Source organism: Ranitomeya variabilis, chromosome 1 (genome assembly GCF_051348905.1).
Source record: "Ranitomeya variabilis isolate aRanVar5 chromosome 1, aRanVar5.hap1, whole genome shotgun sequence".
In the NCBI taxonomy this organism is placed as follows: domain Eukaryota; kingdom Metazoa; phylum Chordata; class Amphibia; order Anura; family Dendrobatidae; genus Ranitomeya; species Ranitomeya variabilis.
The window spans coordinates 1,111,822,786-1,111,894,874 of record NC_135232.1 but is presented as its reverse complement, the minus strand read 5'-3'; the positions used below and the strand labels follow the sequence as shown (position 1 = coordinate 1,111,894,874).

Sequence of the window (72,089 nt, the reverse complement as noted above, 5' to 3'; positions counted from 1 at the left end):
AAAAATAAGTTAAAAAAATGAAACATTTGTTTGGTTATCTATTTTTATGGAAATAAAATAATAATCAAACTAATTTTTAATTTTTTTCCTCTTTTTATTTTTTTATATTTATTACTTTATTTTCACAAGTGTACGGTAAATAAATAAAACTGATTTTCCATTTTTTTTTCCTTTTTTATTTTTTATATTTTTTACTTTATTTTCACAAATATAAATAAATAAAATTAATTTTTCCTTTTTTTCCTTTTTTATTTTTTGTATTACTTTATTTTCACAAATATAAATAAATAAAAGGGATTTTCCATTTTTTCCTTTTTATTTTTTTATTTATTACTTTATTTTCACAAATATAAATAAATAAAACTGATTTTCTATTTTTTTCCTTTTTGTTTGTTATATTTATTATTTTAATCTCATAAAAACTGATAAAACTCATTTTCCATTTTTTTCCTTTTTGTTATATATATTTATTATTTTATTCTCACTAAAATAGATAAAACTGATTTTCCTTTTTTTTTTTCAGTTTTCCCTTTTAATGCTTATTATTTTATTCTCACGAAAATAGGTAATAAAACTGCTTTTCCTTTTGCTATCCTTTTTATATAAATAAATAAAACCAATTTTCTATTTTTTTATTCTTTTGTGTATGTATTATTTTATTTTCACAAAAATAGATAATAAACCAATTTCCTTTTTTTTTCCATTTATTATGCTTATTTTATTTTCACTAATATACATAATAAACTGATTTTCTATTCATTTTCTCTTTTTTTATTTATTTTCATTTTATATTTATTATTTCATGAGTTTAATTTTTCTTTCTTTATATTTAGTTTGGTTTCATATATTTGTATATTAATTGAAATATTCCTATGTTTTTAGTTATTTTTTATTCATTTGTTATCATTTTTTTCATTTGTTTTATGTATTTGTTTTTATGGTTTTATTACCAGTTATTTTTGCATCTGTATTAGCATTGCATTAGCTTGATTTTTTTTTACTTTTCATTCTATTGTTTCTTAGGGAGACTTTTTCCTAATAAATAAATAAATATATATATGTATATATATATATATATATATATATATATATATATATATTATTTTTATTTGTTTTTATCATGTTTCTAGTTTCAATGTTTTCATTTTTATTATTATTCCTTAATTTACCATTTTATGAACAGATCATTAATCAACAGACGATCTACTTTTACACAGCGCTTTTTACTGGTCCTAAATCAGCCAGTATAGAAGGGCCATACTTTTCCGAGGTCTCCTTTATGACTTTCTGCCCACGTGTCAGTCTTCACTGAATTTCTGGCATTATATTCGTGCAACGGGAAGTCAGCATAGCAAAGGTCAGCTCTGTAATTTGTCATTATTACCTACTGCTTTGCCTGGGTGTCAGGCTTCACTGTAGTTCTTGATTTCCTTCATGCACCAGGAGGTGCAGGATGAACAGTACTGTGGAAAATATCGGGTATAATAAAAACAAACGTGCATTGTTGATCAGCTTGATTTTCCTATTCGCCCTTCCCTATCTTTCTCTTATTGCTATACCTGGGTGTCAGTCTTCACTGTACTTCTTGCATTCTGTTCATGCACCAGGAGGACCAGGATGGACAGCACCATAGATCATACTCAAATAGGACACAGTTCGAAATTACACTGCAGAGTTATAGGGGAGGAACAAGCAGCAAAATCCTTGTCCTACAGTCCGTCCAGCCCCCTCTCTGCCTGGGTGTCAGTCTTCACTGCATTTCTTGCTTTACGTTCATGCACCCAGAAGATCAGGATGGTACTGCAGATATCACTAAGATAAGATACATCAGAAACAACCTTGCATTATTACTTCTGCATCCAGTGTCAGTCTTCACTGAAGTTCTTGCTTTCCATTCATGTACCAGGAAGATCAGCGGCATAACATAGGAAACAATTGTAACCTAGAGAAATAACAGAATTCTGGTGACTGTGCCATCTACGGGTCTCTGGGTTGTTTCCTCCGTATTTCCCCACTGATTTGTTTATGTTTGTCCACGTTACGCGGCTTTTACCATATTTATATTTTTTACTGGAACCGTTTATGGTCAGAGGATGTTTGCAGGCAGGATAGTACGGAGGCAGTAAATGAGTGCGATTGTCGTCTGCCTCCGCACAGGACCCTACTGTATTCTCTGCTTACCCAGCGCTATTTGTGTTTGATAAAATGTTTCCTCCGATGCTTTTCCAGTCCAATAAGTCTCCATTTATTTTATTAGTCGCGCAGACAGAGGAAACGGCTCATGAATCAACAAGACGCGCGTCGGGGGAGTGGGGAACCATGATTAAAATGTAAATGTAATTATGTAAAATGGGACACAATGGAAAGGAAAAACCGCCCTTGTTTCTCGTACGGCCGGAGTGAAATGCATAGTGAAATGGATGTCGAAAGGCAAGACTACAACTCCCAGCATGCCTTTGGGAAGGAAAGTTTTTGCAACAGGTTGGAATTCACTGATGGCCAGGGTATGGAGACAGGTTACAGTTCACTGATGGCCAGGGTATGGAGACAGGTTAGAGTTCACTGATGGCCAGGGTATGGAGACAGGTTAGAGTTCACTGATGGCCAGGGTATGGAGACAGGGTGGAGTTCACTGATGGCCAGGGTATGGAGACGGTGGAGTTCACTGATGGCCAGGGTATGGAGACAGGTAGAGTTCACTGATGGCCAGGGTATGGAGACAGGTTACAGTTCACTGATGGCCAGGGTATGGAGACAGGTTACAGTTCACTGATGGCCAGGGTATGGTGACAGGTTAGAGTTCACTGATGACCAGGGTATGGAGACAGGTTAGAGTTCACTGATGGCCAGGGTATGGTGACAGGTTAGAGTTCACTGATGACCAGGGTATGGAGACAGGTTAGAGTTCACTGATGGCCAGGGTATGGTGACAGGTTAGAGTTCACTGATGACCAGGGTATGGAGACAGGTTAGAGTTCACTGATGGCCAGGGTATGGAGACAGGGTGGAGTTCACTGATGGCCAGGGTATGGAGACGGTGGAGTTCACTGATGGCCAGGGTATGGAGACAGGTAGAGTTCACTGATGGCCAGGGTATGGAGACAGGTTAGAGTTCACTGATGGCCAGGGTATGGAGACGGTGGAGTTCACTGATGGCCAGGGTATGGAGACAGGTAGAGTTCACTGATGGCCAGGGTATGGAGACAGGTTAGAGTTCACTGATGGCCAGGGTATGGAGACAGGTTACAGTTCACTGATGGCCAGGGTATGGAGACAGGTTGGAGCTCACTGATGGCCAGGGTATGGAGACAGGTTACAGTTCACTGATGGCCAGGGTATGGAGACAGGGTGGAGTTCACTGATGGCCAGGGTATGGAGACAGGGTGGAGTTCACTGATGGCCAGGGTATGGAGACAGGTAGAGTTCACTGATGGCCAGGGTATGGAGACAGGTTACAGTTCACTGATGGCCAGGGTATGGAGACAGGTTACAGTTCACTGATGGCCAGGGTATGGAGACAGGGTGGAGTTCACTGATGGCCAGGGTATGGAGACAGGTTGGAGCTCACTGATGGCCAGGGTATGGAGACAGGTTACAGTTCACTGATGGCCAGGGTATGGAGACAGGTTAGAGTTCACTGATGGCCAGGGTATGGAGACAGGTTGGAGCTCACTGATGGCCAGGGTATGGTGACAGGTTAGAGTTCACTGATGGCCAGGGTATGGAGGCAGGTTAGAGTTCACTGATGGCCAGGGTATGGAGACAGGGTGGAGTTCACTGATGGCCAGGGTACGGAGACAGGTTACAGTTCACTGATGGCCAGGGTATGGAGACAGGTTGGAGCTCACTGATGGCCAGGGTATGGAGACAGGTTGGAGCTCACTGATGGCCAGGGTACGGAGACAGGTTGGAGTTCACTGATGGCCAGGGTATGGAGACAGGTTAGAGTTCACTGATGGCCAGGGTATGGAGACAGGTTGGAGCTCACTGATGGCCAGGGTACGGAGACAGGTTGGAGTTCACTGATGGCCAGGGTATGGAGACAGGTTAGAGTTCACTGATGGCCAGGGTATGGAGACAGGTTGGAGCTCACTGATGGCCAGGGTATGGAGACAGGTTACAGTTCACTGATGGCCAAGGTATGGAGACAGGTTACAGTTCACTGATGGCCAGGGTACGGAGACAGGTTGGAACTCACTGATGGCCGGGGTATGGACACAGGTTGGAGTTCACTGATGGCCAGGGTATGGAGACAGGTTGGAGCTCACTGATGGCCAGGGTACGGAGACAGGTTGGAGTTCACTGATGGCCAGGGTATGGAGACAGGTTAGAGTTCACTGATGGCCAGGGTATGGAGACAGGTTGGAGCTCACTGATGGCCAGGGTACGGAGACAGGTTGGAGTTCACTGATGGCCAGGGTATGGAGACAGGTTGGAGCTCACTGATGGCCAGGGTATGGAGACAGGTTGGAGTTCACTGATGGCCAGGGTATGGAGACAGGTTAGAGTTCACTGATGGCCAGGGTATGGAGACAGGTTGGAGCTCACTGATGGCCAGGGTATGGAGACAGGTTGGAGCTCACTGATGGCCAGGGTATAGAGACAGGTTACAGTTCACTGATGGCCAGGGTATGGAGACAGGTTACAGTTCACTGATGGCCAGGGTACGGAGACAGGTTGGAGCTCACTGATGGCCGGGGTATGGACACAGGTTGGAGTTCACTGATGGCCAGGGTATGGAGACAGGTTTTCAACAACAGAAAAAAAAGGCAGCAACATTTACCTGCCCAGATCTTGGAACAAATGCACTGCAGGGTGCAGCCAGCCCATAAAGCAAGATGTTAGCAACACAGGTGCAAAATACCAGATCAACAGCCACTCTCCACATACCCACTCCTGGAGGGGGTGACTGCCCAGTATACAAGTGCACAATAAAGGCCCACATAGGGCGTTGTTCACACAATGGTACTGCATAGTGTCTGGTTCACAGCCTATTAGTCACGCCCTTACTTTTCGATTAGGCGGGCTGGCCAGCACACTTCTCAATGCATCCCAGTGCATTACGGGCTTGCGTATTTTGGCCAAAATATCAACCAATACCTCACTATTTTTGTATATTTTTTGCACTATATTTTTTGGGGTGCAGCCAAGCCCAAACACGTTCGGTCTCGCATGAGGGGTGTTCACACTGGGATGCATACTGGGTTACAGTTCACTGATGGCCAGGGTACGGAGACAGGTTGGAGTTCACTGATGGCCAGGGTATGGAAACAAGTTGGAGCTCACTGATGGCCAGGGTATGGAGACAGGTTGGCGTTCCCTGATCACTAAGGTATGGAGACAGGTTAGAGTTCACTGATTCACTAAGGTATGGAGACAGGTTAGAGTTCACTGATGGCCAGGGTATGGAGACAGGTTGGAGCTCACTGATGGCCAGGGTATGGAGACAGGTTAGAGTTCACTGATGGCCAGGGTATGGAGACAGGTTACAGTTCACTGATGGCCAGGGTACGGAGACAGGTTGAAGTTCACTGATGGCCAGGGTACGGAGGCAGGTTGGAGCTCACTGATGGCCAGGGTATGGAGAGAGGTTGGAGCTCACTGATGGCCAGGGTATGGAGACAGGTTGGAGTTCACTGATGGCCAGGGTATGGAGACAGGTTGGAGTTCACTGATGGCCAGGGTACGGAGACAGGTTGGAGCTCACTGATGGCCAGGGTACGGAGACAGGTTGGAGCTCACTGATGGCCAGGATACGGAGACAGGTTGGAGCTCACTGAAGGCCAGGGTATGGAGACAGGTTGGAGCTCACTGATGGCCAGGGTACGGAGACAGGTTGGAGCTCACTGATGGCCAGGGTACGGAGACAGGTTGGAGCTCACTGATGGCCAGGGTACGGAGACAGGTTGGAGCTCACTGATGGCCAGGGTATGGAGACAGGTTGGAGCTCACTGATGGCCAGGGTATGGAGACAGGTTGGAGCTCACTGATGGCCAGGGTACGGAGACAGGTTGGAGCTCACTGATGGCCAGGGTACGGAGACAGGTTGGAGCTCACTGATGGCCAGGGTACGGAGACAGGTTGGAGCTCACTGATGGCCAGGGTATGGAGACAGGTTGGAGCTCACTGATGGCCAGGGTATGGAGATGATTGGCGAGATATAGGACCACAGGTGCCACTGAAGGTGGCCAGACGCCTATTCAGCCGACAACTATTCCTCTCCAACCACACGCACGCTCGCCCCGACCGAGCATCCATATGTCCAACTTTTGGGACTTCGAACCAACATTTAATCCAGAAGCCCATTATTTTTCTTGTAAGAGTATATTCACACTTTTCACAATTTGCACACACATTGGCAAAAATGCAGCAAAGCTCAAAATAGGCGACATAATGTACCGAGGAAAAACATCGTGTGTGAACACACCCTAAGAAAGGGGTTTTCTTTTTATCAGCATGCCGGTTCAGATTTCCCTCCATTTTTGCTCTGCGCATCCGTTTTTCTTGGATGGAAAATAAAATGTTTCCAAAACATCTGTAAATCATCAGACAATAAAAAATGGATACAGCTGACAGCACTCAGAAGATACACGGGGGGCGTCTGTGCACTCGCTGATTTCTTTTTTCGCGGACCCATTGACTTGCAGTGGTGAGATTGACCAGTCGTGTAGATCAGAAACGGCATGTCTCCAGGTTTTTTTTTACAGACACTGTACAAAAAATAAAGAAAAAACACAGACATCCTCCATATTTCAGAATATCTCTAAATGGCACCATAATTGACAACACAATCACTTAAAGGGGCTTTCCACCATATATCTAAATCATAAGTTCCACCAGGAGCCAATAATGGTCCTCAGCAATGAACAAGTACAGGACAATGTGAACAGCTACAGTGCAGGATGATGGTGTTTCAGTCTTGGAGCGCCATCTAGTGTTTGGTATTGGCAGTACAAAGATTAAAAATAATTTGCATGAACTTTATAGGGTCTACAAGATGTAAGCACACCGTAAAATAATATTTGACTTATTCCAGGAATAATTTTGTTAATCTTTTTTCAGTTTTTCAAAATAAAAAAGATAAAATGGAAATTTAGTTTACTGCAATAAAGAGACATCCTTGGAAGGGAAAAATGGATCCACAGGGAGCTTGGGAGTGAAGGTGAGTTTTGTGTATTTGTATAACTTTATGGGTGGTTACAATTAGGCCTGTCCCACACGTCCAGATAATTCCGGTACCGGAAAAATCGGTACCGGAGTTATCCGTGTCCGTGAGCTCACGTGGCACATCAGTGTGGCACACTTGCGGCAGCCGTGTGCCGCCCGTGTGCCGACTGGGTACTACACGCAGGGCCGCCATCAGGGCATTACAGCCGTGACTGGCGTAAGGGGCCCGGTGGGCAGAGGGGGCCCGCATCTTATCTGCCCATCGGGCCCCTACCGGCAGCCGCAGGCTGAACCGGGCCCTTAGCTGCGGCCGGCGCTGCAGCGCTATTGAAGTGCGGGCCCGAGCCCGCATGTCAATAGTTAACAGCCGCCAGCCAATCTGAGGCTGGCAGCTGACGTCAGCCGCAGCGTGCATGTCACCGGCGTCTGACGTCATTGTCAGTCGCCGGCGAGTGCACGCTGCAGCTGCGTGCAGAGAGCAGGAGCGCTGGAGGTAAGTAGAACTTTTTTTTTTAATTGAGAGCGGCGATCCGGGGGGGGGGGGGGGGGTGGGGGGGGTGGGGGGGGCCCAGGGCAGAGCGCTGGACACAGGAGGGGGCAGAGCGCTGGACACAGGAGGGGGCAGAGCGCTGGACACAGGAGGGGGCAGAGCGCTGGACACAGGAGGGGGCAAAGCGCTGGACACAGGAGGGGGCAAAGCGCTGGACACAGGAGGGGGCAGAACGCTGGACACAGGAGGGGGCAGAGCGCTGGACACAGGAGGGGGCAGAACGCTGGACACAGGAGGGGGCAGAGCGCTGGACACAGGAGGGGGCAGAACGCTGGACACAGGAGGGGGCAGAGCGCTGGACACAGGAGGGGGCAGAGCGCTGGACACAGGAGGGTGCAGAGCGCTGGACACAGGAGGGGGCAGAGCGCTGGACACAGGAGGGTGCAGAGCGCTGGACACAGGAGGGGGCAGAGCGCTGGACACAGGAGGGGGCAGAACGTTGGACACAGGAGGGGCAGAGCGCTGGACACAGGAGGGGGCAGAGCGCTGGACACAGGAGGGGGCAGAGCGCTGCACACAGGAGGGGGCAGAGCGCTGGACACAGGAGGGGGCAGAACGCTGGACACAGGAGGGGGCAGAGCGCTGGACACAGGAGGGGGCAGAACGCTGGACACAGGAGGGGGCAGAGCGCTGCACACAGGAGGGGGCAGAGCGCTGGACACAGGAGGGGGCAGAGCGCTGGACACAGGAGGGGGCAAAGCGCTGGACACAGGAGGGGGCAGAGCGCTGGACACAGGAGGGGGCAGAACGCTGGACACAGGAGGGGGCAGAGCGCTGGACACAGGAGGGGGCAGAACGCTGGACACAGGAGGGGGCAGAGCGCTGGACACAGGAGGGGGCAGAACGCTGGACACAGGAGGGGGCAGAGCGCTGGACACAGGAGGGGGCAGAGCGCTGGACACAGGAGGGGGCAGAGCGCTGGACACAGGAGGGGGCAGAGCGCTGGACACAGGAGGGTGCAGAGCGCTGGACACAGGAGGGGGCAGAGCGCTGGACACAGGAGGGGGCAGAACGTTGGACACAGGAGGGGCAGAGCGCTGGACACAGGAGGGGGCAGAGCGCTGGACACAGGAGGGGGCAGAGCGCTGCACACAGGAGGGGGCAGAGCGCTGGACACAGGAGGGGGCAGAACGCTGGACACAGGAGGGGGCAGAGCGCTGGACACAGGAGGGGGCAGAACGCTGGACACAGGAGGGGGCAGAGCGCTGCACACAGGAGGGGGCAGAGCGCTGCACACAGGAGGGGGCAGAGCGCTGGACACAGGAGGGGGCAGAGCGCTGGACACAGGAGGGGGCAGAGCGCTGGACACAGGAGGGGGCAGAGCGCTGGACACAGGAGGGGGCAGAGCGCTGGACACAGGAGGGGGCAGAGCGCTGGACACAGGAGGGGGCAGAGCGCTGGACACAGGAGGGGGCAGAGCGCTGGACACAGGAGGGGGCAGAGCGCTGGACACTGGAGGGGGCAGAGCGCTGGACACAGGAGGGGGCAGAGCGCTGGACACAGGAGGGGGCAGAGCGCTGGACACAGGAGGGCAGAAAGCAGGGCACGGGGGCAGAAACCTGGGCACGGGGGCAGAAAGCTGGACACGGGCAGAAAGCTGGACACAGGGGCAGAAAGCTGGACACAGGGGCAGAAAGCTGGACACGGGCAGAACGCTGGACACGGGCAGAACGCTGGACATTGGGGCAGAAAGCTGCACACGGGCAGAAAGCTGGGCACAGGGGCAGGAAGCTGGACACGGGCAGAAAGCTGGACACGGGCAGAAAGCTGGACACGGGCAGAAAGCTGGACATGGGCAGAAAGCTGGGCACAGGGGCAGGAAGCTGGACACAGAGGCAGAAAGCTGGACACAGGGGCAGAAAACTGCACACGGGCAGAAAGCTGGACACAGGGGCAGAAAGCTGGACACAGGGGCAGAAAGCTGGACACAGGAGGGCAGAAAGCAGGACACGGGGGCAGAAACCTGGGCACGGGGGCAGAAAGCTGGACACGGGCAGAAAGCTGGACACGGGCAGAAAGCTGGACATTGGGACAGAAAGCTGCACACGGGCAGAAAGCTGGGCACAGGGGCAGGAAGCTGGACACAGGCAGAAAGCTGGACACGGTCAGAAAGCTGGACACGGGCAGAAAGCTGGGCACAGGGGCAGGAAGCTGGACACAGAGGCAGAAAGCTGGACACAGGGGCAGAAAACTGGACATGGGCAGAAAGCTGGACACAGGGGCAGAAAGCTGGACACGGGCAGAAAGCTGCACACGGGCAGAAAGCTGGGCACAGGGGCAGAAAGCTGGGCACAGGGGCAGAAATCTGGGCACAGGGGCAGGAAGCTGGGCACAGAGGCAGAAAGCTGGACACAGGGGCAGAAAGCTGGACATGGGCAGAAAGCTGGACACAGGGGCAGAAAGCTGGACACAGAGGCAGAAAGCTGGACACAGGGGCAGAAAGCTGGACACAGGGGGGCAGAAAGGAGAAACAGGGCATGATTGGAGACACGGGGCAGGATGACAGACATGGCGGCATGACTGGAGACACTGGGGCATGACTGGAGACACTGGGGCAGGAATGGAAACAGATGGGGCAGAATTGAGACACAGGGGGCATGATTGCAGAAATGGGGGCCTGATTGGAGACGGGGCAGAATGGTGATACGGGCATGATTGGAGACACTGGAGGCAGGATTGGAGACAGATGGGGCAGGATCATGGGGCAGGATGGATACGATGGAGACAGATGGGGCAGGATGGGGAGATCATATGGGGCAGGATGGATACTCATTAGGGTCAGGATGGGAGAACATATGGCTGACCCCAGTAATGAGACACACGGGGCCAGGATGGCGAATATTATTACCATAGGGGCTAATTAAGGGATATTATTACTGCAGTGATGTATTTATTTTATTTTTTGAGTACACTGTTTTAAATGGAGGGGCGGTCCTATTACTGTGTAGAGTGACACTATGTCGCCTTCTTCATGTGGTGTAATGTAGAAGTTGGGAAAATTAAGTAATGTGTTCTGCAAGTGGAACTCGAGATAACTGTTATTTCCTGCAGAAACGAGTCCTGGCTGCATGAAGTGATGGTGGTCTGTGCGAGATGAAAGATGAAGGACTTCACCTAGAGACGTCACTGGTGAGTCAGTGTGTTACCTATACACTGACACTATACACTGTATACTATATACAGAGGTCCTGTGTATAATATCACCAGTGATCACTGGATTACCTATAGACTATATACAGAGCTCCTGTGTATAATGTCACTGGTGATCACTGTATTACCTGTACACAGACACTGCATACTACGTACAGATCTCCTGTGTATAATGGCACTTATGGTGATAGTATTGTGTTTTTTTTTATTATTGATCAGTATTGTAGTATTCAGTCACTATGTGTCGGTAATATGTGGTCTGGTCATGATGTTGTGGTATTTGTTCTTTGTATTTGATATTATTCGATCACTGTGGTGGTGATATGTCATCTGGTCATGGTGTGGCGGTATTTGTGCATTGTAGATAGTATTATAGGTCACTGTGGTGATAATATGGTGTCTGGTCATGGTGCTGTGGTATTTGTTCCTTGTATGTGGTATTATAGGTCATTTTAAAAATTAAAAAATAAAAATATACCTAAATTGTACTGCATATTTTAACAAATATTTAATAGGTTACAGTAGAGTAGGGCCCGGCCAAAAGTGTCTACCTTGTCATTTTGGTGGCTTAAAAAAAATCTATTGGCCAAAACAAAAGCTGCCGGCTACATGTGTGATCTGGTGATGGGAACTGTCAATGTGTGATAGGTGAGAAGTGGAGATTTTCCAAGAGAGAGCGGTGTGACTGTGGACAGTTTGAGGGGTGGAGTGTGGAGGCGGGGCTGGGGTGGAGCCTGGGCGGAGTCTCAAGGGGGCCCCGGAAATTTTGCCAGTATGGGGCCCCGAAATTTCTAGTGGCAGCCCTGACCACACGGACCGTGCAGGAGACAGTGCTACATGGGAGGTGGAGCCGCATATTCATCACTGTAATGGGCGGCTCCACGTGACCGCTCATACAGGACAAGCTGCGGCGCTGAGAGGAAGCATCGAGGGAGCCGGGTGAGTATTTTCTTTTCAGCGGACGGGCGCACAGGGGGTGGGAGGGGGGTGGAGACAAAGATATTTATTTCTACCCCCCCAAAAAAAAAAAATACAATGATTTTTCATTTCTTCTCTCCAGCGAACGCTGCTGGAGAGAAGAAATGAATGGCGGCTTCAGCACCACGCTGGGGGGACAGCGCTTACCTTACTGTAGCGCTGTCTCCTGCACGGCACACGGACTGCACACGGACAGCATCCATGTGCGGTACGTGTTTTACATGGACCCATTGACTTTAATGGGTCCGTGTGATTCGTGCGCTCCCACGAACACTGACATGTCTCCGTGTTTTTCAAACGGACACACGGTCCGTGAAAACACGCTGACATGTGCAGAGACACATTGATTTTAATGTGTCTACGTGTGTCAGTGTCTCCGGTACGTGAGGAAACTGTCACCTCACGTACCGGAATCACTGACGTGTGAAACCGGCCTTAGGCAGTATCGAAAATGTATTTTTTTTCCCCCCATGTTCATCTACGTAAAATAACTAAAATTTATGTTTAGGCTACTTTTTTTAAAATTCTTTAGTAAACATACTTATACATTTTGCATTTGCTTCCGTAACCCTTGTTCCTTGCGTGCCGACATGTATATTGATATCAATTTTGTGTACATGAGATGCTTTGACCTTTTTTTAGGAAGGTAAGGAGACAAAAAAAAAATGCAATTCTGGAATTTAGATTTTTTTTTTCTGATGGGGTTAATGAATTGCATATTTTAGGCTACTTTCACATTAGCGTCGTGCAATGTGACGTTGCGGCTCACCGACGCATACTGTGGAAGCGCCGCACAACGGGGGCAGCGGATGCTGTTTTTTAACGCATCCGCTGCCCCATTGTGAGGTGCGGGGAGGCAGGGGCGCAGTTCCGGCCGCGCATGCGCGGTCGGAAAAGACGGGCACAACGCACCAAAAAACGTTACAAGCAACGTTTTTTGGTGGCGACGGTCCGACGCAGCACGACGGTTGCGACGTGTGGCAATGCGTCACACTGCATCGCTAATGCAAGTCAATGGAGAAAAAATGCATCCTGCAAGCACTTTTGCAGGATGCGTTTTTTCTACAAAACGACGCATAGCGACGCAGTGCACAACGCTAGTGTGAGAGTAGCCTTAATAGATCGTGGAATTTACAAACATATCGATACTAAATATTTATTTTCATTTTTTTCCCCTTTATTTTTAATAGAGGAAAAGGTGGGTGATTTCAACTACTAGATATATACACACTGCTCAAAAAAATAAAGGGAACACTAAAATCCCACTCCCTAGATATCACTGAATGAAATATTCCAGTTGTAAATCTTTGTTCATTACATAGTGGAATGTGTTGAGAACAATAAAACCTAAAAATGATCAACGTAAATCACAACTAATATCCTAGGTAGGTCTGGAGTTGGAATGATGCTCAAAATCAAAGTGAAAAATGAAGTTACAGGCTTATCCAACTTCAGTAGAAATGCCTCAAGACAAGGAAATGATGCTCAGTAGTGTGTGTGGCCTCCACGTGCCTGTATGACCTCCCTACTGTACAACGCCTGGGCATGCTCCTGAGGGATCTCCCAGACCTGGACTAAAGCATCCGCCAACTCCTGGAGAGTCCGTGGTGCAACATGACACGTTGGTGGATGGAGAGAGACATGATGTCCCAGATGTGTTCAATCGGATTCAGGTCTGGGGAACGGGCGGGCCAGTCCATAGCTTCAATGCCTTCATCTTGCAGGAACTGCTGACACACTCCAGCCACTTGAGGTCTGGCCTTGTCCTGCATTAGGAGGAACCCAGGGCCAACCACACCAGCATATGGTATCACAAGGGGTCTGATCAGGGCTGCCACTAGAAATTTCCGGGGCCCCCTTGAGACTCCGCCCAGGCTCCACCCCAGCCCCGCCTCCACGCTCCACCCCTCAAACTGTCCACAGTCCCACCGCTCTCTCTTGGAAAATCTCCACTTCTCACCTATCACACATTGACAGTTCCCATCACCAGATCACACATGTAGCCGGCAGCTTTTGTTTTGGCCAATAGATTTTTTTTAAGCCACCAAAATGACAAGGTAGACACTTTTGGCCGGGCCCTACTCTACTGTAACCTATTAAATATTTGTTAAAATATGCAGTACAATTTAGGTATATTTTTATTTTTCAATTTTTAAAATGACCTATAATACCACATACAAGGAACAAATACCACAGCACCATGACCAGACACCATATTATCACCACAGTGACCTATAATACTATCTACAATGCACAAATACCGCCACACCATGACCAGATGACATATTACCACCACAGTGATCGAATAATATCAAATACAAAGAACAAATACCACAACATCATGACCAGACCACATATTACCACCACATAGTGACTGAATACTACAATACTGATCAATAATAAAAAAAAAAACACAATACTATCACCATAAGTGCCATTATACACAGGAGATCTGTACGTAGTATGCAGTGTCTGTGTACAGGTAATACAGTGATCACCAGTGACATTATACACAGGAGCTCTGTATATAGTCTATAGGTAATCCAGTGATCACTGGTGATATTATACACAGGACCTCTGTATATAGTATACAGTGTATAGTGTCAGTGTATAGGTAACACACTGACTCACCAGTGACGTCTCTAGGTGAAGTCCTTCATCTTTCATCTCGCACAGACCACCATCACTTCATGCAGCCAGGACTCGTTTCTGCAGGAAATAACAGTTATCTCGAGTTCCACTTGCAGAACACATTACTTAATTTTCCCAACTTCTACATTACACCACATGAAGAAGGCGACATAGTGTCACTCTACACAGTAATAGGACCACCCCTCCATTTAAAACAGTGTACTCAAAAAATAAAATAAATACATCACTGCAGTAATAATATCCCTTAATTAGCCCCTATGGTAATAATATTCGCCATCCTGGCCCCGTGTGTCTCATTACTGGGGTCAGCCATATGTTCTCCCATCCTGCCCTAATGAGTATCCATCCTGCCCCATATGATCTCCCCATCCTGCCCCATCTGTCTCCATCGTATCCATCCTGCCCCATGATCCTGCCCCATCTGTCTCCAATCCTGCCTCCAGTGTCTCCAATCATGCCCGTATCACCATTCTGCCCCGTCTCCAATCAGGCCCCCATTTCTGCAATCATGCCCCCTGTGTCTCAATTCTGCCCCATCTGTTTCCATTCCTGCCCGTGTCTCCAGTCATGCCCCAGTGTCTCCAGTCATGCCGCCATGTCTGTCATCCTGCCCCGTGTCTCCAATCATGCCCTGTTTCTCCTTTCTGCCCCCCTGTGTCCAGCTTTCTGCCCCTGTGTCCAGCTTTCTGCCTCTGTGTCCAGCTTTCTGCCCCTGTGCCCAGCTTTCTGCCTCTGTGTCCAGCTTTCTGCCCGTGTCCAGCTTTCTGCCCGTGTCCAGTTTTCTGCCCCTGTGTCCAGCTTCCTGCCTCTGTGTCCAGCTTCCTGCCCCTGTGCCCAGCTTCCTGCCCCTGTGCCCAGCTTTCTGCCCGTGTCCAGCTTCCTGCCCGTGCCCAGCTTTCTGCCCCAATGTCCAGCTTTCTGCCCGTGTCCAGCTTTCTGCCCGTGCCCAGGTTTCTGCCCCCGTGCCCAGGTTTCTGCCCCCGTGTCCTGCTTTCTGCCCTCCTGTGTCCAGCGCTCTGCCCCCTCCTGTGTCCAGCGCTCTGCGGGCCCCCTCTGCCCACCGGGCCCCATACGCCAGTCACGGCTGTAATGCCCTGATGGCGGCCCTGGGTCTGATGATCTCATCTCGGTACCTAATGGCAGTCAGGCTACCTCTGGTGAGCACATGGAGGGCTGTGTGGGCCTCCAAAGAAATGCCACCCCACACCATTACTGACCACTGCCAAACTGGTCATGCTGAAGAATGTTGCAGGCAGATCGCTCTCCACGGCATCTCCAGCCTGTCACATGTGGTCAGAGTGAACCTGCTTTCATCTGTGAAGAGCACAGGGCGCCAGTGTCGAATCTGCCAATCCTGGTGTTCTGTGACAAATGCCAAGTGTCCTGGACGGTGTTGGGCTGTGAGCACAACCGCCATCTGTGGACGTCTGGCCCTCAGACCATCCTCATGGAGTCGGTTTCTAACCATTTGTGCAGACAAATGCACATTTGTGGCCTGCTGGAGGTCATTTTGCAGGGCTCTGGCAGTGCTACTCCTGTTCCTCCTTGCACAAACGCTGAGGTAGCAGTCCTACTGCGGGGTTGTTGCCCTCCTACGGCTCCCTCCACATCTCCTGGTGTATTGGCCTGTCTCCTGGTAGCGCCTCCAGACTCTGGACACTACGCTGACAAACACAGCAAACCTTCGTGCCACAGCTCGCATTGATGTGCCATCCTGGATGAGCTGCACTACCTGAGCCGCTTGTGTGTATTGTAGAGTCCGTCTCCTGCTACCACGAGTGTGAAAGCACAACCAACATTCAAAAGTGACCAAAACATCAGCCAGAAAGGATTGGTACTGAGATGTGGTCCCCACCTGCAGAACCACTCCTTTATTGAGGGCGTCTTGATAATTGCCAATAATTTCCATCTGTTGTCTATTCCATTTATACAACAGCCTGTGAAATTGATTGTCAATCAATCACTATATACTGCGATACTGTAACATTGCAGTATATTGTGAAAATCTCAGATCCTATTGGTGAGATTGAGGGGGTTTCTATAGCAGACCCCCAGCTGTCTTATTGACCCATCAATCATGTTGAGGGAGGAAGGATGGAAGTTCCTTTTCAGTGCTGCTATTGGACATTAAAATGGTTAACATCCGCGGGCAGAACTCACTGTTAAAAGACATGTCGGCTTGATGTAACGGAACCGGTATCTGCCGCGTGTGGAGGGAACTCAGCTCCTGATCCCCCTCCACATGTGAGGACCCCTTCCCAAGACATTAATACAACACCCACAGGATAGATCAAGATCAGTGGGGGGGGTCCGATGCCCGGGGACCCTCATCAATCAGCAACCACTTACGCACATTGATCAGTACTGCACAGCGAAGCTCTGTTCAAGGTTTACACCCGGCCACCGCAGCTAATCCCACCCGATTACTGGTGCCGGATCTAAGACCCCTGTGGATATGTCATCAATATCAAATGACCGGAAAAATCCCTTTAAAGGTAAATATGAATACATTCAGTACATCAAAATAACACACATAAAAACATCAATGGATGAAAGGCAAAAACAAGTTTAATTCAAAGTCTTACACCAAAGATTAAATCTCATTTTACGGAAAAAAAAAAAAATGTATGATCAGTGCAAATATAGTTTCCTGGTCGGTGGATGTTTGTGGAGTGATTTTTTTTTTTTTTTTACAAGACTGATCAATGACTGTCATGAGGGACCCACAGGGTTGAGTGGCCCAGAGTCAATCAGAAGCACTCACCATCACCCCCTATTCCATGTGCCAATCATCGTACTTTCTAGCAAAGCTTTGGGGACCACACGAGCAGGCGGCTAATAGGCACAAGTGGTTTAAAGGGGATGTCACGATCATGTATGCGTCCCGGTGGGTATGTGCAGATGGGAGGTCATCAGCCCAGATCACCTCCCAATGTATAAGCAAACAGCGCTGGACAACCCCTTTAAAAATATTCACCCAATCCCCCATGCCCCCTCTATGGTCACAGATCATTTTTTTGCCTTAATCTGGTCGGAAGTTTGGGAAGAGGGCGATAACAGGTGGGGGCCTTCGCACAAGACCCCCACCAATCTAGCATCTATCACCAATCCAGTGGATGGATAATAAAAGGTGTCTGGCCTAAACCACTAACTTTATGCAGTTCACCTTTGTGTGAAACTGGTGCATGATGGGAGTTGTAGTCGGACAAGATACTATATATATATTTCATCTATAAAAAAGTAAAAAAATAAAAATAACTACATAACTGGCCTCATTGTAGAGTAAAAATCCTTACATTACTGCCAAAGAACATAGAAGAAAATGTTATTTATTGCAAGTCTATTGTGCAAAAATTAATAGGATACAGTAAAACAGATTTATTTTACAGAACTTCCATATCATCAGGGTTAAAGGACAAGTCTTATTTATTGTTCCATCGCTTCAAAATTACAAAAAAGTAAATCAATAAAATTAATTTTGTTTTGTATCTTTCAGCTTCTCCACGGCGACAGACAGAAGGCAAGCCTTGCGTAGTCAAACAAGTGTCTCCATGGCAACAGACTACAAAACAAACCTTGTGTAGTCAGATGGGAATAGAGCTGCAGATTTTTTTTTGTTTTTTGATTACAAATATGTTGATTTTCTTTCGTAGATCGCATCACTGGTCTATGAGTCAATCTTAGTATTGCAGATCGGCTCTACTGAAGACTATGGGGCTGCGCTGCAATGTGGTTTTTGGAGAAAAGTCATGAAAAGCGAGAGAGAGAGCGCGCACGATCGAAAGCGAGAGCGCGCACGATCGAAAGCGAGAGAGCGCACGATCGAAAGCGAGAGCGCACGATCGAAAGCGAGAGAGCGCACGATCGAAAGCGAGAGAGCGCACGATCGAAAGCGAGAGCGCACAATCGAAAGCGAGAGAGCGCACAATCGAAAGCGAGAGAGCACACAATCGAAAGCGAGAGAGCACACAATCGAAAGCGAGAGAGAGCGCACAATCGAAAGCGAGAGCGCGCGATAAAAAGCGAGAGCGCGCACGATCGAAAGCGAGCACGATCGAAAGCGAGAGAGCACACAATCGAAAGCGAGAGCGCGCGATAAAAAGCGAGAGCGCGCGATAAAAAGCGAGAGAGCGCGCACGATCGAAAGCGAGAGCGCGCACGATCGAAAGCGAGAGAGCGCGCACGATCGAAAGCGAGAGCGCGAACGATCGAAAGCGAGAGCGCGAACGATCGAAAGCGAGAGCGCGAACGATCGAAAGCGAGAGCGCGAACGATCGAAAGCGAGAGCGCGAACGATCGAAAGCGAGAGCGCGAACGATCGAAAGCGAGAGCGCGAACGATCGAAAGCGAGCGCGAACGATCGAAAGAGAGCGCGAACGATCGAAAGAGAGCGCGAACGATCGAAAGAGAGCGCGAACGATCGAAAGCGAGAGAGCACACAATCGAAAGCGAGAGAGAGCGCACAATCGAAAGCGCGCGATAAAAAGCGAGAGCGCGCACGATCGAAAGCGAGAGCGCGCACGATCGAAAGCGAGAGAGCGCGCACGATCGAAAGAGAGCGCGAACGATCGAAAGCGAGAGCGCGAACGATCGAAAGAGCGCGAACGATCGAAAGCGAGAGAGAAAGAGCGCACGATCGAAAGCCAGAGAGAGAGCACGCACGATCGAAAGCGAGCGAGAGTACGAGTGAGAACGCGAAAAAGCATAAAAATCGTACGAGAAGAGATCTAGGTTTCTTCATGTAGACATCTTTACAAGTATAGGGGTGGTTTACTTTGATAATTACCTCCCCAAAAAGCCTATTGGCATAAAAGGCGGACAGCCCCGCATTTCTCTTGCAGCGACCACTGCAGGAGAAACCTGGTACTACATAACGCTCATTTAAATAGCTGACCATATAATGGTTTTTGTCTCCTCTGTCTTTAAGCACAATCATCTAGATCGCCTCCAGATACACAAACAAGCCAAGATGTTTGCTTGGGGCCTCCGCGAGTTATTGATAAGAGAAACAGAAATATTAAGAAGTAAACAAACAAAATCAGCTCCACAATGCAGGACACCACTATGTACGCCAAGTCGTTAAAGGGATTGTCCCATAAATATTGGGTAGGACATGCTCAGATAAGGTGCTCACCGAGTGTGTACCACGTACTCAAAATATATGTTCGAGTGCCCGCGGCTGCATGTCTCGCCGCTGTTGGACAGCCACAACACGCCGAAGACTCTCGGTTAGCACCCGAGCATGCTCAGATAACACCTTAGAGTACGCTTCGGATTTAGTGGTCTTTCTGGAGTAGAATTCACAGATTTTGGAAGTTCTCTAAAATAAGAATATACACAATGAACATTCGTCCGGATATTTCTACAGACATTGTTTTATTAGCAAAGCAGCAGTAAGAGAAACAGGAACCCCCCCGGGGACGAGCCGCCGTCCTCTCCGCCGCCTCCTCGCCCGTCACCCGCCATTTATCTTATTTACAATCATACACAGGAAGATTAGAGTCATCGCAGATCTGGATTATGATAATCAGTATAAAAACTATTGGACGATATCCACTAATGACTGGATGAAGATTTGTGTGCTGCCGTATTAAAATGCATAGAAATAATATTACAGAAAAATATAATATTACATTCCTGGCTTTAAAACACACACAGAAAAAAAAAAAAAGCACCGCAGGATCGGGCCTCAAATAAATAGGAGGATTTTTCCTAGAAAATGAATAAAGGCAATTCAGAAAAAAATATAAATTTTCACAATAGTACATTCTCTGCCCCACCGGGGAGGCAGCCGCAGAAAGTTAAATTACTAGGTTGAAAAATAAAGATAAAGGCCAATATACAAAAAAAAGAAAGAAAAAAAATTAAAGGACATTTTCAATATATCTGCTAGGTCATGACTGGTTGCTTGAAGCCTATAACAGCAGCGATAATGAAGAGTCCCTTTAAAGGTTTAGGATTTGGAGAGCGAGCACAGAAAGCAGCTTTATTTACTTAAAGGGATTTCCAGATTTAAAAAAAAAAAAAGATGCCTGCTTCTACTAAAAACAGCGCCCCTCCTGTGCATGGGTTGTGTCTGGTATTGCAGTTCCAAGTGCATTGGCAATTGCTGCAATATTAAATACGTTTTGGGTGCCTTTTGCGATTACTTGGCCCCCCGTGAGGCCCAGTCACTAGGTGTCATGTGACATCATGGGGGTCTAATAATCACAAGAGATGCCCAGTATGCCGGGAATAAAGAGCTGGTCAATGAGCTTTGTGCAGCCCTGGTCTGGCTGCCATGGATCGGGGTAGTGCAAGTGCTTTTTTGTTCATCTCCAGACACAACCCATGGATTGGGATAGTGCAATTTTTTTTTATTTTTTTTTAAGAAAGCCACCATGCTTTTCTAATTCTGGACAAAACTTTTTTTAAAGGTTCTGCTACACTCCCAGAAACTAAACCCAAATGGATGGATTGTTTTGTAGGAAATGTATCTTCCAGCTGCTTCTGGCCATAATAAAAAGCCTGGTATCCCTTGAAGATGTCTTTTCTACTTACATAGGACTGAATGAATGTAGAGAACCTTAACATATTAAAGTTGCACTTCTCTACTTCGGTCCCTATAGGCACTGCCATGGGTACCTACCAACACAGGACTACGAACAGTCTTTACTTTTTTCCTAATGGCACTGCCATGGGTACCTACCAACATCCTTTAGTTTTCCCTATGGGCACTGCCATGGGTACCTACCAACAAAGGACTATGAACAGTCTTTACTTTTTGCCTAATGGCACTGCCATGGGTACCTACCAACATCCTTTAGTTTTCTCTATGGTCACCCACCATACAACACAAGGCCATTACTTACATATTCCATAACGTAAAGACTATACAGATGCCAACATTTTACTACAGCTTCTACAAGTCATACACATCTCTCCATTTCGCTATATCCTCTATAGGTCCCAACATGTCAAGTGACTAAATATTCACATGGGAATGGCCAAAAATAGCATAAAGTGTCACTTTTTGTGCAAACTGTGTCCTTTTTACAGCTAAAACCCTGGGACACATGCATTATAAAAAAAACCCTCAATGGGTGCAGATTGAAGGTATCTGATAGAGATAGGGCACATCCAAGGGAGACCAGGTTGTTTAATATGGAAAGGAGAATGAAGCCCAAAGTCTACAATCCCATAAATTATGAAAAAAAGAGAAGATATAATTGTGCAATATATGTGAAAAAAATAATAGCACTGGATATTCTATTGACTAAAGTGGTACAAAGCCTGCTGCTCCTGGAATGGTGCTCACTGTACACGAAGCCTTTATTCACTCCATACGACAGTGCACGCGAATATCTCACTTGGCAATGAAATCACCCGAAAAAAGCATTAGAAACACGGTAGCAGCGGTATGGGCAAATTACGAAATGTGCGTGTACATAGAATATGGATCGGTGAGGTCTAGTTCTGCACTTCTGCCACGTGCTCCTTTTCGGCTTTTTCTTTCGCTTTCTCTTTGACAACCAGTTTTTCCTCCTTCTGCAGAAGCTCCATGATCTCAGCAACTTGGCTGGTGGAGATGTCGATGTCCTCCTTGTCAATTAGTTCCACGACCTGAGAGGAGACAGAGGGGAAATGTGGAAAAAGGCATAAAAATTGCAATTTTCACACTGGGAACTAGGCCCCATACTAGACTCCTACTTCCTGTCCTGTGAATTAGAGTTTAGCAGTTTCATTACCATCACAGGATTACTAGGACTGGTAACACCTCAATATTCAGTAGATAACACGACCCTGCACTCACTATAGGTGATGTCACAGCTCACCCCCTCCTCCTTCTGTACAGTGACATAACACAGGTTCCACCATTCACAATAGGTGATGTCACAGCTCACCTCCTCCTCCTGTACAATGACTGATAGCACCTCTATATACAGTAGATAACACAGGATCCACCATTCACAATAGGTGATGTCACAGCTCACCACCTCCTCCTGTACAATGACAGAACACCTCTATATACAGCAGATAACACAGGATCCACCATTCACAATAGATGATGTCACAGCTCACCTCCTCCTCCTGTACAATGACTGATAACACCTCTATATACAGTAGATAACACAGGATCCACCATTCACAATAGGTGATGTCACAGCTCACCACCTCCTCCTGTACAATGACAGAACACCTCTATATACAGCAGATAACACAGGATCCACCATTCACAATAGATGATGTCACAGCTCACCTCCTCCTCCTGTACAATGACTGATAACACCTCTATATACAGTAGATAACAGAGGATCCACCATTCACAATAGATGATGTCACAGCTCACCTCCTCCTCCTGTACAATGACTGATAACACCTCTATATACAGTAGATAACACAGGATCCACCATTCACAATAGATGATGTCACAGCTCACCTCCTCCTCCTGTACAATGACTGATAACACCTCTATATACAGTAGATAACAAAGGATCCACCATTCACAATAGGTGATGTCACAGCTCACCTCCTCCCCCAATCTTTATATCCTTAGACCAGTTAGTAATGCTGTAGAAAATAATTCATAAACATCATTTCCCATATGTCTACATTACACCTGCATCGTTTTGAAAACGTCAATTTATTTTGTTAGGATGTTAGAAGCCTTATAAGTTTTGCAGCAATTTCTATTTTTTTTTTTCAGCAAATTTACAAACCCTGTTTCCTTTTGGGTCCTATTCAGATTTCAAAGGACTTTGAGGGGAACTCCCCAAAAGTGATACCATTTTAAAAACTGCACCCCTCAAATTATTCAAAACTGTTGTCCGGAATTTTTTCAAACCCTTCAGGTGCTACACAGGAACTAATGCAAAGTAGAATGGAAAAAAAAAAACACCACATCTAAATTTTGCCTCTAAAATGTTGATTTAGCCCCAATTTTTCACTTTTCCAGGAGGTAACATCAAAAAAGTAGACTCCACGCAAATTTGGCTGAAAGATGGCAGGCAACATGTCGCATTCGCAGAGTTCCTAAGGTGCCTAAAGGGCCGAAACCCCCCACAAGTGACCCCATTTTGGCTACTACACCCCTCTTAAGGATTTTATCTAGTAGTGAGCATTTTGAACCCACAGGTATTACACAGAATTTGATAACATCAGGTCGCCATACTGAATATGTTGTCATATCGTCAGGTTTTTGAAAAAAGCCCAAGGCTAAACCTAATCCTAACCCCAATCCTAAACCTAACAGCAAAGAATGAAACATAAAAATTCTAAAATAAAAAAAAAATGAAATCAGACTAGGGCGATGATGACGGGGGTGCACAGTGAATCACAGCCGAAGTGCTGCCATATTTACTAATTATTGGGCTTTTGATCACTGATCAAAAGTAATAAACCAATAGAAAAAAATTGGGTAGTTGCTGGGTGCCGGCCGTCAGATCTCAGGTAAAAGGGGAGAACACCGCGCATGCGCCTGCCATTTTGCTGCTTGAGGTGAAGGGGGGCCAGGGAATGGCGTCAATGGTACTGTCACCATTTCTCAGTGTTTTTTAGGATCTCAACAACATCCATGAGTAAGATCGCCAAGTGAGAAATCCCTACACTTACAGCATCGGCTGCCATCAGTGAAGTCATTAATGGTCGCCTGAGGAAGGTTCTGTCACTGAAGCCTCTTGGACAAATCATCAAGATCCTCTGCTGGCAGCTGCCTGTGCAACTAACGGCCAAAGACGTCCCAGAGGCGCTCAATGGGAGACAAGTCCGGAGATGCTGCAGGCCTAGGGAGCATGCGTAGGCAATCCAGCTAGCAACCTGTGACCTGTTCTGTCACCACCGAACCACTGAGAAGGGAGTGGTGGTTGAGCATGAACACCTACACTTCCTTCATTTTTAATGTGTTGAACCTGAACATCTAACGTCAGTATCTCTGGCGGGCCCGTAGAGAATAAATGGAGCACCAGTGTTCATGCTCAACCACTGAACCATTTACATGGCGCTCTTCAGATCCCCGGTGTTTGGGATCGGTGATGGTCTCAGTGGTAGGGACGTCATCACTTATCCTATGGATATAGGGTAGAAATTCAAAACTTGGTACAACTTCTTTAATAGAAGCAGCAGGTGTAAAATAAACTCTACCTTCTACTAACGCAAGGACTGGGGAACACCACGTACCTTAGCCACGTCATCCAGGTCGATTTTCCCGTCCCGGTTTTCATCCAAAGCCTCGGCTAATCTCAGCAGTTTTTGCTCCGGGATCTTCTGGATGTGCCTCATGATGTTAATGAGCTCATTAATGCTGACGAGATTCTCCCTAAAGGCGAAATACAATCTGTGTACAGCAAACGGTTATAGCCATTAAAATAAGGGAAAAGCGCGAGCAAGAAATAAAAGAGGGGGAAAACGGGAAGCAGGGAGAGGCGATTAAGCCGGGGACCTCTGATGATTGCAGCTCACAAAAGATCTGGAAATGATTGTATGATGAAGAACACGATGGACATGAAACGGGACACAAGACTACAGGAGAACACAGGAGGATAAAATACAAGACACACAAATACAAAAACACACACAAGACGACACACTCCTGCCACGGTAAAACACTAGAGATTAATCATGATGCAGTTGGGGCAAAACTTTATCACTCTTAAAAGCATATTTTTCGTTTGTTTATTTGTTTGTTTTTTTTCTTCCTCATATTCAATTAGTAAAATGGTGAAGAAAACAATTCAGCCATGGTTTTTAGGGTTCCATTTTTACGGTGTTCATTGCACGATAAATAAGGATTTTGTAACCCGAGTCTCCAATTGCAAAACTAACAAAAGTTTGAAAAAAACTTCAAAACTTTTTTTTTTTCATTACAAAAATCTCACTAGACAAAAGTCTCATCCACTTACCCAACTGGAGGAGAAGCAGCGCTCCCTTCATCCAGCACTTTGTCCTCGTTCTCCAGCTCAGATATGATTTTGTCCATCTGCCCGATCATGCGGTTCACCCTCTTTGTCAGCCTCTTGCTGGCCTTCGACTCCTCCACCACCATCTCTTGTCCAGACTTTGAAAGTTCCTTCTTTATTTCTTGCAAATCCTGCAACATTGCTACAACTTAATATCTAGGTGTGGAGCAGATGAGGTTTATAACCCTCCATGACTGACAGGTAACATCTTCGGCACCGTTCACCTCGGACGCAGAAGTGAGCAGCAAAGTGTAAACCCCTTATACCATCTTCACCCGCCCATAGACTATAAACGATCGGGTGGTCCTCATCAGACTCTGCAGTGACCTTCTAAAAAAGTCACTGTATAGTACAGCAGCTGCATGAGATCGTTAAACCAAGGGAGTGGGGAACTGGCTGTCAGACACAGCCAGACTCCTTATATAAAAGACAGAGATGGTTTATTACCGTCTCTGCCATCTTATTCACTCTATACGAAGCACTGAACGAGACCTCCATCCTCCAGACCCAATGGTCACGTTATCGCTGGTTATAAAGGAGAGAGCAGGAGCTGCTGGGTACTAGGAGAGCAAGTCACCTCTGCTATGCAGGCAAAAGGTTAAATTATCCCTGTAACTAGACTACTATACCAGCCCCAGTTACATGGGACATCAGATTAAAAAATAAATAAATTAAAAATGTTGAAATGCACCCCTCCTCAAAAGGTTATTTATGAGACGTGAAATAAATGAAAAACATAATATCAATAAATAAAAGGCCGCGTCAAAAAAAAGTAAGTGTCTGTATGAAAATAAAAAAAATTAGGCCCCGTGTATCGTGAAAAAATGAAGCAAAAATTGTATGAAAAGTACAAAAAAAAAAAAAGAAAATGTGCGAGGTTAAAAGGCCAGGTCCTGAAGTGGTTAAGCTTAAGATGAACATAACTTTCTCACCTCGCAGTACTCCTGGACGTCATCCTTCAGCTCAGACAGCTCCTCCTTCTCCTTGGTCAGCAGCTTCTTCTGCTCTATGAGTTGGGTGCAGGCGTCGCTCAGAACGTCAATTTCCTCCTTCGTTATTTCTTCACCCTGAACGATAAAGTCAATGTAAGAATTGTCCCGCTGCCCGTCACAATCATGGAATTTAGGTTGCTAAATGCACAAAGATGGGAAGATCTGGCGGCCACAGCAAGAGTCAGTGCGATATTTCCTCATATCACCAACAAGTTCAACACCTTCAAAATCGGGTGATTTCTTTATTAAGAGTTCTGGTTCCTACAGACCAGTTAGATGATCCTAATCAACTCGTTACCTACATTATAGACCGCTCTCTTACATAGTCACCTTTATTAAAGACTCCTGTCCACAGACTCAACTAATCAGTCAGACTCTAACCTCTACAACATGGCGAAGACCAAAGAGCTTTATAAGGATGTCAGGGACAAGATCATAGACCTGCACAAAGCTGGAATGGGCTACAAAACCTTAAGTAAGACGCTGAGTGAGAAGGAGACAACTGTTGGTGCAATAGTAAGAAAATGGAAGAAATACAAAATGACTGTCAATCGACATCGATCAGGGATGCCATGCAAAATCTGACCTTGCGGGGTATCCTTGATCATGAGGAAGGTGAGAGAACAGCCTAAAACTACATGGAGGAACTTGTTAATGATCTCAAGGCAGCTGGGACCACAGTCACCAAGAAAACCATTGGTAACACATTACGTCATAAAGGTCAAAATCCTGAAGTGCCCGTAAAGTCCCCCTGCTCAAGAAGGCACATGTGCACGCCCGTCCGAAGTTTGCCAATGAACACCTGGATGATTCTGTGAGTGATTGGGAAAAGGTGCTGTGGTCAGATGAGACAAATATTGAGGCCTTTGGCATTAACTCAACACACCGTGTTTGGAGGAAGAGAAATGCTGCCTATGACCCAAAGAACACCATCCCCACTGTCAAGCATGGAGGTGGACACATTATGTTTTGGGGGGGTTCTCTGCTAAGGGCAGGACTACTTCATAGCATCAATGGGATAATGGATGGAGCCCTGTAGCGTAAAATCCTGAGTGACAACCTCCTTCCTCCGCCAGGACATTAAAAAATGGGTCGTGGTTGGGTCTTCCAGTCTTCCAGCAAGACAGTGACCCAAAGCATACAGCCAAGGCAACAAAGGAGTGGCTCAAAAAGAAGCACATTAAGGTCATGGAGTGGCCTAGTCAGTCTCCTGACCTTCATCCCATAGAAAACTTATGGAGGGAGATCAAGCTCCAATTTGCCAAGCGACAGCCTCAAAATCTTAATGATTTAGAGATGATCTGCAAAGAGGAGTGGACCAAAATTCCCGATGACATGTGCGCAAACCTCATCATCAACTACAAAAAACGTCTGACTGCTGTGCTTGCCAACAAGGGTTTTGCCACCAAGTATTAAGTCTTGTTTGCCAGAGGGATCAAATACTTATTTCTCACTGGAAAATGCAGATAAATGTATATAATTTATACAATGTGATTTTTCTGGATTTTATTTTTGATATTCTCTCAAAGTTAAAATTAACCTACCCTTAAAATTATAGACTGTTCATGTCTTTGTCAGTGGGCAAACTTACAAAATCAGCAAGGGATCAAATACTTATTTCCTCCACTGTATATGTACGGGTTATGTCATTCTCTTTCTGATAACTGACTTTCACGAATGTGGCGATACTAAATACTGTATAGTTTATTAGAATTTTTATAAAAAAAATTAAAATAAAAAAACTTTGATTTTCTTTTACTTTAACCCCTTTCTGCCAGCTGACGGAATAGTACGTCAGCTGGCAGATCCCCTGCTTTGAGGTGGGCGGTGAGCCCATTTCAAAGCCGCGACATGTCAGCTGTTTTGTACAGCTGACATGTGTGCGCAATGAGCGGAATCGCGATCCGCTCGCGCCCATTAACTAGTTAAATGCCGCAGTCTAACGCTGACAGCTGCATTTAACTAGCGCTCCCTGCCGCGCAGCCGGAAGTGCTCGCAGCGCTGACCCCCGTCACATGATCGGGGGTCATCGGTGCATTGCCATAACAACCAGAGGTCTCCTTGAGATCTCTATGGTTGTTGATGGCCGATTGCTTTGAGCGCCACCCTGTGGTCGGCGTTCAAAGCAACTCTGCATTTCTGCTACATAGAGGTGATCTGTGCTTCACCTCTATGTAGCAGAGGCGATCGAGTAGTGCATGCTTCTAGCCTCCTATGGAGGCTATTGAAGCATGCCAAAAAAAAAAAAAAAAAAGTTTAAAAATATAAAAAAAATAAAAAATATATAAAAGTTCAAATCACCCCCCTTTCGCCCCAATCAAAATAAAATAAAAAAAAAATAAAAAAAATCAAACCTACACATATTTGGTATCGCCGCGTTCAGAATCGCCCGATCAATAAAAACAAAGGATTAACCTGTTTGCTAAATGGCGTAGCGAGAAAAAAAAATCAAAACGCCAAAATTACGTTTTTTTGGTCGCAGCAACATTGCATTAAAATGCAATAATGGGCGACCAAAAGAACGTATTCTGCACCAAAATGGTATCTTTAAAAACATCAGCTCGGCATGCAAAAAATAAGCCCTCACCCGACCCCAGATCACGAAAATTGGAGACGCTACGGGTATCGGAAAATGGCGCAATTTTATTTTATTTTATTTTTTTTTTAGCAAAGTTTGGAATTTTTTTTACCACGTGGATAAAAGAGAACCTAGACATGTTTGGTGTCTATGAACTCGTAATGACCTGGAGAATCAGAATGGTCAGTTTCAGCATTTATTGAACCTAGCAAAAAAGCCAAACAAAAAACAAGTGTGAGATTGCACTTTTTTTGCAATTTCATCGCACTTGGAATTTTTTTCCCGTTTTCTGTTACACGTCATGGTAAAACCAATGGTATCGTTTAAAAGTACAACTCGTCCCGCAAAAAAAATAAGCCCTCACATGGCCATATTGACAGAAAAATAAAAAAGTTATGGCTCTGGGAAGGAGGGGAACGAAAAACGAAAACACGGAAAAAGCTCCGGGGGTGAAGGGGTTAATTATTTAGTCCTTCGCAGGGGACTTGAACCTACAATCATTTCATTTGCTTCTACAATGATCGCCTGCAGTGGTTGACGTTGCCTGCAGTGGTTGGTATACGTTCTTCAATAGATTGAAACTTTGTCCCCCAATATATTTAATAAAAAAAAAAAAAAAGAGAAGTATTTGATGGCAAGTGTCCCAATGGGTGGGGAAAAAAACTGCAGAGAGCGGCCTGCAGCACCATATTCCCCAAAGTGTCATCAGCAGAGGCCATAAAGGGTTTTGTACGACAGACCCACATCCGGCCTTCTGGCTGTCTCAGTCAGGCCCGCAGGCCGAGACAGCCAAGGAGTTGGAAACCAGAGGTCCATGGGCCGCACCATGCCCACCCGCTTGCTGTCTCCATCTGCGCTGACTGCATTGGTGGAGGACGGGCCTCCGGCCACTTACTCCACCAATCAGCAAGTGAAACAGCTGATGCGATGATGTAATTTCATCACGTCCGCTGTGTGCTGCGGAGAGTCAGCGCACCAGAGGCCGGGAGAAAAGCAGAGCGCCGGGGAACAGGACCGAGGTGAGTTTGTGGTGTTATTATTTTTCATATATATGAGATGTTTGGGTGGGCTTGGGGAGGCTATGGGAGTAATATGTTGCACATGGGGAGGCTGTGGGGATCTCATGCTGTCTATAGTGAGGCTGTGGGGGGCCTCGTGGAGTATAAAAATATATATACATATATATATATATACACACACACCACACACACACATATATACACACACATACATACATATATGTATGTATATATAGGGGCTGTCCTCAGGTTCAGATATATAGCGGGATGTAAGCATACTTAATTCTGCTCAATATTAACTGATACAGTTAATCTAATATATAAAGCTGAATGTGTGTGTGTGTGTATGTATGTATGTATGTATGTATGTCCGGGATTGGCATCTGAACCGTAGCAGCTACAGCCACAAAATTTTGCACAGTCACACGTCTGGACCCCGAGAGCGTCATAGGCTATGTTGTGAGGTGAAATTTTAACCCCGCGCTTTCCAATTCACCAAACAATTTGGCCCCTATCTACATAATGGGGAAAAAGTGAAAGGAAAAGTGTTGGAGGCGTCGCAGCTACAGGCACAAAATTTTGCACAGTCACACGTCTGGACCCTGAGAGCGTCAAAGCTATATTGTGAGGTGAAATTTTAACCCCGCGCTTTCCAAGTCACCAAACAATTTTGCCCCTATCTACATAATGGGGAAAAAATGAAAGGAAAAGTGTTGGAGGCAAATTAACAGCTGCCAGATGTGAACAAGGGGGACTTAAAGAATGACAGCGATGGCACCAAAGAGTATATACCGTACAGTTGCTAAGGTGGGGCCCCAACATGGGATAATCACACCACCACGGGGATATGAACACACACACAAAATGCGCCACACACTACCACGTGCTCGAACACATATACCACCCTCAGTGCACATTTCACCACACATACACCAACCTCGCCACATAAAAGTAGAAACACAAAAGTCGCCGCTCAAAACTCGCCACGCGCAAAACTCTCCACATGCAAAACTCGCCACACGTGCAAAACTCGCCACACGCAAAACTTGCACACGCAGAAAAATTGCCACACGCAGAAAAATTGCCACATGCACAAAAGTTGCAACACATGCAAAAGTTGCCTCACACAAAACTTGCACATACTCAAAAGGCACCACACATAAAACTCGCCACGCGCAAAACTCGCCATGCGCAAAACTTGCTGCACACAACTTGCTACACTAACCTGTCACATGCAACTCGACACACAAAAAGTTGCTACACGCATGTCGCCACACAAAACTCATCTCACAAAAGTCCCTACATGCATGTCGCCACACGCAACTCAACACACACAACTTGACACACGAAACTCGCCCTAAAACACACACAAGTCTGGTATCCTTCAAAAATAAAAATCTGATTAATAAGCAGACAAACTACAAGAGCAACAAATGTACCATATAGGAATCCGGCAGCTGTCAGTCACATGACCAGTCTATTATGTGTATGTGTGAGCTAATATATACTGCCAGGGGGTGGGCTTACTGTTGGCTGGGGATTTATCAGGCTGCCATTTTAGCTTACAAATACTGAGGTAAAAATACTGACCAAATAACGTGTGAACGAGGGCTAATACAGGAGGAGATGGCATACAGCTATATACTATATACAGGAGATGACACACAGGTATATACTATTTACAGGGGAGATGACACACAGGTATATACTATATACAGGAGGAGATGACACACAGATATATACTATATACAGGAGAGATGACACACAGGTATATACTATATAGAGGAGGAGATGACATACAGGTACATACTACATACAGGAGGAGATGACATACAGGTATATACTATATACAGGAGGAGATGACACACAGGTATATACTATATACAGGAGCAGATTACCTACAGGTATATAGTATATACAGGAGGAGATGACACAGGTATATGCTATGTATAGGAGGAGATGACATACAGGTATATACTATATACAGGAGATGACACACAGATATATACTATATATAGGTGAGATGAAACACAGGTATATACTATATACAGGAGATTACATACAGGTATATCTAATATATAAAGCTGAATGTGTGTATGTATGTATGTGTGTATGTCCGGGATTGGCATCTGTACCGTCGCAGCTACAGCCACAAAATTTTGCACAGTCACACGTCTGGACCCCGAGAGCGTCATAGGCTATGTTGTGAGGTGAAATTTTAACCCCGCGCGTTCCAATTCACCAAACAATTTTGCTCCTATCTACATAATGGGGAAAAAGTGAAGGGAAAAGTGTTGGAGGAAAATTGACAGCTGCCAGATGTGAACAATGAGGACTTAAAGAATGAGAGCGATGGCGACAAAGAGTATATACCGTACAGTTGCTAAGGTGGGGCCCCGACATGGGATACTCACCACACACGGGGATATGAACACAAACACAAAATGCGCCACACACTACCACGTGCTTGAACACATATACCACCCTCAGCACACATTTCACCACACACACACACCAACCTCGCCACATAAAAGTCGAAACACAAAAGTCACCACTCAAAACTCGCTACATGCAAAACTCGCCATATGCAAAACTAGGCTCACGCAAAACTCGCCACACGTGCAAAACTCACCTCATGGAAAACTCACCTCATGCAAAACTTGCACACACAGAAAAATTGCCACATGTACAAAAGTTGCACCACATGCAAAAGTTGCCTCACACAAAACTTGCACATACTCAAAATGCACCACACATAAAACTCGCCACGCGCAAAACTCGCCATGCACAAATCTTGCTGCACACAACTTGCTACACTAACCTGTCACATGCAACTCAACACACAAAATGTTGCTACACGCATGTCGCCACACAAAACTCATCTCACAAAAGTCGCTACATGCATGTCGCCACACGCAACTCAACACACACAACTTGACACATAAAACTCGCCCTAAAACACACACAAGTCTGGTATTGTCCTTCAAAAATAAAAATCTGATTAATAAGCAAACTACAAGAGCAACAAATGTACCATATAGGAAATACGGCAGCTGTCAGTCACATGACCTGTCTATTATGTGTATGTGTGAGCTAATATATACTGCCAGGGGGGAGGGCTTCCTGTTGGCTGGGGATTTATCAGGCTGCCAATAGCAACCAATCACAGCTCAGCTTCTATTTTGCTACAGTTAATTAACCTGAGCTCTGATTGGTTAATATAGGCAACAAAGACATTCTCAGTATAACAAAGCTAATATATGTTGTGAAATGCTTCTATTTGCTTAGTTTTTGCCTTTTAATAATTACATTTCTATCTATTTGTTTTGTGGTTTTTGTGTGCAGAATAAATTTTTGTTAACACATTCTATTTTGCTAACAGCAGTCATTAACCCGGGCGAAGCCGGGTAGTACAGCTAGTATCATAATATAATTATAATATAGCGATATTAATATTGACTAAATTAATTTCAGCCTATTGGTTCGGCCCTCCACAACAGTCATGGTCTCTCATGTGGCCCCTCGGGAAAATTAATTGCCCACCCCTGCTGTAGAAGAGGACGAAGGTGTGAGACCTTGCAAATCGGAGAAATAGACACCTAAAGCCTGACCGCCCACGAGTCCCCAACCGCCATAGAGGAATAAGCTGCAACCAGAAAGGGTGGAGGTTTATCCTTGACTACGTAGGCCTCCACAGTAACCAACCTGATCAATTAGGAAATGATCATCTTGGAGGCCAATGGCCCATCAGGGATCATGAATAGAGAATATCAATGAGGAAGGTGTGTGTAACAGAAAGGTAGAACTTAACGGTCCTGACCAGACATAAAAGGGCGGGGGGAAAAAATGCTCCCGGGGGTGTACTCTGAACAAGTAGAGACCAGTGCATCTGCTGCAAAGGCCCTCAAGACCTGGCAACATAGGATGGGACTTAGATTGAGGTAGGCTGTGACGAGGTCCTCCATGGGAGTGCCCCAGTAAACGCAGAGCTGGCTGAAGACCTCAGAGGAGAGCTCACTACAGCAGATTTAGGATTTCTAGACTGAGAAAGTTTGCAGACCAGCTTTCCATGATGGGAACGTGTATCGCAGAGACGCTCCACCCAGCAAAGAATCCTAACCATTTCCTTCATGGTTCAGTGGCTTCTGGTGCCCCTTGATGATTCAGGTAGGCCATTGCAGAGGGAATAGAGTAGACAATCTGTACTCAAAGCGGACGGTTTCTGAGAAGGTAGGACCAGTGGGAGAGAGCGAGGAAGATGGCTCTCAGTTACAAAAAGGTCATCTGCAGGTGGGATTCCTCCAGACACCCTGAGTGGTGTGATGGTTGACCACCAATAACCATCTCAAGAGACTGACATTGATTGTCACCACCTGCCATTGGAGAGGAAATTTGACAGCCCTTGCTCTACTTTGACAGGTCCAACCACCAAAGGTCTCTTTGGACTTAAAAGGGAAGATGAATGATTATACAAAGAGTCCACCAGGGAATATAAATGCGATTATACAAAAAGTCCACCGACTTGTTTCAAAGCGACAGGATGGAATACTCCAAAGGGGGAAGTGTAAAACTGGGCAAAGTGTACCGCCCAAAGACTGAGGCCAACCTGCAGAAATGGATGGAGGAAGTGGTCTCCATCAAAATACATACTTTGGCTCAAAGAAGGGAGAGCTTGTTTGGGGTTAGGAAACCCCGACCCACCCTGGTGTCGAAGGTCATACGTCTTGAAATTCCAGGCACATTAGACATTACTTCAGTTGGTTGAAGATCTAACCGTAGAAATGCAAGGAATCCAAGGCAATTTGGAGACTGGACAAATTATTTTCCCTAGACGAGGTATTCTTCAAAAGAGAGGAGGAATGACTGCCACCCCTCCTGTACAGAGGAGCATTGTGAGAGAAGCGAAAACCTTGGTGAAGACACCGAAAGCTGTCACCAACCAGAAGGAAGTGCTACAAAATAGAAATCAAAATCACCGACTGAAAAGCAAAGAAATTGCTAGTGACACCGGCAATGGAGATGTGAAGGCACCACTCATGTTTTTCTATCCAACAGGAATTCTCCTAGCTCCAGTGATGTGACCAAAGATGGCAGGGTTTCCATGCAAAATCTCCAGACCCACAAAAATCTGCCGAGTCTCTTCAAATCCAAAATGGGTTTGCCCAATCCGTGCTTCTTGGGAAACTGTAAACAGGTTAGTATACCTGGAAACGTTCCGCATTTGGAACACGGACAGTGACAACTTGTTCTTGCAGTGAAGGACTTCACGGCTTAGGGGCAGACATGCCAAGAAAGTTTTGGCTTGAACTACAGCTTTGTGGAGTTGAAGGGTAGAGAGGACTTCTTGTCGAAAGGAGCAAAACCTCTCGGGGTGCCTAGCTGGTAGATAGCATTGATGGTTCTGGGGAAGCAGAGTACTTCTGACCCTAACTAGCATCTTCAATTATGTCGTCTAGGTATTTACCAAAAAGTTAGTGCCCTGCCAAAGAGCTGAGTAAGGGAGAGTTTTTGGAAGCCAGATCAGCAGACCACAATCTGAGCAACATGGAGTTTCAAGCAACCACAGAACTGGCTGCATGTTGTGCTAACTCAAGAGGAGCCTCCCAAAGGAATTTAGAGGTGTACAGCAATCGCCCACCAGGCAGCGCCAATACTATTAATTCTACCTAGTGTGGAGCCTCCTAGTGGTGGGGCGCACACCCACGGCCCTGCGTCCCCCAATGCTATTAATTAGAAACACAGATTATATCTAGATGCTGGACATATGTAGACGAGATGAACAATCCTGGCGAACAGGCAGTGTGAACGTTTCCCTGCCTAACGTTAACATAACCATTAAATGACTTCACATAGTTGGACTTGTAAGGTTTAAAGGGAACCTGACAGCTGATCGCGCCCCAATCATGCAGCCAGTGTCTGATGCAGGCATCATGTGTTCACCGTCAGGATCCCTTTACATCAAGAAATCACTAACAGAAGATGCACACAGAAGGAAGCATAAAGCAGGGTACAAACCTTGATCCCCTCCAGCACGGGCGCAGCGTCCCTCAATACCTCCGCTTGGTCGGCAGCTTGTGCTGGAGACATTTCCAGCCCTTCTGCTGGGCTGATCTTCACTTCAGCAGAAACAGATTCCAGCTCCGGAGCGGCCTCCGCCTAATAAGATATAAAAGGTGTTTATGTGAGAGATAAGCCGGCTCAGTGGCTAAGTTACTGCAGCCTGAAACAAATCTGGGTTTTGGGAGTTTTTCTTTTTTGAGGACGCGTGTTTCCATTTTCTAAACATTGGTGAAAGCTTTGCTGACAGGTCTGTATTAGCACCTACATGAAGTCACTCTGGAGCGTCTGCTGGGAATGTACGTGAGGTTTTCTCAACAATACAGTATGTAAAATGAGCATACACTTTCATGAAGCGTCTCGGGGTGCACGGAGCAGGCTCAGGAGGCTGATATCGCTCCACACAGGGCAGATGTCGGCTGTGTTATGCAGACAGCACCTGCCCATGACAGCAGCAACTGAGAACAACTCGGATCACTGCTGTTTAACCCCTTAAATGTTGCCGTCAATCAATGAGAGTGGCATTTAAGTCACGCCATCTCCTCGATACGGGCAACAGTCATCCAAGCGATGTCATCTCTATACTTCTGTGAAGTACAGCCAGAAAACGAAGAATTCTTTTACACAGAAAAAACAATACTGCCACAACTATAAAGTCCATCAATATATAAAACACATTTAACCAATAAATTTTTTTTAAGAAAATTAGATGAGCAGACAGCGTCCCTCCATGCAGGACCCCCCTAGTGATCAGTTGCAAACCTGGGAAAATTTAGACAAAAAAAAAAAAAAAGTGTTCAGTTTTCCTGCAGTGCCACCGTTGATCTGTGTCCTCCAGTATAAGACGCTGCAATAGTCCTAATGTCAGGCTGCATTTCTACCAGTCACGCGCGCCGGTGGCTGGTCGGCACGTCATTGCGCTGCAGCTATTCCAGATTTTCTCAATCCAATAAGAAAGCTCGGCTTTACCTTAGCTGCCGTCTGTAAGCTTTCCTTGGCAACCTCAGCCAACCTCTCCATCTCCTTCTCCTTCTTAATCGCCGCCTCCTCCTGGAGCGTGGCCTCCAGCTTGGTCTTGTTGTCCACCTTGTCGCCCTCCACTGCGGCCACCTTCACCTGGGCCTCTTTGGCCTGAGAAGCAGGGGACAAAAGTTCTGTTATTACAGAGCCTGGATCAGCGCAGGTACATCATGTGTCCACCAGTTAGCCAATCAAGCTATAACTGACGGCTGAGGCCCGCAGCGGTCACGAGATGATAAACGTGACATCATCGATAACATCGCAATGGCGAGGGTGGGGGTGACTCAGTTGCAATAATAAACCATATTTTACACTTTTTTTTGTAAAATCTTTCAAAAATTCCGGCATTACATAAAACTGAGAAATATTCTGGATTACCAAATGGGCAAAGAGAAGTATATAGAAGGAAACGCCGGATTAAAGGCGTGATATTCATAGGTTTGTCTTTTTTTTATTTTATATAAAGACCTATGCTTTGACAACAGGCAGCTGTATTCTTTCCACTACTGTGCTGAGTGTGTGTCATGTGCGCGGATCATACATCGGCTGATCCCCGGGGGGGACGGTGTACATACCATGCTTTCGGGTAAAGTCTGGAGAGTGGTTTTGAGCTGATCAGCCGGTGACAATGTGTCGGGGAGATACAAAGCCCGGGACAAAAGCAGCAATGATGTGGGAATTTCCTGATTCAAGTGCAGCTCCAGCCACTGACGGGAGAGAGAAAAAGACACATAAAACTTCCCCTTTTATAAAACATCTATTTAGGCCAAATACATCCTTAACTATTAAACACCTGAAAAAAACTGTAATGGGTTACCCAACCAATGTAGAAGAGAAAAAAATATGTATAAAAAAAAAACAAAAAAAAAACCACATTCTCCAATCTCTCTCTCACCCACCTTGATACAGCAAAAAAAAAAAAAAAGCATTAGCGGCTGCTGTCTCTTTAGGAAGCAATAATCAAGAGTTTCTGATTGGGCAGAAAACTGAAAAGGATTTTTTTTTTTTTTTTTTTTACATTTGTTGCCATTTTTTACTTAAAAAAAAAATCCCTTTAAATGGGGTTGTCCATGTTTGGGATGGAAGTCTGCAGTCAGTATGCGGTAGCAGACTGCTGAATTGCGATATTACGCCGTTATGGTTTTTCGGTATTCCCGATGCAAGCGATTTGCATATCTGCAGTCACATGCCGACTAGACTTACAAGTCTTTAGCTAAGCCGAATACGTCTAGTTGACGTGTGACCGTAAGTAGACAAATCACCTGCATCAGGAGAAATCTGCAGTTACATAGTGACTGAGAAGTTGTCCCGAGCCCAGACGACCCCTTTAACCCCTTCCTGACATCAGACGTACTATCCCGTCGAGGTGGGGTGGGCCCGTATGACCGCCGACGGGATAGTACGTCATCATCGATCAGCGGCGCTCACGGGGGGAGCGCGGCCGATCGCGGCCGGGTGTCAGCTGCATATCGCAGCTGACATCCGGCACTATGTGCCAGGAGCGGTCACGGACCGCCCCCGGCACATTAACCCCCGGCACACCGCGATCAAACATGATCGCAGTGTACCGGCGGTATAGGGAAGCATCGCGCAGGGAGGGGGCTCCCTGCGGGCTTCCCTGAGACCCCCGGAGCAACGCGATGTGATCGCGTTGCTCTGAGGGTCTCCTACCTCCCTCCTCGCCGCAGGTCCCGGATCCAAGATGGCCGCGGCATCCGGGTCCTGCAGGGAGGGAGGTGGCTTACCGAGTGTCTGCTCAGAGCAGACACTTGGTAAGCCTGCAGCCCTGCACAGCAGATCGTCGATCTGGCAGAGTGCTGTGCACACTGCCAGATCAATGATCTGTGATGTCCCCCCCTGGGACAAAGTAAAAAAGTAAAAAAAAATTTTTTCCACATGTGTAAAAAAAAAAAAAAAAAAAAATTCCTAAATAAATAATAATAAAAAAAATATATTATTCCCATAAATACATTTCTTTATCTAAATAAAAAAAACAAAACAATAAAAGTACACATATTTAGTATCGCCGCGTCCGTAACGACCCAACCTATAAAACTGCCCCACTAGTTAACCCCTTCAGTAAACACCGTAAGAAAAAAAAAAAAAAAACGAGGCAAAAAACAACGCTTTATTACCATACCGCCGAACAAAAAGTGGAATAACACACGATCAAAAAGACTGATATAAATATCCATGGTACCGCTGAAAACGTCATCTTGTCCCGCAAAAAACAAGCCGCCATACAGCATCATCAGCAAAAAAATAAAAAAGTTATAGTCCTGAGAATAAAGCGATACCAAAATAATTATTTTTTCTATATTTTAGTTTTTATCGTATAAAAGCGCCAAAACATAAAAAAATGATATAAATGAGGTATCGCTGTAATCGTACTGACCCGACGAATAAAACTGCTTTATCAATTTTACCAAACGCGGAACGGTATAAACGCCTCTCCCAAAAGAAATTAATGAATAGCAGGTTTTTGGTCATTCTGCCTCACAAAAATCGGAATAAAAAGCGATCAAAAATGGTCACGTGTCCGAAAATGTTACCAATAAAAACGTCAACTCGTCCCGCAAAAAACAAGACCTCACATGACTCTGTGGAGCAAAATGTGGAAAAATTATAGGTCTCAAAATGTGGAGACGCAAAAACTTTTTTGCTATAAAAAGCGTCGCTGGTTTCACACTTGCGTTTTTGTCTGCAGCGTTTTTTGCACAAAAAAACGCATGCGTTTTTTCCCTATATTTGACATGAAAAACGCATGCGTTTTTTTTGTACGCGTTTGGTCGCGTTTTCAAACGCATGCGGTTTTTTTCTGCATGCGTTCATTTTCAGAAATACAACCTGCAGTATTTTCTTGCGTTTTTAAGCACATGCGTTTGTTTGCGTTAAAAACGCATGCATTTTTATCGAAAAAAAACAGAAAACACACTGAAAAGCCACCCACCACCATCAAGGTGATAAAGGGATCCAAACCCTAACCCTACCCCTAAACTCATCCCTAACCGTTTAATGAACATTTTCTGACAGTCATAGTGCCACGTATTTCAGTGCCACGTATTTCAGTGCCACGTATTTCAGTGCCACGTATTTCAGTGCCACGTATTTCAGTGCCACGTATTTCAGTGCCACGTATTTCAGTGCCACGTATTTCAGTGCCACGTATTTCAGTGCCACGTATTTCAGTGCCACGTATTTCAGTGCCACGTATTTCAGTGCCACGTATTTCAGTGCCACGTATTTCAGTGCCACGTATTTCAGTGCCACGTATTTCAGTGCCACGTATTTCAGTGCCACGTATTTCAGTGCCACGTATTTCAGTGCCACGTATTTCAGTGCCACGTATTTCAGTGCCACGTATTTCAGTGCCACGTATTTCAGTGCCACGTATTTAAGTGCCACGTATCACATATTTCAGTGCCACGTATTTCAGTGCCACGTATTTCAGTGCCACGTATTTCAGTGCCACGTATTTCAGTGCCACGTATTTCAGTGCCACGTATCACATATTTCAGTGCCACGTATTTAAGTGCCACGTATTTCAGTGCCACGTATTTCAGTGCCACGTATTTCAGTGCCACGTATTTCAGTGCCACGTATTTCAGTGCCACGTATTTCAGTGCCACGTATTTCAGTGCCACGTATCACGTATTTCAGTGCCACGTGTTTCAGTGCCACGTATTTAAGTGCCACGTATCACGTATTTCAGTGCCACGTATTTCAGTGCCACGTATTTCAGTGCCACGTATTTCAGTGCCACGTATTTCAGTGCCACGTATTTTAGTGACACGTATTTCAGTCACGTTTAGGGTTAGGGGTAGGGTTAGGGTTAGGGCTAGGGTTGGAGGTAAAGTTAGGGTTAGGGTTTGGATTACATTTACGTTTGGATTAGGGTTGGGCTTAGAATTATGGGTGTGTCAGGGCTAGGGGTGTGGTTAGGGTTACCGTTGGGATTAGGGTTAGGGGTGTGTTTGGGTTAGGGTTTCAGGTAGAATTGGGGAGTTTCCACTGTCCAGGCACATCAGGGGCTCTCCAAGCGCGACATGGCGTCCAATCTCAATTCCAGCCAATTCTGCGTTGAAAAAGTAAAACAGTGCTCCTTCCCTTCCGAGCTCTCCCGTGCGCCCAAAAAGGGGTTTACCCCAACATATGTGTTATCAGCGTACTCGGGACAAATTGAACAACAACTTCTGCGGTCCAAGTTCTCTTGTTATCCTTAGGAAAATAAAAATTTGGGGGGCTAAAAATCATTTTTGTGGGAAAAAAAAGATGTTTTATTTTCACGGCTCTGCGTTATAAACTGTAGTGAAACACTTGGGGGTTCAAAGTTCTCACAACACATCTAGATAAGTTCCTTGGGAGGTCTAGTTTCCAATATGGGGTCACTTGTGGGGGGATTGTACTGTTTGGGTACATCAGGGGCTCTGCAAATGCAACGTGACGCCTGCAGACCAATCCATTTAAGGCTGCATTCCAAATGGCGCTCCTTCCCTTCCGAGCTCTGTCATGCACCCAAACAGTGGTTCCCCCCCACATATGGGGTATCAGCGTACTCAGGACAAATTGGACAACAACTTTTGGGGTCTAATTTATCCTGTTACCCTTGTAAAAATACAAAACTGGGGGCTAAAAAATCATTTTTGTGAAAAAAAAAAAAATAATTTTTATTTTCACGGCTTTGCGCTATAAACTTTAGTGAAACACTTGGGGGTTCAAAGTTCTCAAAACACATCTAGATAAGTTCCTTGGGAGGTCTAGTTTCCAATATGGGGTCACTTGTAGGGGGTTTGTACTGTTTGGGTACATCAGGGGCTCTGCAAATGCAACGTGACGGCTGCTGACCAATCCATTTAAGTCTGCATTCCAAATGGCGCACCTTCCCTTCCGAGCTCTGTCATGCGCCCAAACAGTGGTTCCCCCCCACATATGGGGTATCAGCGTACTCAGGACAAATTGGAAAACAAATTTTGGGGTCCAATTTATTCTGTTACCCTTGTAAAAATACAAAGCTGGGTGCTAAAAAATCATTTTTGAGAAAAAAAATAAAAATTATTTTCACGGCTCTGCGTTATAATCTGTAGTGAAACACTTGGGGGTTCAAAGCTCTCAAAACACATCTAGATAAGATCCTTAGGGGGTCTACTTTCCAAAATGGTGTCACTTGTAGGGAGTTTCAATGTTTAGGCACATCAGGGGCTCTCCAAACGCAACATGGCGTCCCATCTCAATTCCAGTACATTTTGCATTGAAAAGTCAAATGGCGCTCCTTCCCTTCCAAGCTCTGCCATGCGCCCAAACAATGGTTTACACCCACATATGGGGTATCATCGTACTCAGGACAAATTGCACAACATTTTTTGGGGTCCAATTTCTTCTCTTACCCTTGGGAAAATAAAAAATTGGGGGCGAAAAGATCATTTTTGTGAAAAAATATGATTTTTTATTTTTACGGCTCTGCATTATAAACTTCTGTGAAGCACTTGGTGGGTCAAAGTGCTCACCACACATCAAGATAAGTTCCTTAGGGGGTCTACTTTCCAAAATGGTGTCACTTGTAGGGGGTTTCAGTGTTTAGGCACATCAGGGGCTCTCCAAACGCAACATGGCGTCCCATCTCAATTCCAGTCAATTTTGCATTGAAAAGTCAAATGGCGCTCCTTCCCTTCCAAGCTCTGCCATGCGCCCAAACAATGGTTTACACCCACATATGGGGTATCATCGTACTCAGGACAAATTGCACAACATTTTTTGGGGTCCAATTTCTTCTCTTACCCTTGGGAAAATAAAAAATTGGGGGCGAAAAGATCATTTTTGTGAAAAAATATGATTTTTTATTTTTACGGCTCTGCATTATAAACTTCTGTGAAGCACTTGGTGGGTCAAAGTGCTCACCACACATCAAGATAAGTTCCTTAGGGGGTCTACTTTCCAAAATGGTGTCACTTGTAGGGGGTTTCAGTGTTTAGGCACATCAGGGGCTCTCCAAACGCAACATGGCGTCCCATCTCAATTCCAGTCAATTTTGCATTGAAAAGTCAAATGGCGCTCCTTCCCTTCCAAGCTCTGCCATGCGCCCAAACAATGGTTTACACCCACATATGGGGTATCATCGTACTCAGGACAAATTGCACAACATTTTTTGGGGTCCAATTTCTTCTCTTACCCTTGGGAAAATAAAAAATTGGGGGCGAAAAGATCATTTTTGTGAAAAAAATATGATTTTTTATTTTTACGGCTCTGCATTATAAACTTCTGTGAAGCACTTGGTGGGTCAAAGTGCTCACCACACATCAAGATAAGTTCCTTAGGGGGTCTACTTTCCAAAATGGTGTCACTTGTAGGGGGTTTCAGTGTTTAGGCACATCAGGGGCTCTCCAAACGCAACATGGCGTCCCATCTCAATTCCAGTCAATTTTGCATTGAAAAGTCAAATGGCGCTCCTTTCCTTCCGAGCTCTGCCATACGCCCAAACAGTGGTCTACCCCCACATATGGGGTATCAGCGTACTCAGGACAAATTGTACAACAACTTTGGGGGTCCATTTTCTCCTGTTACCCTTGGTAAAATAAAACAAATTGGAGCTGAAATAAATTTTGTGTGAAAAAAAGTTAAATGTTCATTTTTATTTAAACATTCCAAAAATTCCTGTGAAACACCTGAAGGGTTAATAAACTTCTTGAATGTGGTTTTGAGCACCTTGAGGGGTGCAGTTTTTAGAATGGTGTCACACTTGAGTATTTTCTATCATATAGACCCCTCAAAATGACTTCAAATGAGATGTGGTCCCTAAAAAAAAAATGGTGTTGTAAAAATGAGAAATTGCTGGTCAACTTTTAACCCTTATAACTCCGTCACAAAAAAAAATTTTGGTTCCAAAATTGTACTGATGTAAAGTAGACATGTGGGAAAGGTTACTTATTAAGTATTTTGCGTGACATATGTCTGTGATTTAAGGGCATAAAAATTCAAAGTTGGAAAATTGCAAAATTTTCAAAATTTTCGCCAAATTTCCATTTTTTTCACAAATAAACGCAAGTTATATCGAATAAATTTTACCACTAACATGAAGTACAATATGTCACGAGAAAACAATGTCAGAATCGCCAAGATCCGTCAAAGCGTTCCAGAGTTATAGCCTCATAAAGGGACAGTGGTCAGAATTGTAAAAATTGGCCCGGTCATTAACGTGCAAACCACCCTTGGGGGTGAAGGGGTTAAAGCATCACCCATCCAATTACACTACCGTTCATGCCCCACTTCCCCCCGGCATGTCGCACCTATTAAGTGAAAACTAAGAATAAGGACTTTTAAATTATTTTTTTTTACTTTTTTGTGCCCCCAATGAACGAGGCTTTGCAGCAGTCTCTGACCTGTTTCAGCTGCTCTCGTAACCGTTCCTCCGTGACGCCGAGCGCTCTCATTCCTCTGGCCCGGCACGCGGCCTGCAATTCCTTAACATTCAGCGAGTCCACCCCTTCCTCTGCGATCAGCTGCCATGGAAAAGAACACAAAGCAACTAACAACAAGCGTTTCACGGACGGACCGAGGTTTCTATTTTTCTTCCGATTTGGGAATTTACAGTTTCAGAAAACCACTGCCCACTTCCTCTGAGTTCAAGTTTGTTTAAAAAGAAAAGACATGTTCTTCACTCGCCCTCCCTGGGTCCGGCATCTAGTCTCTTTCGCTGCTCCCAGTGATTGTCTGCAGCGGTGAGGTCACGATGCAACCAACAACTGAACTCACCAAATTGGCAACAGGGCCAGCTACATGCCATCAACACTGTTTCTTGTAGGTTTTGTATGCCTTCAACACTGCATGCAATATCACATACTGGGAGCCGCAGTGAAAACTCTGAGCTGGACCCAAGGAGGGTGAGTAAAGCACGTTTTAGTATTATTTGGAGTTCTTTCAAATCTAGAAAGTACATTTAAACATCCATAGGAAAGCTACATTTTCATACCAACTATCAAAGTTCCTTTATATTGATATATAAAAGAAATAAAACTTTTTTTTCCCCGTTTAAAATTGTCCTTTTATGCCAAGATCACTTGAAATTACAGCTGGTAGACCAGTGGTCTTACTTTTATCATCAGGTGGTAAATGTGGTTCTTGGGTGGTGTCTAAAAAGCAAAAAAGGTTTCTAATGCTAGAGAAAAAAAAAAAAAAAACTGGGGAAGATGGACTCTCAAATGCCCCAAAATTATGGTGCAAAATGTCCCGGAAAAAAAAAGATCATTCATGATTTGTGCCCCGTCTAGACCCTGAAAACCAAAAGGGAGAAAACCGAACATATGGCCCAAAATGAAGAAATGTAGAATAGTGAAGGGATAAAAATACCTTAAAAAAAATACAGGGATTCAAGGACGTTCTGAAACGCGCGTCGGGGTGTGCGCCGCACTTGAATTAAAGACAATAATTCATACACAGGATAAAATTATATTAAAAAAAAAAACCGGACCACAATGTTGAAAGGTACCGTTTCATATATGTCTTATGATAGATAAGGATATAGGTGTTCATAGGATTCATCAGATCAAGACTGGATGACATGTATGCTCCTTCGTCAGGGGGTTGAAGGATACGTCCCAAAACGCGCGTCGGGTGTGCACGTCGCACTTGGACCACCCAGGTAATTTCCTGTTGCCTGTCTATACACTTTGCATTACTCATTGTGAACATTCGCCTGCCTTGTTCTGCCCATGTGTATGCACATATGACTACCCCCAGTGTTTCACTCCTCTACTCACATTATTTTTTTCATTTAGGTCACACACAGAGGCTCTTTACCCAGCAATTGTTTGAATGCATCTACACTATTCTAGTTTTAGGTGGATCTCCACAATGATTTATACACTAGCACATATTATTGGTTTGCAGTAGGTAATGCCCATCTTTACACTTCAGGTTGTTTTTTTTTAGCAACTATTTATTCACATACTTTATCCGATTTTGCAGTAGTCTGCCTTAGCCGATTCTCTAGCTGACACTTATCCTTCTTTGTGGGACACACCACCCACCCCCTCTTGTTTCCAGGCAATGAACATACATGTCATCCAGTCTTGATCTTGATATTTCCATCTAGGGGTCTGCTTTTTTTTTTTTTATATACAATTTTATCCTGTGTATTAATTATTGTCTTTCATTCAAGTTCAGCACACACCCCGACGTGCGTTTCGGGACGCTGTCCAACTTGAAGGACACGTTCTGAAAGGCGGACATCTTTTTGCACGTTGTGCTGCTGTATACCATTCTTTTCTAATAAAACTTATTTTTATCCCTTCACTATTTGCTCTACATTTCTTCCTTTTGGGCCATAAATTCGGTGTTTTGGTTTTCAGTGTTTTTCCGAATGGTTCACCATTCATTATTGCATTTGTGGCTATTGTTATCGATTTATGTGAAATTTTTCTTTGGAGTCTCATTTAAGGTCTAATTTATGAGAGTGTTTTTTTTTTTTTTTTTATTACTTTGTGGGTGGGCTTAGGGGTTTCCTGGTGTTTGGGGCCGAATCATCAATTGACTTTCTAAAAAAATAAGTTGCATTTTTTTCAAGCCAGCGAACTCCTACGTGGCTGGATCCTCCGAGAAGGATGTTGAGCCTGTGACGCGCGTCACTCACCTTGTCATCTGCTTTAATAGTCCGCAGCTTCATGGTCAGCTGAAAGCGGAGGAAGTTATTGGTCCCTATGGACTGCAGCTCCAGAAGTTTACACAGAGCCACCAGCTGCGGCCGCATCATGTTATCGAGGGTCAGCTCGTCCTCAAACAGCTTGGAGAAGCGTACGATCTCTTCGTTACTGGGCCTCTCGCCGGAGCTTCGGATCTGGAAGTACCAGGATAGATGTTACCTTAAACTGCAGCGCTCTCAGGTGCCAGGCTGTAAGGAGGGAAAAGGGACGTTGGGGGTGGGGGGGGAACGACAGCCCTGTGGGTCACACATCACACTCCTACAGGTGTGGCTTTCTCATACACCATTCTCAGGAAAGACTCTGAGGACATGCACGCTCAACAAAATTGAGGGTGCACGTGTATTGGGGCGGGGAGATCAGGAGAGGTAGCCATCGGCCGAACTAACAGTCGTAAGAAGCGGGTGTTATCCAGCTCCACAGAGGTAAAAATTACTCCTGAAGACCGAGTGGGTGTAAGGAGTGGGCAGAAGAGCTGAGACCGCTCCACACAAGGCCTCCAACAGCAGCGACTGGAGCTAGCTAGCCATGACATCACTTAAATGCCCCTGTCAGCCTCACCGGTAAAAGACCCCTAGAGAAACTTACATAAAAAGGGTTGATGACTAATTCTTCTGCTCTCAGGGGAGAAAAGCTGCCGGCAGGGGCATATGGCAGCTGCTTTCTCCTCTCTGGCCTTTCAGGATACATGCATGCTCAGCTAAACTGTGCATGCATGTGGTCGATGAGCAGAAATGGCAATTCGCTGATGGCTATCTAATGCACATAACAAGCTGAGGGAAAGTAAGTACCGTATATACTCAAGTATAAGCCGACCCGAGTATAAGCCGACCCCCCTAATTTTGCCACAAAAAACTGGGAAAACTTAATGACTCGAGTATAAGCCTAGGGTGAGAAATGCAGCAGCTACCGGTAAATGTCAAAAGTAAAAATAGATACCAATAAAAGTAAAATTAATTGAGACATCAGTAGGGTAAGTGTTTTTGAATATCCATATTGAATCAGGAGCCCCATATAATGATCCATAAAGTTTATGATGGGCCCCATAAGATGCTCCATGTTAAAATATGCCCCATATAATCCTGCATAAAGGTTAATAATGGCCCCATAAGATGCTCCATAGACACATTTGCCCAATATAATTCTGCACAAATGTTGATTATGGCCCCATAAGATGCTCCATACAGACACTTGCCCCATATAATGCTCCACAAACGTTAATTATGGCCCCGTAAGATGCTCCATATAGACACTTGCCCCATACAGTGCTGCACAAACGTTGATTATGGCCCCATACAGACACTTGCCCTATATAGTGCTGCACAAACGCTCAGGCCCAACGACACTTTCAATATTCACCTGACTTTGTTCCGGTGCCGCACCATCCTCAGGGTCTTCTGCACTGATGTTCAGACAGAGGGCGCGCACTAACCACGTCACCGCGCCCTCTGACCTGAGCGTCACTGCAGAAGACGCTGAAGACGGAGCGGCAGCTGGAACGGGGAGCAGGTGAATATCGCTCAGCGCTGTGCTCCCCTCCCCGTTATACTCACCTGCTCCTGGCGCGGTGCAGTCCCTGCTTCCCCAGCGCTCCTGCTTCTACTTGTACTGAGCGGTCACCGTTACCGCTCATTACAGTAATGAATATGCGGCTCCACGTCTATTGGAGGTGGAGCCGCATATTTATTACTGTAATGAGCGGTAACATGTGACCGCTCAGTACAGGAAGAAGCTGAGGCGCCGGGGAACCAGGGACAGCGCCAGGAGCAGGTGAGTATAAGACCCCCGGTTTCCCTCCCCTGCCAACCTCTGGGTATGACTCAAGTATAAGCCGAGAGGGGGACTTTGAGCCCAAAAAAATGGGCTGAAAATCTTGGCTTATACTCGAGTATATACGGTACATATAAGATGGGACTCCTAGTTACACTCTGGGCCAAAGGTCAGAATAAAGTGAAAAATGTAACAAAAAAGTTTAAAAAATATTAATAAAAATAATTAACTGCTTTTTTTTTCCCCAAATAAAAAAACAAAAAAAACACAAAAAAAACACACATTTGGTGCTTCTACATCTGCCAAAATCATTTAACCCATTAAATGGCGTCAAGAAAAAAAAAGCAATCCAAAGATCAAAAGGTCATATAGAACTCCTAAATGGTACCAATAAAAACTACAGTTTGTCATACAAAAGACAAGACCTCACACCACTCCATCAACATAACAAAAAAGCGAAGCTTCTAAAAAGGAAAAAAAACACAAAAACAGCGAATGGTTAATAAGACCCTGTTACGTAAGGTGTGGTTTGAAGAGGCAGAATCGTTTCCTGGAAATAATTTCTAATCTTAAGGACAAAGGACATTGAGAGAGAAGTCAGCTGCTGGCGGCTCTTCATTCTCCGCACAGTTCTGTGACCTCTGGTGCTCCAACCGGCCGGCGAGTAGCTGAGAGTCCCATGAGCTGTCCCACATGGGTCTGTACAGGCTTACTTTCCCTCAGCTTGTTATGTTGGTCCCCACATGCACTCACAGTTTGTCTGAGCATGCATGTACTCTGAATGGGCAGAGAGGAGAGAGTGACAACCTGAAGAAAAGTTCCTGTATCCCTCTTTCCAATTCATAGGATGTTGTGTGACAGTGCGATTGCTAAGGATGAGTGTTATCCTGAGGAAAAGTTCCAGTGTCCGCTGTCCTATTCTTTGAATGGTATGAAGGGGAAAGAGGGCGGCTGTGATTTGTATGAGGGACAACCCATTTACAGCCTCTCCAGACCAGGAAAGAGGATACAGGAACTTTTCATCGAGTGATCTACCCCCCCTTACCAATCACAGCATGTTACCGTCTCCGACCTCGCCCAACCGTGAGCAGCCAGAGACCTCTGGTGAGAAGATGGCTCTAGGGAGATATTGGGACATCTCTTCATGTTATCCTTTAACCAATTAAAGTCTTTGTCGTCTCCGGGGAAGGGATCAGGGGCTGTACAGGAACCTTAGACCTTTGCTGGAATCAGTATTTTAGTCCCAGGCATTAAATTTCTATGAGTAGTTAAAATGTTACACCTTGATGCGAGATTTCGTGGAGGCACCCATGGTTGCAGAATGCTGGGTGGCGTGTCCACAATGTGTCGGGTGTCTGCTTGCCCCCCCAATATAAATGCCCCTCTGTAATATAGTTTGTGCTAGAATCCACAATAAGAGCACTGCTTATTTCTACTAAACAAACACACAGATCTCTTAGTCTAAGTTCACATTTGCGGTCAGCGCCGCAGCGTCGGGCGCCGCAGCGTCGGCGCATGCATCATGCGCCCCTATATTTAACATGGGGGCGCATGGACATGTGTCGCACTTGCGTTTTGCGCCGCATGCGTCACTGCGGCGCCCGCGTCCGGGCGCAGAGGACGCAGCAAGTTGCATTTTTGCTGCGTCCAAAATCAATGAAAAAAAGGACGCATGCGGCGCAAAACGTAGCGTTGTGCATGCGTTCACATTTGCGTTGTGCGTTGCGTCGCCGACGCTGCGGCGCACAACGCAAATGTGAACATAGCCTTACTGCAATGCCAAAGAATGAGAAATATTACAGGGGGGGCGAATTTTGCAGCAAAAACTCACTGTTGGAAGAAACCAGCAGAAGGACGAGTGCATTACCGGGGGGTCTCATACCTTCTGAAAAAAGTTGGAAAATTCCACGGTCACGTTCCCTTTGGCGGCTTTGTTCCTTAGCGCCATCTCCTCAATGGTATCTTGCAAGAATTTGGCTAACTCCAGCTTCACTCTCAGCTCCTTCTTTAGCCTCTCCTCCTGGGGTGCAAGAAAAACAGCAAATATGACGAGGAATATCCTACATCTAGTTTTGGGAGGACTCATCTCTAAATCCCAGAGCGGTGCCGTCCTCCGGCTTAGATACTCACTTTCTTTGAAGTGGTCTCAAAAGTGGAAGGCAGCATATTTGGAAACAGCTTCAATACGACCGGGAGCAGGAACTCCATGAATGGGACGATGATGAAGACGAGGAAGGGGACCAGCCGGAAGAGGTCAGCGCATATCCTCAGGAACTGGAAGAGACGCGGGATAAAAGAGGTGAAGAATCAGAGTCACGAGCTGCGCACAACACACACCCATCTGTGCCAAGGTGGTGACACCACGGACTGAAAAAGGGTGCCAGACACCTCTGTACAGCAAATCAGCCCTATCTGAGTTACACATTTCAGTATCCAATTCGTGCTGCCCATGGGTCACGTCTGCTGCGACAATCTGGTTTCCGCCCCATCACTCAACTGAGACAAACTTGACCAAAATCACTAACGACCTACTTACAGCCAAAGCTAACGGACAATACTCTATACTCCTCCTTCTAGACCTGTCCTCTGACTTCGACACAGTTGACCACTGCCTCTTACTACAGATCCTCTCCTCCTTTGGCAAAGACCTCGCCCTATCCTGGATCTCCTCGTACCTTTCCAACCACACATTCAGCGTCTCCCACTACCTCCTCATCCCACCCTCTCTCTGTTGGAGTCCCCCAAGGCTCTGTTCTAGGACCCCTACTCTTCTCAATCTATACACTTGGCCTGGGACAACAAAGTCCCATAGATTCCAATACCACCTTTATGCTGATGACACTCAGATCTACCTCTCTGGCCCAGACGTCACCTCTCTGCCGTCCAGAATCCCGGAGTGTATCAGCCATATCCTCCTTCTCCTCTCGCTTCCTCAAACTCAATGTGGACAAATCTGAACTCCTCATCTTTCCTCCATCTCATAGATCTTCCTTACCTGATCTATCTATCACTATTAACGACATCATGCTTTCCCCCGTACCCGAAGTCCGCTGCCTCGGAGTAACCTTTGACTCTGCCCTGTCCTTCAAACCGCACATCCAACCTCTCTGCACCTCCTGTCGCCTCCAGCTCAAAAATATCTCCAGAATCCGTCATTTCCTTAACTCTCAATGTACTAAAATTCTTGTGCATGCCCTCATCATCTCCCGCCTTGACTACTGCAACATCCTTTTCTGCGGCCTCCCTGCTAACACCCTTGCCCCTCTCCAGTCCATCCTTAACTCTGCTGCCCGACTAATCCACCTCTTTCCTCGCTACTCCTTCGCTTCCCCCTCTGCAAATCTCTTCACTGGCTCCCATTCCCTCAGCGTATCCAGTTCACATTACTAACACTGACCTACAAAGCCATCCATAACCTGTCTCCTCCATATATCTCTGACCTAATCTCCCGATATCTTCCCTCACGTAATCTCCGGTCCTCCCAAGACCTCCTTTTCTCCTCCACACTTATTCGCTCCTCACCCAACCGCCTCCAAACCTTCTCCAGAATATCCACCATCCTCTGGAATTCTTTGCCCCAACACATCCGACTATCAACAATATTCGGATCCTTCAGGCGGAACCTGAAAACCCACCTCTTCAGGAAAGCCTACAGCCTGCACTGACCCCGCTGCCCCCTCATCACTACCGAAGCTACCGCCTCACCAACACCGGAGCTCCTGCAACCCCCAACCTACTGTCCCCTTCCCCACCACCATCCTGTAGAATGTAAGCCCACATGGGCAGGGTCATCGCCCCTCTGTATCAGTCTGTCATTGTTAGTTGGCTTACTGTAAGTGATATCTGTAACTTGTATGTAACCCTTTCTCATGTACAGCACCATGGAATCATCAGTGCTATATAAATAAATAATAATAATCAGGCGCTGCCGGGAAACGTCTCCCGTGCTGCAATGTAATATGTGGTGCTAACAAGTAGTATTTGTCAGCTGATCAGGCCTGCACAGAAAATAAAATTTTTACAACAGACGGCAGTTTAAAACAACAAGAGGCTTAGGACAGTATTCACATCCCAAGTAATCGTGTATTATTCAAATATGTCCCTGTAAGCCCCAACCCGGCAAAGCGATGTGTCACTTACTGGGCTGCTTGCTGTAGTTTTGATAAAATCACAGTTTTCTCTGCTGTAGATCTGGCAGAGCTCTGAATGGTGATCCCTGTATAACTCCATCCACACCACTGATTGCCAGCTTTCTGCCTATGCACAGTGTACACAGCTGTCAATCAGTGGTGGTGCCCTCCCCAGTAATCAGCTGTTACGGCAAAGTGAACGAACCACTGAGGGATCAGATGGGAGTGAATTCCCATACATCATCATTGTAGTCACAGAAGCTATTCCAGTTACTGCATGGACCCAGCTGGGTCTGAGCTCCGGCTCATGAGACAGCTCCTTAAAGGGGTTTCCACAACTAAGATATCAATGACCCATTATTAAAATCGTTTATCAATACCTGATCCAAGCCCCAACACACTGACCAATCAGCTGTTAACCAGGTCCTGCGGTGACTGTGCAGAGCTGGGACGCACTGTGTAGTGACCGTCCGCAGCTCAGCTCCCATTCACTTTAATAAGAGCAGAGTTGTGGTACCCAGGAATGACCACTGGGGGGGGCTCCTGCTCCATACACCATGCGGAGCAAGACCTGAAAACAGCCGACTGGTGCAGACGCCAGGCGTCCATACAACATCGATGTCCTAGTCCAGGACGACTTTACAATGATCCCTGCAAAAGGTACTGTAAGGTCCCAGGTTAGCCAGCGAACCCCCTCATTACCAGAGCCCCCACTGCCATCACAATTCTGCCTTGGGAATCAAGCACAATACAAGGTAAGGAAAAGCAAAGGAGCAGAAAACTGTCCGGTAAGCGACCATTAGACGCCTGAAGCTGCGCCCGCGCCAAATCAGCCATCATTGGCCTGTCTTCCCATGGCTCGGACACAGTCAGGATAATAAATGGGTTTCCAGGCTGTATCACCACATCACCATAAGGGTATGTGCACACGATGCGGAAAAAGCTGCGGATCTGCAGGGTTTCCGCAGCTGCGAGTCCGCAGCAGTTTCCCATGAGTTTACAGTTCAATGTAAACCTATGGGAAACAAAAAATGCTGTGCACATGCTGCGGAAAAAAACGCGCGGAAACGCAGCGGTTTACATTCCGCAGCATGTCACTTCTTTCTGCGGATTCTGCAGAGGTTTTACAGCTACTCCAATAGGAAACCGCAGTTGTAAAACCGCAGTGAAATCCGCAGAAAAACCGCTGCAGAAAAATCCGCAGTGGACCAGAATACGTGTGCACATAGCCTTACAATTTACAGCCCCTCTTTACTCACTGGGCCAGTGTGACGTAACGGTGCCGAGGCTGCTGTAATCACAGGACTTTAGTATGCAGCATAGTCTCTACAAGGACACGGGTAGGAAACTGGCTGCAGCGTAAGGTCACCAGGGTGTCGGGAGCGTCAGAGGGACAGGGGATGCGAGGGTTAAGCACAGTTCCATTCTTTAAGTAACAGAAAACCTGTTTAAGGGTCTTTTCGCTGCAATTTTGGAGTGAAAAGCTTTTGGGGAGGATTGAAAGTTTCTGCTCAAAAACTAAATGTGAACATTAATAATAATAATAATAATAATAATAATATTATGCCATTTTTTCCATGGCGCTTTACATGTGAGGAGGGGTGTACATAAGAACAGGTACAGTAATCTTAAACAATACAAGTCATAACTGGTACAGGAGGAGTGAGGACCCTGCCCGCGAGGGCTGACCATCTACAAGGGATGGATGAGGATACAGTAGGTGAGGATAGAGCTGATCGTGCAGCGGTTTGGTTGATCAGTGATTTACTGCAGGCTGTAGGCTTGTCGGAAGAGGTGGGTCTTCAGGTTCTTTTTGAAGGTTTCGATGGTAGGCGAGAGTCTGATGTGTTGTGGTAGAGGGTTCCACAGTAGGGGTGATACGCGAGAGAAATCTTGTATGCGATTGTGGGAAGAGGAGATAAGAGGGGAGTAGAGAAGGAGATCTTGTGAGGATCGGAGGTTGCGTGCAGGAAAGTACCGGGAGACGAGGTCACACATGTATGGAGGAGACAGGTTGTGGATGGCTTTGTACGTCATGGTTAGGCTTTTGTACTGGAGTCTCTGGGTAATGGGGAGCCAGTGAAGGGATTGACAGAGGGGAGAGGCCGGAGAATAGCGGGGGACAGGTGGATTAGTCGAGCAGCAGAGTTTAGAATAGATTGGAGGGGTGCGAGAGTGTTAGAGGAGAGGTCACAGAGCAGGTTACAGTAGTCGAGGCGGGAGATGATGAGGGCATGGACTAGGGTTTTTGCAATTCTTGGTTTAGGAATGTACGGATTCGTGAAATATTTTTGAGTTGAAGGCGACAGGAAGTGGAAAGGGCTTGGATATGCGGTTTGAAGTAGAGATCAGTGTCAAGGATTACCCCGAGACAGCGAGCTTGTGGGACTGGGGAGAGTGGGCAGCCGTTAACTGTAACGGATAGATTCGTTGGGGAGGTCGCGTGAGATGGGGGAAAGATGATGAATTCTGTTTTGTCCATGTTAAGTTTTAGAAATCTAGCGGAGAAGAAGGATGAAATAGTGGACAGACATTGAGGGATTCTGGTTAGTAGGGAGGTGATATCTGGTCCAGAGATGTAGATCTGTGTGTCATCAGCATAGAGGTGATACTGAAAGCCATGAGATTCTATGAGCTGTCCCAGGCCAAAGGTGTAAATGGAGAAAAGCAGGGGCCCAAGGACTGAACCTTGCAGGACTCCGACAGATAGAGGGCGAGGTGAGGAGGTGGTGTGTGAGTGGGAGACGCTGAATGTTCGGTCAGTTATGTATGATGAGATCCAGGATAGGGCCAAGTCTGTGATGCCAAGGGATGAGAGGGTCTGTAATAATAGGGAATGGTCCACTGTGTCAAAGGCAGCCGACAGGTCCAGGAGGAAGAGGATAGAGTAGTGCCGCTTGCTCTTGGCGGTTAATAGGTCATTGGTGACCTTACTTAGGGCAGTTTCAGTGGAGTGGTGTGACCGGAAGCCAGATTGTAAGCGGTCAAAGAGGGAGCAAGAAGAGAGATGGGAGGACAGTTCAAGATGGACATGTTGTTCCAGTAGTTTTGAGGCATAGGGGCGAAGTGATATAGGGCGATAGCTATACACAGAGGATGGGTCAAGAGAGGGCTTTTTGAGGATAGGTGTGATTGAAGCATGTTTAAAGCTTGAGGGGAAAACAGTTGTTAGCGATAGGTTGAAGAGATGGGTTAGAGTTGGGATGAAGACTGTGGAGAGGTTTGGGATGAAATGGGAAGGGATCGGGTCAAGCGTACAGGTAACATTGTCCAAGTAATAATTTTTTGCACAGATCTGCTCCAAAAAATACTCCGAAAACTATTAATTTATATGGGAAATCCACTTTGGGGTTCATATGAGGAGTTTGAAATATTTTTATCTGTAAAACATCCTGGGGGGAAAAAAAAAAAAAAAAAAAAATTGCTGGCAGCGGGGCGGCCTGGCAGCCCGTCCTGAAGATTGCTGGGAACAATTAGTGAATTACTCCCGGGTGACTCAGCCGCCTGTGTGCAGACATGTCGCAGGGAAGCAAAAGGACGAGCCGGGACGCAGATAAATCAGTCTCCGACGCACATGTAAGAGCTCGTTTTACAGATCCAATATGGCGGCCGATCCCAGCGCAGCAGTCGCCCACTGTCCCCTTCTTACCTGTCTCCGTTCCCTTCGGGATAAGTTACTCCCGTTGAGGATGTTCCACAACATCCGGGCTGCGATTTTGGTGTCGATCCAGAGAAGCCGGAAGCCGTGATAATAGTGCTTCAGCTCGTCCAGCACCCTCTGCCCAATAGACTTCTTCACCGTCTCCACCTCCGTGTTGGGGCTGTACACCGGGCCGCCTTCTTCCAGCTTCTTATTTTTGTCCTTCAAGGACTTTAAGGATTTTTCTACCACGGAGTCATCGAATAAGGGCCTGGAAGAGTGCAAGCCTCGGAGCGAGGCGTAGTGGGGTCCCGGACCGCCGGCCGCACCTGTCCATGCCGGGGATGAGCCGCGGACTCTATAGTAGGTTCTTCCGGGTTCATTAGTCCGTGAGAAGCCGCTATCCCCGTCTCTTAGGGAAATGTAAACCGGACGGGCGGCAGTGCAGCTCCGAAAGTGAGACGTCCTGGTGAGAAAGAAAACATGGAGAAGTAACGGACAAAGAGACAAAACCAGGAATATTCCCTCATTCATTAAAGGGGCAGCTGCCGGGAGTATCCCAAAATCAGCAACCCGAGATATCCCGAGAAGTCTGATTGAGAAAAATGTAAAACTAAAGATCCCGTACACGAAATGTTGTAAAAATAATAAAAATTCGTTTTTTCTGTTTGTTTGTTTTGGGACACCGTACTTTCCTCCCCAAAAAAGACAGAATAAAAATTGATCTAAACTTTGAATGTACTCCAAAACGGTACCAATAAAAACGTCACCTCGACCTGCAGAAAACGAGCCCTCACTCGGATCCGTAGGCAGAAAAATAAAAACGTTACGTGGTTTAAAAAAAGTCAAAAAAAATTTTAGGCCAATAATAAATATATAATATAGGATAAAATGAAAAACAAAAATTAACCAAACGTTTTGGCTCTAGGACCGGATATGAAAAAAAATGAATAATCATCCGGTCAGGAATGGGTTGTAAGAAAAAGTCTGGCTAAACATGGAAAATATTAGAAAAAAATAAAAGCTAATACTGTCCCCCGGGGAGGCTCCGGCTTTGATGAGATCTTGTTCTTCAGTCTTCTGACCGCTGATGTCTGATTGGCTGCAGTGGTCAAATGACCGATGAAAGTGATGTCGTGCTACTTGAAGGGTTAAAGTCCTGTCCTAGTCATCTGACCACTGCAGACAATCACCGGTTTCAGGGGTCAGGTGACTAAAGAATGGGATGCTACCAGTTTTTCTCTCGGCGGAGACCAGGAGCGGTGGAGATCTGAGTTGGTGAGTCTATATAACATTATCTGAAAACTTTTACAACTAAGGGGGCCACGGTTTGGAAGCCCACACTAACTCTGCACAATTTATGGGGTCTTTCTTTTAAAAAATCCACAGAACCAGCACAACACCCCCAGAGGAAGGATCGTAACCTATCAGGGCTCCCCTTCAGTCAGGTGGGAATATATGGGGTGCCACCTGATGGGCGTTGTGGCGGACCCCCAGAGCAGACCCAGCACTTTGCTGCAGAGCTGTGGTTATTATTATTATTATTATATTATTATTATTATATTATTATAGCGCCATTTTTTCCATGGCGCTTTACATGTGATGAGGGGTGTACATAATAGCCATACGCTATACATGTCTGCTGGATAAATCCAGAAACAACCCTTACATATGTATGCTCGGCTCAGCTGAGCGTGCAGGCGCTCTCAGAGGAGGAATAAGCTGCTGCCAGACTCCTCTGTCAGCCGCTTTTGTCTCTGACAACTAAACGATCAGTGAGTTGAATCCTCACCACCTCTGACATCTGGATTTGGGGGGGATGGCACATAAACCATTAGGTGGGGCCAGAATCAGTGAGTACGAGGTCTACAACAAGGAGTCGTATACACCGGCAGACATCCGCGGAGGGAGATAAAACACTCACCGATGATTTATCAGCCGTAAGGAAGTGCAGCCGAGACAAACGCGATCCGAGAAAAGACCTGGAAAAGAAAAAAAGGAGACGGATCAGCAATCAGGCACTTACTGCGCGAGAATGAGCTCTGCTACATCTCTGCAGGAGCGGCGCCTCCCTCCTCAGTGGGCGGTGTCCGGTACTGCAGCTCAGTCACGCTCGTACAAGACACGGACCAACAGGAGCGAGGATGACAAAGAAAAGGCAAATCCCCTCCTGGAAGATGCAGGGCAGGAGAAGCCCCCCATCATCGGACCACCCAACTTCTCGGGCTCAGGCCTAGAACCACCAGCCCAAATGGATAAGACCTCCCGCTTTGGTCCTGCAGTCACCAGTCTGGCTCTAACCAGTTACTGGGAGGCCAGAGACACTGCACAGCTCATGTTATAGCAGAGCGGAACCAGTTTCCACCAGTAAGTAGATGCGGCTCCTGTATAACCTGGCCGTGGAGAGAAAGCCAAAGTAATCCTCCGGCTAATCTTAAAGGGGGGGCTGTAACAAGATGGCAAAAGGACAGGCGGTCTGTGATCCCCGGGGGTCCTACCCACGCACGCACACGGCCTCTGGTCATTCGTCTAGGGACCCCTTTAAAGGGAATCTTCACCCCCCAAAATTATTTACCGTATATGTGCATGTAGCTTTATCAAAGACGAGTCCAGTTATACCTGTACGTGGCTGAAGAGCTAGGGTAGATCCGGAGTGACAGAGGCTTCAGATCTACCCTAGCTCTTCAGCCTCATTTGCATGTCATTGATTTCTCACTAACGGAGCGGCCACGTACAGGTATTACTGGACTCGTCTTTGATAAAGCTACATGCACATATAATAGTTTGGGGGGTGAACCTCTAACTATTGCTGAGGGTTAGTCCACATTTCAGGGCACCATTATTATCTATCTACTTATTGGGGCTGTACATCACTTTTGTGGTAAAAAAAAAAACTTTGCTCCCTTTGACCTTTTTAGCCGCTGATTGCAAAAGGAGTCAACTAAGAATGTGTCAGTGAGCTCGCAGTGACAGTCTGATTGGAGACTACATAATGATCAAAGTTTTATATGCAGAAAAAAAAACTAATGCTAGTCCTCTCAGAAGGTGGACAATCCCTTTAAATATTAAAAATAGATACATGGCATGTCTATGGGCCCGGCCTGTGTGTGTGACACTGTGTGTGACACTGTGTGCGGCTGCCAGGCCTCCTCCTCCTCCTCACCTCTGCCGGCGTCTCCCCGCGTCCACAGCGCCGGGCTGCGGGCTCCCCAGCAGGACTTGGGCACGCAGCCTCTCACCAGCAGGGCGGCCATGCTGTCAGGGCGGGCGGTCACAGATCAGTCCCGGGGATGAGTCCTGGATGAATGTTGCCCCATGTCCTGCTGCCAGAACAGAATCCCCACCTCAAGGCTCCTCTCTGAGCATGCGCAGACACAATTGCCGGTTGTCGAGGCGGAGCTCGCGCGATGACGTAACGGCACGTGATATAGCGTCTGGCGCGTGCTGCGGAGGCCATTTTGGATTCAGCTTTCCTGAGGAGCTCGGGCCGGGGCACGTGACCCTGCTCTGGGTGGGGATGACGCAATCGCTCGCAAACGATAATCAGCGGCCATTTTGGTAATGGGCAGAGCCGGGCGCTGTGACATTGCGGATTATTGGTGCATGAGGGAAAGGGTCACAGGATGTTACCCATGAGGCACCGCGCTGCGGGCACCTTCTCATTTTTTTCCCCATCTCCTGTGTTTGCAGACTGTTTCTTTCCCCTTCTTCCATCACCGTCATTGTTCACACTAGCAGTATTTGGTCAGTATTTTACCTCAGTATTTGTAGCCAAAACCAGGAGTGGGTGATAACTACAGAAGTGGAGCAGATGTTTCTATTATACTTTTCCTCTAATTGTTCCTCTCCTGGTTTTGGCTTACAAATACTGCTAGTGTGAATGTGGCCTTAAATTCGTTATTTTTTTTATACATAATTTTAAAAACTTTTTAAATTATTTTCATTTTTTTATTTATTTTCATGCTATTTTTTACATATAGTTTAACCCCTTCATGACCCAGCCTATTTTGGCCTAAATGACCTTGCCGTTTTTTGCAATTCTGACCAGTGTCCCTTTATGAGGTAATAACTCAGGAACGCTTCAACGGATCCTAGCGATTCTGAGATTGTTTTTTCGTGACATATTGGGCTTCATGTTAGTGGTAAATTTAGGTTGATAATTTTTGCATTTATTTGTGGAAAAAAAATGGAAATTTAGCGAAAAATTTTCAAATTTTGCAATTTTCAAATTTTGAATTTTTATTCTGTTAAACCAGAGAGTTATGTGACACAAAACAGTTAATAAATAACATTTCCCACATGTCTACTTTACATCAGCACAATTTTGGAAACAAATTTTTTTTTTTTGCTAGGAAGTTATAAGGGTTAAAATTTGACCAGCGATTTCCCATTTTTACAACGAAATTTACAAAACCATTTTTTTAGGGACCATCTCACATTTGAAGTCAGTTTGAAGGGTCTATATGGCTGAAAATACCCAAAAGTGACACCATTCTAAAAACTGCACCCCTCAAGGTGCTCAAAACCACATTCAAGAAGTTTATTAACCCTTCAGGTGTTTCACAGCAGCAGAAGCAACATGGAAGTAAAAAATGAACATTTAACTTTTTAGTCACAAAAATGATCTTTTAGCAACAATTGTTTCATTTTCCCGAGGGTAAAAAGAGAAACTGGACCCCAAAAGTTATTGTACAATATGTCCTGAGTACGCTGATACCTCATATGTGGGGGTAAACCACTGTTTGGGCACACGGCAAGGCTCGGAAGGGAAGGAGCGCCATTTGACTTTTTCAATGAAAAATTGGCTCCAATCTTTAGCGGACACCAAGTCGCGTTTGGAGAGCCCCTGTGTGCCTAAACATTGGAGCTCCCCCACAAGTGACCCGATTTTGGAAACTAGACCCCTCAAGGAGCTTATCTAGATGCATAGTGAGCACTTTGAACCCCCAGGTGCTTCACAAATTGATCCGTAAAAATGAAAAAGTACTTTGTTTTTCAAACAAAATTTCTTTTAGCCTCAATTTGTTCATTTCCACATGGGCAACAGGATAAAATGGATCCTAAAATTTATTGGGCAATTTCTTCTGAGTACACTGATACCTCACATGTGGGGGTAAACCACTGTTTGGGCACACGGCAGGGCTCGGAAGGGAAGGGGCGCCATTTGACTTTTTGAATGAAAAATTAGCTCCAATCGTTAGCGGACACCATGTCGTGTTTGGAGAGCCCCTGTGTGCCTAAACATTGGAGCTCCCCCACATGTGACCCCATTTTGGAAACTAGACCTCCCATGGAACTAATCTAGATGTGCGGTGACCACTTTAAACCCCCAAGTGCTTTACAGAAGTTTATAACGCAGAGCTGTGAAAATAAGAAATCATTTTTCTTTCCTCAAAAATTATATTTCAGCAAGCAATTTTTTATTTTCACAAGGGTAACAGGAGAAATTAGACCCCAATAGTTGCTGCCCAGTTTGTCCTGAGTATGCTGGTACCCCACATGTGGGGGTAAACCACTGTTTGGGCACACGTCGGGGCTCAGAAGGGAAGTAGTGACGTTTTGAAATGCAGACTTTGATGGAATGGTCTGCGGGCATCACGTTGCGTTTGCAGAGCCCCTGATGTGCCTAAACAGTAGAAACTCCCCACAAGTGACCCCACTTTGGAAACTAGACCCCCCAAGGAACTTATGTAGACATGTGGTGAGCACTTTGAACCTCCAAGTGCTTCACAGAAGTTTACAATGCAGAGCCGTGAAAATAAAAAATCATTTTTCTTTCCTTAAAGGGAACCTGTCACCACGTTTTTGGAAGATGGGATAAAAATAGCGTTAAATAGGGGCAGAGGTGGGCGTTACATTAGTGTGTGTGTTAAGCGTTTATTACCCACCTAAGTTGCCGAAATAACTTTGCAAAGTCTCCGTTTTCGCCTGTCAATCAGGCTGGTCAGGTCACATGGGCGTGGTGTCTTCACCCAGATTTGGCGTAGTTTTCCGTTGGTGGCGTAGTGGTGTGCGCATGCCCAAAGTCCGGAATCCTCTTCCAGGGGATTTAAAATAGCGCGGTGTTCGTTATTGCATTGGTGATCGGTGGGCGCGGCCATCTTCCTTTGGCCGCGCGTGCGCAGAAGCGGCGCTCTGCTGGCCGCGGCTTCAGGAAAATGGCCGCGGGATGCCGCGCGTGCGCAGATGGATATCGCGGCGGCCATTTTCCTGAAGCCGCGGCCAGCAGAGCGCCGCTTCTGCGCACGCGCGGCCAAAGGAAGATGGCCGCGCCCACCGATCACCAATGCAATAACGAACACCGCGCTATTTTAAATCCCCTGGAAGAGGATTCCGGACTTTGGGCATGCGCACACCACTACGCCACCAACGGAAAACTACGCCAAATCTGGGGGAAGACAACGCCCATGCGACCTGACCAGCCTGATTGACAGGCGAAAACGGAGACTTTGCAAAGTTATTTCGGCAACTTAGGTGGGTAATAAACGCATAACACACACACTAATGTAACGCCCACCTCTGCCCCTATTTAACGCTATTTTTATCCCATCTTCCAAAAACGTGGTGACAGGTTCCCTTTAAAAATTATGTTTTAGTAAGTAATTTTTTATTTTCACAAGGGTAACAGGAGAAGTGGACACCAATATTTGTTGCCCTTTTTGTCCTGAGTACGCTGATACCCCATATGTGGGGGTAAACCACTGCTTGGGCACACGTCTGGGCTCGGAAGGGAAGTAGTGACGTTTAGAAATGCAGACTTTGATGGAATGGTCTGCGGGCATCACGTTGCGTTTGCAGAGCCCCTGATCTGCCTAAACAGTAGAAACCCCCCACAAGTGACCCCATTTTGGAAACTAGACCCCCCAAGGAACTTATCCAGATGTGTGGTGAGCACTTTAAACCCCCAAGTGCTTCACAGAAGTTTATAACGCAGAGCCATGAAAATAAAAAATCATTTTTCTTTCCTCAAAAATTATGTTTTAGCAAGTAATTTTTTATTTTCGCAAGGGTAACAGGAGAAATTGGACCCCAATAGTTGTTGCCCAGTTTGTCCTCAGTATGCTGGTACCCCATATGTGGGGGTAAAACACTGTTTGGGCGCACGTCAGGGCTCGGAAGGGAGCACCATTTAACTTTTTGAACGCAAGATTGGAATCAATGGTGGCGCCATGTTGCGTTTGGAGACCCCTGATGTGCCTAAACAGTGGAAACCCCTCAATTCTAACTCCAACACTAACCCCAACACACCCCTAACCCTAATCCCAACTCTAGCCATAACCCTAATCACAACCCTAACCCCAACACACCCCTAACCACAACCCTAACCCCGACACACCCCTAACCCTAATCCTAACCCTAATCCCAACCCTAACCACAACCATAACCCCAACACACCCCTAACCATAACCCTAACCACAAGCCTAATCTTAACCCTATTTCCAACCCTAGCCCTAATTTCAACCCTAACTCTAATTCCAACCCTAACCCTAAGGCTATGTGCCCATGTTGCGGATTCATGTGAGATTTTTCTGCACCATTTTTGAAAAATCCGCAGGTAAAATGAACTGCGTTTTACCTGCGGATTTACAGCGTTTTTTTGTGCGGATTTCACCTGTGGATTCCTGTTGAGGAACAGGTGTAAAACGCTGCGGAATCCGCACAAAGAATTGACATGCTGCGGAAAATACAATGCAGTGTTTCCGCGCGGTATTTTCCGCACCATGGGCACAGCGAATTTGGTTTTCCATAGGTTTACATGGTACTGTAAACCTGATGGAAAACTGCTACGAATCCGCAGCGGCCAATCCGCCGCGGATCCGCAGCCAAATCCGCACAGTGTGCACATAGCCTTAGGGTATGTGCCCACGCTGCGGATTCCATTGCGGAATTTTCCACAGTGGAATTGATAAATCCGCAGTGTAAAACCGCTGCGGTTTTTATTGCGGATTTATCGCGGTTTCTAGTGCGGTTTCTGCTGCGGGTTTACACCTGCAGTTTTCTATTGGAGCAGGTGTAAACCCGCATCGGAATCCGCACAAAGAATTGACATGCTGAGGAATATAAACCGCTGCGTTTCCCATAGGTTTACATTGTACTGTAAACTTATGGGAAACCGCTGCGGACCCGCAGCTGCGGAAATGCTGCGGTTTCGCAGCGAAATCCGCAGCATGTGCACATACCATAATTCTAACCCTAATTCTAACCCTAGCCCTAACCCTAGCCCTAACCCTAGTTCTAACCCTAACCCTAGTGTAAAAATAAAAGTAAATATATTTTCTTTATTTTTATTATTGTCCCTACCTATGGGGGTGATAAAGGGGGGGTTCATTTACTATTTTTTTTATTTTGATCACTGTGATCAAAATGTACCTAGAACTAATCTGCCGGCACTGCGCATGCGCCCTCCATTTTGGAAGATGGCGGCGCCCATGGAGCAGACGGATGGACACCGGGAGGCTTGGTAAGTATGAGGGGGGGGATCGGAGCACGGGGGGGATCGGAGCATGGGGGGGTGGGATCGGAGCACGGGGGGAGCGGACAGGAGGATGGGGGAGTGGACAGGCGGACAGAGGGGAGCGGAGCACAGGACGGAGGACTGGGGAGGCGATCGGTGGGGGGGGGGGGCAGATCAGGGTTTCCAGCCATGGCCGATGATATTGCAGCATCGGCCATGGCTGGATTGTAATATTTCACCATTTTCATAGGTGAAATATTACAAATCACTCTGATTGGCCGTTGAATGTGAAACAGCCAATCAGAGCGATCATAGCCACGAGGGGGAGAAGCCACCCCACCTGGGCTGAAGCACCACTTCCCCTGTCCCTGCAGATCGGGTGAAATTGGAGTTAACCTTTCACCCGATCTGCAGGGACGCGATCCCTCCATGACGCCACATAGGCGTCACAGGTCGGATTGGCACCAACTTTCACGACGCCTACGTGGCGTCACAGGTTGGGAAGGGGTTAAAAACGTTATATTTTTTAATTAAAGGGGTATTCCCATCTTCAAGATCCTATCCCAATATGTAGTAGGGATAATAATATTAGCAAATACCTCTGATTAGAAACGTAGATAGTTCTTCTGATTAGCTGTGTCTCCTATTGAGCAGACATTAGGTATCCATGGTTAAGTCCACTGATGCAGTGACAGCTAGTTGCTAGTGGTCGTAACCATGGATACCTAAGGTCCTGTAATGCCTGCACAAGAGGAAAGAGACATAGCGAATCAGAAGAACTATACTACGTTTCTAATTGGAGGCATTTGCTACTATTATTATTACCCCTACTACATAATGGGATAGGATCTTGGGGATAGGAATACCCCTTTAACTTCTATATTTTTGAATTGCTGGATTTAAAGGGAACCTGCCAGGTGCCCCCAAAACCAGCAGCAGTTGTGTCTCCATATATAAACATCAGTCCCTGTATTACATTGGACACATAAACAGATCTTTTAAAAATAAAAGTATTTCTAAAGTCCGATTATGATATGTAAATGAGGCTTTGACTAGTTGATGGGGCGTTAGTGTCTCCGGACTAGTCGGCCCACTTAGCATGTTAGAGGTCTTACCAGTAGCGTAGCTACCGGGGAGGAGGCAGAGGGGGCCATCGCCGCGGGCCCGATGCTCAGAGGGGGCCCACCCGGAGCTACGCTACTGTAAGTGTATAGGCACGCTCCGATACAGTTACCTTCTGCGGCACAGCAGGGAGAATCGATCTCCCTGCTCTGCCGCCCGCTATGGGGCCCCTGAGCAGACCGGGGGGGCCCGGTGCCAGTAGTGGGCCCGTCACCGCACTGATGAGGGAAGGAGCGCTGCGCTACGCTCCTCCCATCATCCCCCTATCGGTGTCTGGCGTCACCGACGCTGACAGTGGGCGCGATGACGTCACCACCCGGCGCCCGCTGTCAGAAGATGAGCGGGAGGTCGGAGCTCCGGTGGAACAAGGAGGAAGAGAGGTGAGTATTTATTGTTTTTTTTATGGGGGCTGCCTTATACTTCAGGATCTGCCTATAGGGGTCTGCCCTATATTTCAGGATCTGCCTATAGGGCTGCCTTATACTTCAGGATCTGCCTATAGGGGGGCTGCCTTATACTTCAGGATCTGCCTATAGGGGGGCTGCCTTATACTACAGGATCTGCCTATAGGGGGGCTGCCTTATACATCAGGATCTGCCTATAGGGAGGCTGCCTTATACTACAGGATCTGCTTATAGGGGGGCTGCCTTATTCTTCAGGATCTGCCTATAGGGGGGCTGCCTTATACTTCAGGATCTGCCTATAGGGGGGCTGCCTTATACATCAGGATCTGCCTATAGGGAGGCTGCCTTATACTACAGGATCTGCTTATAGGGGGGCTGCCTTATTCTTCAGGATCTGCCTATAGGGGGGCTGCCTTATACTTCAGGATCTGCCTATAGGGGGGCTGCCTTATACTTCAGGATCTGCCTATGGGAGTACTGCCTTTTACTACAGGGTCTGCCTATGGGGTGCTGCCTTTTACTAGAGTTTGCCTATGGGGGGCTGCCTTATACTGCAGGATCTGCCTATGGGGTGCTGCCTTATACTACAGGTTCTGCCTATGGGGTGCTGTCTTATAATACAGGGTCTACCTATGGGGTGTTGTCTTATACTACGGGGTCTGCCTATGGGGGTGCTGTCTTGTGCTATAGAGTCTGCCTATGGGTACTGCCTTGTGCTATAGAGTAGGCCTATGGGGAGTGCATTATACTATATGAAGTCCTATGGGGAGTGCATTATACTATATGGACTCCTATGGGGAATGCGTTATACTATATGGAGGCTTATGGGGAGTGCATTATACTATATGGAGACCTATGGGGAGTGCATTATACTATATGGAGACCTATGGGGAGTGCATTATACTATATTTAGGATGATCTGGTGCATTATACTATACTAGATGGTGGCCCGATTCTAACACATCGGGTATTCTAGAATATGTATAGTAGTATATAGCACAGCCCACGTAGTATATAGCACAGAGACGTAGTATATAACACAGGCCATGCAGTATATAACACAGCCACGTAGTATATAGCAATGTGGGCACCGTATCCCTATTAAAAAAAAGAATTAAAATAAAAAATAGTTATATACTCACATTCCGTCGGCCCCCGGATCCAGCCCAGGCGTTTAGCGATGCTCCTCGCGACGCTCCGGTCCCAAGAATGCATTGCGGCAATAACACGTGATGATGTAGCGGTCTCGCGAGACCGCTACGTCATCATCTCGCGAGACCGCTACGTCATCTCCGGTCATTGCCGCAATGCAGTCTTGGGACCTGAGCATCGCGAGGAGCGGGAAAGGTGCCGGAAGGTGATAATATAATGATTTTTAATTTTTTTTATTATTTTTAACATTAGATTTTTTTACTATTGATGCTGCATAGGCAGCATCAATAGTAAAAAGTTGGTCACACAGGGTTAATGGCAGCGTTAACGGACTGCTAAAACGCTATGGGGGCACTGACTGGAGGGGAGTAGGGAAGGGCGAATTCGCAAACAATCAGCGATGCGGGATTTCCGTGACAGACAAACAGATGAAAGTGGACCTTAGGCGATTATATATATAGATGGAGGCCATCTAGTGGGCCATCATACAGTGTGGAGATTACAGTGAAGGGGCCATCATACAGTGTTGGAGCCATCAAACAGTTTGGGGGCTACTAAGGGGTCAGTATACTGTGTGGATGGTACTATACAATGAGGGGGCATTATACTGTATAGGGGAGCTGTACAGGGGGGGAGACTGGGGACGTTATTAAATGTAAAGTGGCCACTTGTTGGGGATCTCAGATTACTGTGACTATCAAAGGGGCACACAGAGCAATATTACTTTCTAGGGAGCAAAATGTGGGCAGTGTTTTCTAGGGTACTTGCACCCAGCATTACTAAATTTTAAAGGGGTGCTTTAGAATTTAGAAGGCACAGAGAATCACACAGCAGATGCAGTAATAGGGACACATACGGCAGCATCAGCTCAGTATTGGGGTACCAGGTGCAGTAATAGGGACACATACGGCAGCAGCGGCTCAGTATTGGGGTATCAGGTGCAGTAATAGGGACACATACGGCAGCAGTGGCTCAGTATTGGGGTATCAGGTGCAGGAATAGGGACACATACGGCAGCAGAGGCTCAGTATTGGGGTATCAGGGGCAGTAATAGGGACACATACGGCAGCAGCGGCTCAGTATTGGGATATTAGGGGCAGTAATAGGGACACATACGGCAGCAGCGGCTCAGTATTGGGGTATCAGGTGCAGTAATAGGGACACTTATGGCAGCAGTGGCTCAGTATTGGGGTATCAGATGCAGTAATAGGGACACATACAGCAGCAGCGGCTCAGTATTGGGGTATCAGGTGCAGTAATAGGGACACATACGGCAGCAGCGGCTCAGTATTGGGGTATCAGGTGCAGTAATAGGGACACTTATGGCAGCAGCGGCTCAGTATTGGGATATCAGGTGCAGTAATAGGGACACATACGGCAGCAGCGGCTCAGTATTGGGGTATCAGGTGCAGTAATAGGGGCACATACGGCAGCAGCGGCTCAGTATTGGGGTATCAGGGGCAGTAATAGGGACACATACGGCAGCAGCCGCTCAGTATTGGGGTATCAGGGGCAGTAATAGGGACACATATGGCAGCAGCGGCTCAGTATTAGGGTATCAGGGGCAGTAATAGGGACACATACGGCAGCAGCGGCTCAGTATTGGGGTATCAGGTGCAGTAATAGGGACACATACGGCAGCAGTGGCTCAGTATTGGGGTATCAGGTGCAGGAATAGGGACACATACGGCAGCAGAGGCTCAGTATTGGGGTATCAGGGGCAGTAATAGGGACACATACGGCAGCAGAGGCTCAGCATTGGGGTATCAGGGGCAGTAATAGGGACACATACGGCAGCAGCGGCTCAGTATTGGGGTATCAGGTGCAGTAATAGGGACACATATGGCAGCAGCGGCTCAGTATTGGGGTATCAGGTGCAGTAATAGGGACACATACGGCAGGAGCGGCTCAGTATTGGGGTATCAGGGGCAGTAATAGGGACACATACGGCAGCAGTGGCTCAGTATTGGGGTATCAGGTGCAGTAATAGGGACACATACGGCAGCAGCGGCTCAGTATTGAGGTATCATAATAGGGACACATACGGCAGCAGCAGCTCAGTATTGGGGTATCAGGGACAGTAATAGGGACACATACGGCAGCAGCGGCTCAGTATTGGGGTATCAGGGACAGTAATAGGGACACATACGGCAGCAGCGGCTCAGTACTGGGATATCAGGGGCAGTAATAGGGTCACATATGGCAGCAGCGGCTCAGTATTGGGGTATCAGCAGGATGAGGAGTTTGTGCAGGTTGGGAATAGATGGTGATGGCTGGAATATGAGAAGTGAAATGTGTCTTTGTTGTTTTCTCTTCAGACGAGTTGTAGCTGGAAGAAGTTTTCATGTCGGTCTGGGCCAGATGGAAAAGACGGGAAAAATGAACGATTCCATCAGAAAGACCGTCAGCGTTAAGACATTATCTGTAACTGTGCTGTGATCTCTTATATGTTCTGTAGGACTGGTATCTACCACTGACTATATGGCGGTAATATCCTTGTTGATCTTTGTATAGAGATTATCTTCAGTAGTAGCGCGGTCATCTGCTGAGGTTCTCCTCCACTATTAGGGCATGTCACCGAATTGTAATGAAGGTTACCTGGTTAGGGGCCCACTCAGAAGCTTCGTCCCCCCTGAACCAAACCCCTAGCTACGCCTCTGGGTCTTACCTATCTGGCTGCCCATGGACACGTTCTGTGGCTCTTCTATGACATGTCGCGCATGCTCAGTAGATGTCGGCCATTCTTCTACACTGGGTATCTTGTTACTTTGCAGTGAGACGACATATCCGTGATTGCACTGTCCTCACTGTACAGGTTCCCTTTAAATACCCTGAAAAAATAAAATCCCCCAGCTCCCCTGATAGGTGATAACTTATTGGTCAGTGGCGGTCCAACCTCAGGATCCTGCACCGATTGGTAGTACGCAGCAGTGCTCATGCATCACTTCTGCTCCAAGCCTTCTCTATTGGGCTGCACTTAATTTTTTTCCAGCAGAAGGAGAATGAATGGAGCGGTGGTTGGGTGTCTGATCTGCTCCATTCTAAGCAAGATAACAATTCCCCATTTTGCTGGTCAGTTCAGGCATCTGTGTGCCGTCCGTGTGCCGCATCAGTGTGACACGTACCGGCACCTGGGAAAAACAGACACCTCAGTGTCTTCCGGCTGGCGTGGTGAGAGGTCGCATTACTGATGTGACTACTCTCTACATCATCCGGATCATCGTGGGACATCAGCATTATGGATTATCGGTGAACAGATGAGGATTACTGTGATTTTTTTATTACTATTTTTTGGTTAATAAACGGGTAAAAGAAGGTCCGGGATTGTTTATTTCAATTAAAGGACTTTTCTATGAATATGTCTTCTTTGATTTTGACTGTGGGGTTATAATGGGGGTGTCTGATAGACCCCTCTCCGTTACAAAGCCCTGGGCGTGATATCAGCTGACATAAAACGGCTGACATTAACTCTTTTGCCACCATACCAAGGCAAGTGGGAAGAGGATCCAAGGCTAAGCCTAAGACTTGGCACATTTAATGGATGTGCCATTTCTGGGGTGGTTGAGGGCTGATGTTCTTAGTCTGGGAGGGGGCAATTATCCATGGCCCATTCCCAGCCTATTAATATCAGGCCGCAGCTGTCTGTTTAGCCTTTGCTGGTTAGTAATAATAGGGAGGACCCCGCATTATTTTTATTGGGGTCCTCCCTTTACTAACCAGTAAAGACTAAACAGACAGCGGTGAGCTGATATTAGTAAGTTTGGAACCTTTATGGCTATCAGCCCCTTGCAAGAATATTAACACCAGCCCCCAGCTGTTGGCTTTTCCTCAGCTGGTTAGGAAAGTGAATGGGGACTCCACAACATTTTTATTTATTTATTGATTTAATAAGCACGATATACAGCCAGCGGGTGTTGATGCCAACTCTCATCATTGTCGCCTGGTCACACTGATTGCTGGGAGTCCAAGCGACAATGATGAGAACTGGATTCAGCACCCGACACCTGGGAACAGCACTACGTGTACTGCTTTTTCCCAGACACCAGTACGTGTCATCTGTCAATACTGTGCACATGTGCTGGACGTATTGCAGATCGTGCTGCCGGCAAGACAATGGACATGTCAACGTGTTTTGCACATGGACACAGGGTCCATGGAAACACACTGACATGTGCGCAGACCCATTCACTTGAATGGGTCTATATGCGAACGTGTCTCCGTTACGTGTGAAAAGTGTCACCACACGTGCCGGAGAAACTGACCTGTGAAGAAAGCCTTTGGCCCAGTTCAGAAGGACGTATTTTACAGTCCATATTCAGATCGGAATGACAGCGGATCTCCTGACCTGAATATATAGTCTCACCTGAGGATGTAAGTTCAGGTCAGAAATCCCTAAAATACCAGTTTCACCCAGTAAAAATCTGAAAAAAAAAGGTCACATTTGGTATCATCTACTATATAATTGTCTAAGGGTCACTTCCGTCTGTCTGTCTGTCCTTCTGTCTGTCTGTCACGGATATTCATTGGTCGCGGCCTCTGTCTGTCATGGAAATCCAAGTCGCTGATTGGTCTCGCCAGCTGCCTGTCATGGCTGCCACAACCAACCAGCGACGGCCACAGTCCGATTAGT

The 72,089-nt window shown here is 46.4% G+C and overlaps 1 protein-coding gene across 2 annotated transcripts; it reads right to left on the bottom strand.

Moving 5' to 3' along the window:
* Positions 1 to 19,841: 19,841 nt before the first annotated feature.
* Positions 19,842 to 59,763, bottom strand: LETM1 (leucine zipper and EF-hand containing transmembrane protein 1). 2 transcript variants are annotated; one of them, XM_077280193.1, is made up of 14 exons: positions 59,490 to 59,763; positions 58,251 to 58,308; positions 56,336 to 56,792; positions 50,687 to 50,830; positions 50,439 to 50,576; positions 46,720 to 46,923; positions 44,471 to 44,590; positions 37,673 to 37,804; positions 37,047 to 37,208; positions 36,036 to 36,176; positions 26,364 to 26,498; positions 25,375 to 25,562; positions 24,653 to 24,791; positions 19,842 to 22,099 (listed from the first exon to the last, which is right to left on the bottom strand). In XM_077280193.1, the coding sequence occupies exons 1-14, from the start codon at positions 59,578 to 59,580 to the stop codon at positions 21,947 to 21,949; spliced, it is 2,262 nt and encodes a 753-aa protein (XP_077136308.1). In that variant the 5' UTR covers positions 59,581 to 59,763; the 3' UTR covers positions 19,842 to 21,946. The 2 variants fall into 2 exon arrangements, with proteins under 2 accessions (XP_077136308.1, XP_077136307.1); XM_077280192.1 differs by having other exon boundaries at positions 24,653 to 24,809; positions 59,490 to 59,697.
* Positions 59,764 to 72,089: the final 12,326 nt, after the last annotated feature.

Excerpts from the sequence above, each read along its gene's own strand:
- LETM1 (XM_077280192.1), bottom strand. The coding sequence starts at position 59,580 with ATGGCCGCCCTGCTGGTGAGAGGCTGCGTGCCCAAGTCCTGCTGGGGA. Across the intron at positions 58,309-59,489 it reads GCGGGGAGACGCCGGCAGAG|GTCTTTTCTCGGATCGCGTT; the intron begins GTGAGGAGGAGG and ends TTTCTTTTCCAG. Across the intron at positions 22,100-24,652 it reads ACCTGGATGACGTGGCTAAG|GTCGTGGAACTAATTGACAA; the intron begins GTACGTGGTGTT and ends GTCTCCTCTCAG.